At 41.7% G+C, this 72,089-nt stretch overlaps 2 protein-coding genes across 2 annotated transcripts; both read left to right on the plus strand.

Annotated features, from left to right (window-relative positions):
• The first annotated feature begins 14,218 nt into the window (after window positions 1–14,218).
• On the plus strand, window positions 14,219–49,121 carry usp31 (ubiquitin specific peptidase 31). Its single transcript, XM_080446005.1, has 16 exons — window positions 14,219–15,262; window positions 15,755–15,889; window positions 18,299–18,393; window positions 18,491–18,583; window positions 21,792–21,927; window positions 22,364–22,511; window positions 22,603–22,783; window positions 24,215–24,326; window positions 25,000–25,094; window positions 26,446–26,523; window positions 31,774–31,903; window positions 32,773–32,892; window positions 33,801–34,026; window positions 35,171–35,329; window positions 36,201–36,353; window positions 38,800–49,121. Exons 1-16 carry the CDS (start codon window positions 14,723–14,725, stop codon window positions 40,320–40,322), a joined length of 3,924 nt encoding a protein of 1,307 aa, XP_080302131.1. The 5' UTR covers window positions 14,219–14,722; the 3' UTR covers window positions 40,323–49,121.
• Window positions 26,983–28,470, plus strand: LOC308098599 (thioredoxin-dependent peroxide reductase, mitochondrial-like; the record flags this gene model as incomplete). Its single annotated transcript, XM_080447009.1, has 2 exons — window positions 26,983–26,997; window positions 27,874–28,470. 2 exons carry the CDS (start codon window positions 26,983–26,985, stop codon window positions 28,468–28,470), a joined length of 612 nt encoding a protein of 203 aa, XP_080303135.1.
• Window positions 49,122–72,089: the final 22,968 nt, after the last annotated feature.

Raw genomic sequence — 72,089 nt, forward strand, 5'->3', positions numbered from 1 at the left:
CATTCATTCCACTGACAAAAATGTAAAAGAATAAGGGTCCAAAAGTGTGTGTCTCTGTCCAAACGTGTATACTACTTCTGCACTCACTGTAGAATGCAACTAAGAACTGGGCCACATGGGTCGGCAAGGCTTACTTACTTAATAAAGTGCTCATGATAAAAGACAGGATGAATATTCAGTGGTCGGCTTCAAAGCAATTAAAAAAGAATGGAGAATAGGCTCGATCTCAAGGTTTTTCTGCAGACGTTCACTGTGTAAAGCAGAAGCAGGTTTTACCCAGCAATCAAGATTGCCAGCAATCGGTTTATAAAGATTTATAAAGAAGAAAATTGTTTGTATGGCATCCTTAAACACTATAGTATAATGTGAAAACATTCTCACGCAGTCTATACCATGAGGCCATTAGAAGATAGCTCCATTGTACAACAGTACAATCATCACAATATAACTCATCATTGCTGCTCTCCACAGTATAGCGGTGAAGGAATGGATCAATTCACAATTATGTCCCGAGAAATTCAATGAAAAGGCTGCATAGGTCAGTTTCCCCTGAGGATTGAACCATAAGTAACCATGAAATAAACTTCACAGTGATTTGTGCAATAGTAATAATAAATGCTTTAACCGCAGCTGAGTTCATGCCCTTCAGTAAATGGCATGACTGCAAGTCAAGTCAGAGATGCAGGAAATGTTCCCTTTGCCATTTATTCGACTGTCAACCCAACATTTTAAAATGGAACATCCCTTTAACAGCCTTTAAGTGAAACATCTATGTATCAGATTAATGACAGCTTTTACTGCAATTGAATTACCATTAAAAACATGTTTTTTTAAAGAGAAACTACAGTATTTATGAATACCTGATATTTACAGTATTTACAGTAATATGTAAATGTTGTCACAACAGGAGACAATTGTAAACGTCCCTATTTTTAGAGCAGAAATATAATAAAACTGCTTTCGCAATAAAATAGTGTATAATTTCACAGAAAGAACTAAAAGTCATGTGAATGAAGAATTAAACAAATGATGGAAAAGTCTAGAATGTATTATGCTAACCGAACGCTGATACATCTGCAAGCGAACAAGAGAGCAAAGCTTAATGTCAACTTAAAGAGTAGCCTCACATGCATTCAATTCATATTTGACCAGGGTCTATGGGATTCAAAGACCTTAAAATGGAACCCTTAACATGCCTCCACCTGGATGAGTCATTGGAAAGCCTCAAACAGAGTGCATGTCTGACATCAGCAAAGGAGAAAGAACAACGCAAGAGAACGAGGAAGAGTGAAAACCATGTACAGTATAAAAAAAGACCAAAAAAAGAGGAATGACAGGGACACAGGAGGAAGGGTTTAGTTTGATTGATGGAGAAGTTGTTTCGGGAGACAGAGACAGTAAGACAGACAGTTACATATAGACGGACAGACGGACAGACAATCTTTTCAACTGTTGACAGCAAATGTCTGTCTTTTGTGGCCAGTAAGGAAGTGTGCCTCCTAGGCTACAGTGGTGGAGATAGACAGGCTATAGCTCTGGGCCATAGCATTAGAAGGGGTTCTCCTTAACGCTATGGTACTTTCGATCCTTTTCCCTCACACCCGCAGTAGCTCAGGCTGCACAGTGCACAGCCTCTCTCGTCTGTAGTAAAAATAAATCATACACTTTCGCTACTCACCAAAACAAAGACGGTTTATGGATTTTAAAGCCTACTCTACTTAGTGGGAACACTCTGAGCCCCCCACCTCACGTCTAAAATACACTTTTTGGGAAGAAAATAAAATATTTCACTCCCCCCCTCTTTGGTCCCTGGTGCAACGGGTTGCGACGGTGTACTGTATCTATCTATGAATTAACAAAAAAAAACATGTGTGTACTGTATGTACTACACAGTATGTACTAATGTACATACGGTACTACGAAATGAACACTGTTGCACAATGGGTGGGGTGTGTATTCCGAATTGTATCATTCCCGACTTGCATGGCCCCAAGTAAGTCGTCCTGCAAGGAGATTTGGTGTAGTGTCGGAAATGAGCGGACCGAGTACAGAGCTCTGGGGGACACCGGTAAACTAAGTATAGTTAAGTGGTTAAGATAGCATTAATTACTGCCCCCCCCCCCCCACCCAAAAGGCACCACCTCTCATTCAGAGTAATAACAAAATAAAAACAACATATGATTTAATGTGCAAAGAGGACAGAGTCCTGTGAATATCCACGCACAAACATCCCCAGTGTTAATTTAGCTTAACTAAATTACAGTACGTTAAATTAACAAGCAATCTGCAAAAATGCCCGTCTGTATCTGGTGTTCTGTCCACTGTGTCCAGTAACTGCAGGCTTGGAAAAGCTCAGACAGTTAGCAGGCATCACAGAGCAGCCGCCTCGCCTCCCAGGTGAGCTCATTTCAATTAGACGAGTGGATCTCCCCCAGCTGGATTTCACTCTGTCTCAGTCGTCAGTCCCCAGTGACAAAAATGGGTCGACATGCCACCGTCCGTATGGTGCTGGTGGTGTTTGGCTGCCAAGGAAACAGTGTCAGTGCCAAGCAAATGCCTCTCTCTCTCTCTCTCTCTCTCTCTCTCTCTCTCTCTCTCTCTCTCTCTCTCTCTCTCTCTCTCTCTCTCTCTCTCTCTCTCTCTCTCTCTCTCTCTCTCTCTCTCTCTCTCTCTCTCCCCATGCATGCCGGAGACATGCCAGGGACGGGCTTGCCCAACAGTGACTCTCCCCTGCGAGAGCCTTGCTGATAGGGATGGAGTGTCTCTATGGTAACGGCAGGCGGAAAAAGGAGCTGGTTAAATCAAGGTACATAGAATTCTACAGAGGCTGTATAAGAAGAACGCCCTTGATGTTATAATATCAACCTGTGGTTGGTACCCATGTTATCCTGACAACAGCCTTTTACATGCGTTCTTGTGTCCTGTTGCTTTCCTATTTATCTGCATCACTCCTGCAGTATCCCTGGGGGTTAAACGGCTGCTCCTGTGGCCATGGCTAAAACGGTTGAGTAACAAAATGCCACACGGTCTCAATTCTGACAGAGGCCTTCACTCAGGCCTATAGCTGTGATAGGAGACAGCGGTGTATTTGTCATTGGTGTGGGGGGGGGGTCTAATTTCTCCACATTATCTGTAACAATAATGATAAAAGGCATTCACTTTATCCATTAACCCATTGAGACCTGGAACGCATCTGTGTCACTTTAGCTTTCTTTGGCTATTAAAAAATAGCAGATATACAAGCTCATAGGTGCCGCGCTACGAGCTTGTAGATCTGCTATTTCTTTTAAATTGTGAAAATGTGTGCAAATCTTTGAATATATGTGTATTTTTTAAAGCGCTAGGATTGAGAAAACATTTTTTTCATCAGCCTCAGGTCTTAATGGGCTTAAGTGCCCTATTAATTAAAGTCTTGAGATTAAATTGTCATGGTTAAATAATGAGAAAGCTGAACATTTCAACCTTCATGATACTCACAAATTAATTTAACTACAGATCTGATCTCAGTGAAACCACTGACTGAGATCTCCGAACAAGAGCTACAGCATCAAAACACACTGAGCTAGAATCAAGAGCCTCGTCTACAGGCGACAACAGATGAGCTATATGAGTGAGTCCAGAGGTTTTATGGGGACACGTGGTTAAATGTGTCGAACATGGACGCTGCGTGTCAAACCTTTTAAGAAGCTTTCAAATGGATCTGGAGTAGAAAGTTGGGACATAATCGCCACCATCTATGTGCACACATACAGATAACACACAATCTATACTCTTGCGGTTGCTGATGAAAAGGAGCGGAGAAAGCACAGGGGTCTACAGGGGAGTCTATTCCCAAACACTGACAGAGTGGGTGTTGATAAGGATAGCTCTCAGAGAAAATCCATAGAATTGATTCCACGCAGGTTTTGTGAACAGAAGGGCTTTAAAACCACAGAGTAACAAAGAAAATTATAAATTTAAAAAATAATACAATACAAAACAAAAATAACACAGTACAGCACTATATAATTGACATTGCATTTAGCAAGCTTTACATTCTAAAACATGAATGTGTTGTGATGGTGTGAGGAGGTCATACCTCAAGCACCTTCATAACAAAAGGCTCACACTAAATCATATTGTACTGTATTGTATCGTTTTGTATTTGCTCGCCTCGGACTCAACCTTTTCTGGGGGAATATCTGGCAATGACTCCATTATTACCATAGTAATCTATCTGTCTTCTAAATCCTAACAGTTTGTTGCTATATCAGTGGTTCTCAAACTTTTTCATGTCAAGGACCCCCAAAATTATATGTGTCAAAATATTTTGTTCCAGGGACCCCCCAGAAGCAAAGATTTGTGTGAAAAATGTTCGCTTTAAAATATTATATCCAAAGATTTGCACAAATGTACATGCTTTTTCTAAAATGGCAGATCTACAAGCTTGTAGGGCGGCACGAAGTGATGCGCTATGAGCTTGTATATCTGCTATTTTTTTTAAATAGTAGATCTACAAGCTTGTAGGGCGGCACAAAGTGAGGCGCTATGAGCTTGTACTGTATATCTGCTATTTTTGAATAGCCAAAGTATAAAATATTGCTTTTTAGCTCAAATCTAAAATGACAAAGATGCTTTCTCAGTTTTAATGGGTTAAACTGTGAATCAACCTGCAGGTCAAATAGTTTCCACAGTTGTCCCTCCTACCATAAGTATGACACTCAATGCCAATTTGACAACAATAATGGTTTTCTATTGTATGTGACAAGCCAGAAAACAACAACTCTTCTATGAGACTAAATAAAATCATTGAATGAGGCAATGTGTTACTTTGTTTGAATGTTTAAGTCAATTGTAGGTTTCAAATCACCTTTGGTGTCAAATTGAAATCCGGTAGCATACTATAATCCAATCCATTATCAAAACTGGAGAGTCTCTTATTAGAGACAACTCCAAGTTCAATAATCGCCTTATAGCCTTATTGTGTAACCATATAAAAGACAACATTGATAGTCAAAATCTGTTACAAATGAAGTCTATCAGCATTCAGCAGCTCTGAGGGTAGCTTATAACCGTATGTATGCTGTTAAGTACAATATATGAATCCTCAGGTAGCAGAGTTAGTAGGTAGGTACTGTAGGTAGGAAGGTAGGTAGGTAGGTAGGTAGGTAGGTAGGTAGGTAGGTAGGTAGAAGGTAGGGTAGGTAGGTATTAGTAGGTAGGTAGGTAGGTAGGTAGGTAGGTAGGTAGGTCGGTCGGTCGGTCGGTCGGTCGGTCGGTCGGTCGGTCGGTCGGTCGGTATAGGTAGGTAGGTAGGTAGGTAGGTAGGTATAGGTAGGTAGGTAGGTAGGTAGGTAGGTAGGTAGGTAGGTAGGTATAGGTAGGTAGGTAGGTAGGTAGGTAGGTAGGTAGGTAGGTAGGTAGGTATAGGTAGGTAGGGGTAGGTATTAGTAGGTAGGTAGGTAGGTATAGGTAGGTAGGGGTAGGTATTAGTAGGTAGGTAGGTAGGTAGGTAGGTAGGTAGGTAGGTAGGTATAGGCAGGTATTAGTAGGTAGGTAGGTAGGTAGGTAGGTAGGTAGGTAGGTAGGAAGGAAGGTAGTTAGGTAGGTAGGAAGGAAGGAAGGAAGGTAGGTAGGTAGGTAGGTAGGTAGGAAGGAAGGTAGGAAGGTAGGTATTAGTAGGTAGTAGGTAGGTAGGTAGGTAGGTAGGTAGGTAGGTAGGTAGGTAGGTAGGTAGGTAGGTAGGTAGGTAGGTAGGTAGGTAGGTAGGTAGGTAGGTATTAGTAGGTAGGTAGGTAGGTAGGTAGGTAGGTAGGTAGGTAGGTAGGTAGGTAGGTAGGTAGGTAGGTAGGTATTAGTAGGTAGGTAGGTAGGTAGGTAGGTAGTGGTTGATAGATAGATAGATAGATAGATAGATAGATAGATAGATAGATAGATAGATAGATAGATAGATAGATAGATAGATAGATAGATAGATAGATAGACAGATCTGGTCTGAAATCACTGCCCCTTTGTCACATTGTAGCCTACTGTATTGCGGCATTAAAAGCATTGTAGCCTATTGTGCTTTACAAATAAAATTGCCTTATCTAGTTATCTTGCATAATTAGGCAAAACCTAAAAGGCAATTCCAAAATATGTCTGTCCATCTACAGTATAGTTTCTGGTTTTCAATATGTTCCATTATAGTATAGAGAAAACTTTTCGTCATCCTTTTCAGTTTGTGAAAAACATTTCCACGGAAGGTGCTCCATGAGTCCCTGACTGACTGCCTGTCATTCCTAAACGAGTAAACTGCCCTTCAAATCAATCTGGATATCAACAGTCAGCAACACCCAACCTGATTTCGATGAATTGAATACACAGGACCCCAATGGAAACAACAAGCCATAGTGCTTTCTTAGGTTTAATCCTTTCGCATCCATTTGTATTAAACAGTACTTTCTGTGCTTTTTTTGCAAACTGTTAATAAAGTATTCAATCAATCAATCAAACTTTGTCATGCAACAAAATAGGCTTCATAAATTGGTCAGTTGATTTAAATGATTTTAGAGGTAGCTATTCTAGGTAGGCTACTGTAGGCCTATATAATTACTGTCTAATTTAAAACAAGTGAAACACATCTTTACACAGTAGATCAAAGAGACGTTGCTCACCTGTGGAGCTTGTTGCCAGTTGGAAATGGAATGAATGTTTATGTTGCTGCGCGTCTCAGGAGTTCAGATTAGAGCTGTTGGATGCTGTTGTTTTCTCTTTAATACTGTCAACTTGTGCAGAAACGTTCCGATATGTTTCTAGTGTCAGTCAGACAACACATTAAAGCTCTCATTTTCCTCAGATATGCTTCCCTGCACTCCGCGCGCCTCGCCGCTGCTCTCACTCCAAATATGGCCAAAGGAAGTGCGGCCAGTGTTGCCAGATTGTGCGAGAGAAATAAGCAACCATATCTAGGAAAATAAGCCCAAAAGAAGCGATTACTTGATTGATTAATTGAATACTTTATTAGCAGTTTGCAAAAAAAAGCACAGGAAAGTACAGATCAATACAAGGTTTGCTAAGAGGATGTTAAACCCAAGAAAGCCTATAGCTTGTTTCCATTGGGGTCCTTTGTATTAAATTCATCAAAACATTAATGACAGACAAATATATATTGTGCACAACTATGCAAAACATATAAACAGTTTGAAAACCAAAACAAAAATATGTACAGTAAACAGTTCGGGGTGGGGGGGGCTAGACTTTGACTTTTAGGGGAGCAGTTTTTAAGGAGAGTAGGGATTCGCACTCCTTTACGACTGTTGGTAGGGCATTCATTCCACATTTGACATAAGCACATTAAACCGGATATTTGAAAATAGCCGATCTACAAGCTCACAACACGTTGGTGGTGTGAGCTTGTAGATCTGCTATTTTCAGAGAAAAATCTTGGAAAGAAGTGGAAATTTAGGAATATTTTCAAATGCACAAAATCTTGTATGGGGGGGGGTCTCTGGCTGGCACAAAATATTTTCTGAAGTTTGTACATACATTATTAATTTGGGGGTCCAATTCCTTGACATGAAAATGTTTGAGAACCACTGGTTTAAACAACAGTAGGAAACCAGCTTTAAAAAAGCAACTACACAATATTTACAGGCAACTTTACAGAAAAACAAGCCCAACGTCGCTTATAATAAGCGGACATGGCAACGCTGAGTGCGGCGGCACTTTCAGCGCCTCGAGCTGTTGCTGAGGGATGTCGGAAGGAAAACCCAATCTGGCGATGGAGGCAGGTTCACCTGCTGCCAGTGGTGGAAGAAGTAGGCTACTCACATGTTGTACTTAAGTAAAAGTATCTATAGGCCTACTGCAATGTAGACATACTGTTACAAGTTAAACATTTACTTGAGTAAAAGTACAAAAGTATTGGTATCAAAATTAACTAAGTACCAAAAGTAGAAAGTAGCCTACTAAAAGTAAATGGGGGTCCAGGATATACCTGCCTAACAAACCACATCAATTTACTTGTCAAAGATACACATTTCATCCATGTACAGTAGGTATACGGCTTTTCAAATGGTATGTGATAAGACACAGCACACAGGACTACCTTAGGCCTACATTCATTGTGATGTAGAATTAGAAACAGAAATTCACCTGAATGCATCAATCTTTAGGCTTCAGTTTTACAAAGACTCAAATCTGGTCTGAACTGTACTTCATCAGAATATAAATTGAACTAAAAAAGGAGGGAAACCTTTTGATTCAGGCTTTACATTTCTGTTGTACTTGTCTTCCTCTTGTTTTGAACAACATTTTGTATATTATGAGAAAACTGTTATTAGCCAAGACCACCTTTAATAAGTATATTTAATGAGACATTTATACAGACGGTAAAACATACTGTCAACTAGTTTCAGATTAACACAATTATGACATCGACATAATGTGACACTACCACTTAGGCTACATGTCACATCAAATTGACCCTTTCAATTGAATTTCTGCCATTTGTATATGTATGAAATGTTGACAGAAATGTTTTAAATTATTATATAGGAAAATGGTTTCCATACTAATTATGTTTGGACATTAATGTTACTGAACACAGGTTATATAATCATATTTTATTATTACACACGGCATACACTCCCTAGTGTTAATGTATCATTGATCAATGCTGTACTGTATACCTTATTCTTCTTGCCCTGTAACTGCATCTTAACTGCTGTCCTGCCTTTGGCAACTGAATTTCCCTCACATGATCAAAGGTCTTATCTTATCCATTTGTAACTCAGAGAGTGTACAAATGTAACCAAATTAACCATTATAGGTCCATTTGGACATTTGTACATGCTCAGGGTTAATTAGCACAGAGGATTTTACGGCGTAGCTACTTAAGATGCTCCATGTACAGCATAGTACAAAACAGCAGGTTGAGGAGGCGAGACACACAACTGCGCCTTGACTCCTCATAATACACTATACACTGTAATATCCTGAGTGATCAAGTTCAACACTGAGGATTTTACAGTGTGCATATCATCACACTCTTCTGTTTTCCACGTCAAGACATATGAGCTGATGGGCGCGTGCACAGATTCTATATATAGGTATGAGAACATTAATTACATGCTTACAGGGTAAAGCTGCCTTTGTAAGTGTATACATTATTCCTTAACAAAAGCTCCAGCACAATTTCATGGTACATGACGGATGCTTTCTGAATGGAATCAGACAGTCGATCAACAAAGCCCAGCCTCTTCAGTGTTCTATAACTACGAAGTATTTCTGAGGTATTCAATACATTTTAATCACCCCGGAGAAATGTAAATACATTTGTAGAATTCTGTTGATAATTGTCAGGTGACATAAGCTCACAATAGGTTGTGTAAAAAATGTGGACTGTCTTTGACAAATAAAGTCTGAATTACTATAGAAAATTGTTGTCATGTGGATTTCATGTTATATACCTTTATGTGTAAACCACCACCACAACCCTAAAACTTCATATTCAATGAATACATAGGCTCATCAGCTAAATTAATCAAAGAACACATTTTTAACCACAATTAATTATTGACTTTAAATTCGACCTCCAGCTGAACTGTGATTTAGCTATTGCAATTATTGAGTATAGTAGCCCACTGGTTCTCAACCTTTTCTGGAACAGCGCCCTCTTGAAAATATCAAAAACATTACCGTTAAGGTCATATGGGTGGGCCACGAATACTGAGATTTCCAAGTGAACCTTGATCCAGAATACTATACTATACTGATTTATGTTATTGTTATGTTGTTAGATGGGTGGGCCGCATGCACTTTTAGAAAATGTTATGATCAATCAATCGATTGTGTTCTGGCTTGGATCAATGGAGCTAACATAGTATACTTTAAGTTCCTATTCTCGGTATCACACTGAAAACTCAAGGTTTTAAAGAACATAATATTAGTTTTTACATACAGTAGGCCTATTGTATTATCATTAAACTCTTAGAGTTTTGCCAAATATTTGGGGGCCCACTTGCAATATCCTCAGGGCCCGCCACTGCAGTATAGTCTACGAAATATCTGACTCTGTTTTCATCGTCTGTTATGACATTGTTGTCTAAATTAAAAAAGAGAAAAAGGAACAGAAGGAGCTGTGTGACCCTCTCCTTTGTTTCCATGGACACAACTTCCCCAGCTGGCTTGAACTGCTTGATGAGCCTCTGACACAGAATCTTTCAAATAACAATCGTCCATATAGTTTGCATGGATAAGAAAATCGATATCTTTTTTAATAATGGAAAATCTAAATAGATAGTCCAACAGATATGGAATGAATTGAAGTTGACATTTTAGTTTTAGATTTGTTCTTACCAATAATAAACAGTATATTAATAAAATCACGAAATTCTACGAATATAGATAGTATAGGGGTAGGCAACATTAGGCATGGGTGCCATCATTGGCACGGGGAAGGGTAATCACTGGCACACTGGCATAAATGTGAGAGAAATGTTTTCTTTCTTTCTTTCAAAGATCAAGCAGACAAGGCAGAGTCAATAAAGCATGATGTGTCCAGGTAGCAGACCATCAAATGATAGCCTACACCACAGTTAGTTCTGACCTCGCATTGGCTGATAGGCATGCTAATGAGTGCCACAGCACTCTGAGTGCATCAACCGTATTTACCTTACCTGTAACCTAGCAACGGCCACCAACTGCTGTTAGTAACAAAGTAGTTTTCATTTTCTTGGCTTTCTAATCATACAGTAAACAATACTTATGAAACTGTGGTAGTATAGCCATAATACACTACAGCACAATATTGACACTGGTGTGCTGATCCATGGCTTTCGGAATACGGCCTTGTGTCTACAAGCTGATATACCCTTTCATGTATCATTACTTAAGCAAACGATTCCAAAGTATGATGTTGTCAACAACAGGAACTGATTTTGAAGTTAACAACACGCTGCATCATGGCAAACGACACCATCGCTGTAACTGGAACGCTCGTCCCAAAACACGCTCGCCCGCATTTTTTTTTGCGGACCGGCCACCCCCAGCGGCTGACTAGTGGCCCCGCCGGTGCAGAGCGCTCGCCCGGAACACACACTCGCTCCGGTTGGTGAGAACAGACTACGGCCCCTAACATTAAGTTGGGAAGTAGTTAGGCAAAAAACTGTTACAACAACGGGGGTGTGCCGTCTGAAGCGGACTTGAGCCACGAGAGGCACCGCCGAGCGAGCTCAGACGAGTCTCCGTGCCGAAGTCCACTTCAGCCGACTCAGTGGTGTTCGAGTTACATACCAATAGGGGAAAAAAAATCGTAAATCATCCCACCTTCTCCCTCAGTACCCACCAGACGTCAAACGTAGCCAGAAATACCTGATGGGTCCGACTGTTCCGAGGTTGCCGGATTTGTGGGTCCAACCGTTCCGACATTGACGGATTTGACTGAGGCGAGCGTGATTTGGGGCGACCGTTCTTGTATTCTCGCTAGATTTAGTATATAAATCATATAGTATACATTTAAGCTTAAGGAATCCTATAATAAAAGGCTGGGCAAGATATTTTTACACTTGCTCAAGGATCTAACCACTAACCATTAAGCTACATTGTACAATGTTTTTAAGGTGCGGCCTATGGCCAAGCCATACAGGGTTTATCTGTATGTGTAACCTCAAAAGTTGACCACTCACATGCACTGCACTCCTATAACTGGCTATCAATACTTAAAGTTTGAAAAGTGAGGCCATGGCATTATAAGACTCTATAAGACTCTTGTTAGTCACATCACAAGGTGCTCTATGGCTCCTCCTGGCTTTGTGTCGAGGCATCCTTGAGCCACCCAGGACACTGAACCACCCACTGCATCTATTGAGCAGGTTTGGTGCCTTCTACAGTTGCCTCTACCCCTGGTGTGTGAATGAGTGAATGTAACACACACACTTTACAAATAAAGCTGCTTTAGATAAAAGGTGCTATAGATATGCAGATTTACAAGGCCTGAAAATAATATGCTGTGGAGGTTTCATTTGCTACCAGTATCAGCACACTCTATCTCCAGATGCCATCATCATAATGTGAAGCATATAATGACATCTTTTAGAAAAACTTTCAAACTTTCATCTCTCCTTCTCTCACTTTCTCTCTCTTTTTTAAAGAACTTAATGATAAAAGGTGATATAGAAATGCAGATTTACAAGGCCTGGAAATAATATGCAGTGAAGGTTTCATTCAGACATAGCTGCCTATCATCACAATGTGAAGCCAAACTAAATGACCTCTTTTTAGTTCTCTCTCTTTCATTTTCTTTCAAGAATGTATTAATTCTCTAAACCAGTGGTTCTCAGAGTCGGGTCCAGGGACCCCACAGTCCTTGTAGGGGTTCCAGGGGGTCCCCAGCTAAATTAGTCAATATAGCTTCGCCATGCGACGCGTTGTGAGCTTATAGAGCGACTATTTTTTTAAATAATAAAATAATAATCATTTAAAAAAAATGATTTTAACAAAAATATTTTCTTCTTCTGATGTTGATTTGAACTGTTTGGTTGCTACTATATATGTCTATGAAATTAATTCAAGGACCCCAACGGAAACAAGTCCGCAAGGACTTTTTTGGTCGGACCTTTTAGACAAAAGTATTACAAATGTAACTGTGTTGTTTGTTTTACATTCTTTTGCCCAATAAAAATTTCAATCAATCAATTTCAATCAATTTCAATCAATTCTGGGGGTGCCTGCCACAAAGCATTTTCTGCGCTAAATCTTCCTATGTTTAATGGTCATGCACTTCACTCTTGAGGTCAAACAGAACTCCATCTTCTCAATAATTGAAGGATTCTGAGGGAACACAGACACTGATAGTTTGCTGTTCACTCATACTAAGTACCCTGCGGCTGTTCATTTTGTCAAAGTATCTCAGCCAGTTGCTTCACATCATATTTAATTTAAGAGCAAACTAGGAGAGACTCCAGTTGGCCTCTGTTGAAGAGAAAGGCATTTTTTAAAGACACCTTTAACTCCATGTGTTGATTGTATTTATATTAACATTTATATGAATTATAATGATCCATTATACCTCTCCCATTCCCAGATAGATAAGAACTATATAACTACTATCATTTTGTCATCTTGAATGTGTGGTTTTTAATATAAATAGATGTACAGATTGTTGCTTTGCCTTTATGGCCCCAAAATAGATTACTTACAATTTATTTCAATGCAATGGAAAGCATTTATCCTTGCTACTGTATCTGTTTTGCAGGATCTTCATGGATTTTGAGAATTATGGACAAAATAAAGAGAAACCATACACAACATTGAATGAATTCTGAAGACATGCTGCCCCCTGCAGCAAATCAGTAAACAGTACAACCGGAAGTTACCAACATTATATAGATTTCTTTAAAATATCGTTCAAAGGGGAATTTATTTTCTGATTAAATGATTCGACCTTTAATGTAAAAGTGGTAAATAAATGCACATCAATCATCAACACGAAAAATAAAACAGAGGGGAAACCAAACCAGACTTCCAAAACAAATCTTCCTTGTAAAAATTAAAGTATGGATATTTAGCTGCTTGGCATGATACTTAACTCACATGTGAAGAAGTGAATATAGGGAATAGTGAATAGAACCGGTGTGAAAAGATCATTTATGTCCGTGGTTTAGTAATATATAACGACACAGCTGTTGGTTTATTTTATTGTTTTAGAATGAGTTATGTTTGTCATAATGACCCTTGTTTTGAAATACTACTCAGACCGGACGTTAACACCAGCGTTGCCATGTCGGCTTATTTTAAGCGACTTTGGGCTTGTTTTTCTGTAAAGTTGCTTTGTAAATATTGGTAGTTGTGGTTTTTTGGGCGTATTGTTAGTTGCTTATTTGGTCTTTTTTCCTAATGTTGTTTAAACCAGTGGTTCTCAAACATTTTCAAGTCAAGAACCCCCAAATTAATATGTATTTATCTGCGGACCCCCATCTGAAAACATTTTATGCCAGGGGACCCCCATACAAGATTTGTGTTGTTCAAATGTCAAATTGTTTTAAAGTTTTGAAAATAGCAGATCTACAATGCGACACGTTGTGAGCTTGTAGATCGGCTATTTTCAAATAACCAATGCAGGTAATTAAGTGCTAAAGTGCCTCTTTTGGGCTTGCTTTCCTAGACCTGGTTGCTTAATTCTCTCGCAAGACCTGGCAACACCGTGTGTGGCTCTTGTTGTTATTGCAGCGTTAGCAGCGTAGCTAACGCTGCTAGCTGCCTATTAGCTTCTCTGTGAAACCAGTGTTGATGATTGATGCCGCGGGGAGGCACAGCGTTACACAGGCAATAAGGTAACTTTAGAGTGAAGAAAACAAGCTGCAAAACAAGTAACAGAACACTCGGCTGATGTGTACAAGTCGCTTAGTCTGCACGGTAGGCAATGTTACCCAGCATAGTCACGGGCTGCAGTGAGCGTTGTGTTGTGTTACTTGGCTGTAAGTTGATCAAATAAAGCTAAGTCAGCTACATGTTTTGCAAAGAGCCACCTTGATAGAGATGCTGCTAGCCAAGGTTAGCTAACGCTAGCTTGCAACGATCTGGGGTCTGCCAACAAAACAGCAACATCTCTCCAGCGTTATATAGTCCATCCAACGCGTTGACATGATGATGGACCACCACAAGACAAGCCAATAACGATGGCTCTGCTCCTCATACCGCACAGGACGTCTTCGTGATATTGCGCGAGTAGTAGTTGTGCAGTTTTTGGAGGGGCTCAAACATGTCTTGTAAATCTGCCAGCAAGGACAAGAAGCCGAGCTTCAGCAAGAAGCTCTTTAGGCGGGGTTCAGTGCGCTCTGTGAGTAGTTTCATGAGCAGAGTGCTGAAGACCTTGTCAACGTTGTCTCACTTCTCATCCGAGGTACAGCCAGAGGATGTGGGAGACGATGGGGGATTCACTACCTATACCAAGACTGGAAGCAAAGATCCGCCTGCTGTGGAGGATGGAGACATCGGGGTCTTCCTACCTGGGGAGAAGATACCTGGGGTGTCCGGGCTCAAGAACCACGGGAACACCTGTTTCATGAATGCAATTCTGCAGTGCCTAAGCAATACTGAGCTCTTCGCCGAGTATTTGGTTCTGGAACAGTACAAGGCTGAGGAGATGGGTGAGGAGAATAGACCAAAGCCAAATGGTTTAGGCCTCCACCTCCAGAGGAAAGGTGCCCCGGCTAGTGGAGAGGTGACAGAACAACTGTCTGGACTTGTACGTGCATTGTGGACTTTTGAATATACCCCTCAGCATAGCAGAGATTTCAAAGTAAGTATTAGTAGTAGTGGAGATAAGTATCACCCAGCTGGTGCACTGCTTTCAAATCTGATAGTTGGGAATTATGTTAATACATGTTATTATGTTATTATACATTTTAGAAGACAAATGTCTTATGATAACAATACTAGCTGGCACATTAATTTTATATCAAGTGGGAATCAACCACTTAACCTTATTGTATAGACCTCCCGGGGTCTATACTAGGTCTGCCAGTATTTCCCTATACTCTAAATCCTTTCTGTGAAAATGGCAGATCTACAAGATCACAGTGAGTCACAACACGACACACTGTGAGCTTGTAGATCAGCTATTTTCACAGAATGTTCGCCCTAGAATAGGAACACCAGGGTTGATGTGGTTAAGGTCTTGCCCTGCAAGTACAGGCCTAATGCCTTGCAAATACAAAAGAGAAATTGTACTGACATTTTGACATCATCACAAGCAGTGTGATTTGAGAGGAGGGATGTTGTTTTGTTGCAGAATGCTGTGTCAAAAAGCTGCTTGCAGTACAGAGGGAATGCTCAGCATGACGCCCAAGAATTTCTGCTATGGCTGCTGGACAGAGTGCATGAGGACCTCAACACGGTTAACCCCAACATCAGACCCTCCATCAAGGTACACTGAGATTTGTCCCACGGCTGGGCATTTAAACTGATATTTAGAACCAATAATCGACGCGTAGGTATTGATCTTTTTAATATATACTGCATATTGTTTTTATTTCTAATATATCAACAAATCGAAAAAAGAAAAAAAAACATTAATCGTAATCGAGGAAAAAGTTTGAAATAACTGTGATATTGATTTGAAGTCGTATCGCCCAGCCCTAATTTGTCCTGTGTACTTGGTCACTCTCTTGCACTTCAGAGGTAGGTCGTAGAAAGATTCAAATTGACTCTGGATACACTGCAGTCCAAGCCACTGGCTGTATTATGTTACCAATGCCTTTCCGAGTCCCTGAAATATAAGGTGGACTGAATGCTACTGTGGGATAGTAAATTAGTGTAAAAGTAGGCTCAATTTAGTGTGGTCCCCACAATAGCTCACATGAATAATGTTTTGCTTGTGAAAAAGAAAATTGAGAATAAGCTTCACACTGCCACATTCCCTTGTTTCAGAGGATTAGCTTATGTTGCCTAATTAGTAATTAATGAAAATGAAATGACTAAAATAATCTTAGTTTATGGCAAATCTTACAATAAATGCAAGGAATCTCAGTACGTTAGTACTTCTGTAATCCACGTATCTTGAGAACCGTTCTACCCGCGGGAGTGCAGTGCCCGGCGTCGAGTCGGTCAGATAGGCGGTTGTCCAAAACTGCCAGAAAATGCTCTGGCCATTTCATTGCTATGCATTTTTTTGGCGATAGCCAATAAGATTTCTGTGAACTTAATGGATAAAGTTGCCCTACAGGCATATTTCTAGATCTCTTGGAAATGAAATCCCATGGATTGCTGATAATGCATCACATATTCCTTGCCAAAAGGATTATAAACTTGTTACACTGCCAAGTAGAGTGAAAAACGTGCCTTCTGCTGTACCTGTATCTAAAACAAAGGGATGACATTTTGGGATTATACCCATGTAATTTGGAAGGAGTAAGATAGGTCTGGTGCAAGAAGTTAAATTGAGCTAATCTATATCTTGAATTAAGTGTACATGTAACACGAGTCCCAAAACTGGAATTGGAAGGGATTGAAAGACATACATAAACTTTGGGAGAATATTCATTTTAATAGCGTTAATTTGGCCTAATAAGGTAAGGGGGTAAGAGAAGTGCTTCCTGTATTTTAAGTGGTTTTTAAGTGGTTTTTAAGTGGTTTTTAAGTCTCATTTGGTGGCGATGATGCAGGATTGGATTGCTCAGTCAATTTGACCCGTGTAAGCTCAGTTAATACTCGTTTCTGAAGCTACGGTTTTGCGAGTGTTCAATGTATGTGTCATATTTTGTTTTGGCTACTTGTTGTGTAGCCTAGTACCACTTCTTCATGTTATGCATCTATTTCTACTAGAGTAGCCAATTATTTATACCCCCTTTTTTCCTTTCCAATGTAGTCGTTATGCCAGATGAACCTGTTATGACTGCTGTTGTATGCTACCGGCTCACCTGACAGTTAGGAGCCCCTACTGGGAGGACATAGCGCCTCCGTCCCACTCCTCCCATTCAACCCCCCCCCCCCCACTGATGGACGCTGCCCCGGCCCATAGGCGTGGAACTAGGCCAGGCCTGTGTCTCTGTCAACTAATGTGGTGGGGATCAAATGTCAGATAATAGGGGGCCGTGTTTATTTCCTTTTGTTGTTTTTGGTCTTTAAATCTGGGGGGTTTATTTGCTGGTTGACAGAGAGCAACCACAACTTTCCATTCCTCACTGGGACAGAAACCAAACGGCTTACGGACTCATTCTCAACGTACAAATGCGTATTGAATGTCTTCATGTTTTTCACTGTAACCTCTGCATCTTACATCAGCATGACTGGCTCATATGAACTCTGCCGACTGCCGTTTAAACACATTCCACTCCAGAGTTTAATATCATAATGTACTCACCAGTGCCAGCGATTTATTGTTGTTTTTTAGTTTTTTTCACGTCGCCACAGACCTCGCTAAATACCTTAAGATCGCGCGTTAAACTGTTTGTAGGCACACAGGGTAGCTGTGTGAGTGGCCCAGAGAAGACCGTTTCAATCGGCGACATTCCATTTTGCAGTAGTCGCGGTTTATGTTAAACAGCGTTCAGCGAGGAGAAAAAAAAGTCTGAGATAATGGCGGATTAGGGGAAGATTTAGAGCGACGGCGGGTGGGAACGAAAATCTCCGGATACGGATATTTCCATATCCTGGTGTGCTACAATGAAATGTGTCACTGCGAGGGAGGCCTACAATAAAATGTGAACCTGCGGGGAAAAAAAAGACCACTTCGCGTAGATCTACGCGACTGGCACGCTGCGCAATTATTTAGGTTCGCGTAGATCTATGCGATTGGCACGCAATGTGTTAATGTAAAATCTTCTTAACCCTTTAGCCACCAGTAGAAGAGGATGACCGAAGCCTGGAGGGACCATCTCCTCCCCTCTCTGCTGGGTCATTTGTGCAAGAACTGTTTCAAGCACAGTACAGGTGAGTTTACCCCTCCACAGAAAAAGTATTCTGGCACTACTATGGCCTTGTTATATCTCTCTTTGCCAACATTGAGTGTCTACTTTGCTATCAACAGGTCTTCACTCACTTGCCCGCACTGCCAGAAGCAGAGCAACACCTTTGATCCTTTCCTGTGCATCTCCTTACCCATCCCGTTACCACACACAAGGTGAGTGATGGCCTTCACTACAGGGTGGGACCTGATGGTGATGCATGCTCTCTAAAGCCCGACTTCTTTTCTGGGTCCATTCGTGATTTTGGAGAATCCTAGACCACCCATTACTGGGGAGAAATAAGTCATTTTATTTAACCACCTAAGCCCTATTCGACATACAAAAAATGCCCGATCTACAAGTTGTGAGCGTGTGGATTTGCTATTTTTTAACATTTATATTTCATTTTAAAGTTTTAAAGTTCTGCACAGAACACACTGACTGCATAATTGTCATCACAAAAGTAAAAAAAAAAAGCCAATATATCAGCCAAACCGATAAATGTGTCTGGCTCTAATGCTCACTTGACAGGTTTTGACATGCCTACAGTATATTCTAGTTGTTATTGACTGGCTGTAGTTTCACGAGTGCGAGATCCATGAAGTAAAGGGACAAACCAGTTAACAGGCTTAAGCAAGTCTGTAATTATTGGTTTTGGACTCTGAATATACAGTATTATATTCATGGTATTGGCCTGGAGTCTGCACCATGAATATCTTTTATAAGGGCTTTTAGAATTGATGGGGTGCATCCTCCTTGGCTCTATCGGATGTGTTGAACGGTTACACTTACATTTGATGGGCATTCTACATACCGTGTATACCGCTAACATATACTTCTATAGTGCACTTTTTGGTAGGTAATATTTTGCATTCTGATTCACTGAAGGAGTACATTTTGACATGGGTTGTGGATAGCGGGATACTTAAAATATGAACAGTGTTTATTTTATACAGCTGTTAGGAATAGCAGCCCTCATTATTGCACTCTTCAAGTGCATGTGGGTGGGCGTCCCCAGGCTGTTGTATGTGAATCACACTATGTATGCATTTACCGGTAATGTCATTTTCCTTTTGCCCATTTCAACAGTATAACTAGGCCCACATTTGTATTACGTGGGGATTGCTTGGTACATTATAAACAGAATATATATAGGGAAAGGAAGTGTAAAGTCATGTGTCTACTCATGGGAGCAGCTTTAGTTCCACCTGCTATGCTTGGTTAACCCTGTAAGACCTGAGGCCTACAAATGTCTTCTAAATCCTGACTGAAAAACGTATGTTGCTATATCAGTGGTGCTCAAAGGATCAATATCAAGGACCCCCAAAATGATATGTATTTGGCCGCGGACCCCCATCTCAAAATATGTTGTTCCAGCAGGGACCCCCAGAAGCAAAGATTTGAGTTAAAAAATAAAAGATTTGCTTTAAAACATTTATATATTCAAAGATTTGCACACATTTTCACGATTTTTCTAAAATAGCAGATCTACATAAGGTCATAGTGCGGCACAAAGTGACACGCTATGAACTTGTATCTGCTATTTTTGAATGGTCAAAGTATAAAATGACACGGATGCTTTCCCGGTTTTAATGGGTTAAAGCAATAATTCTTTGTTTTTCTTTCATTATTTTAAATTTTTTAAGGTCAGATGTAAAATCTACCATGGTTCTGCCTGTTAAAAGATACAGTATATTACATATACGTAGTTACGGAAATGAAGGATTTTTTTTGTTAGGAGCTATTGATTTAGCTATTTTGTCTCATCTGTTTAAGGAAATAGGTAGCTGATATATTGCACTTTTACCTTAGCGCTAGGTATACTCTTGGTTGCTTGTTTTTGCAGAAAATGCACTAAAGACTTCTGGTGATTAGTAGTTTTCGTTCCCTACCTATGTTGAATACACTTATTGTAAGTCGCTTTGGATAAAAGCGTCTGCTAAATGACTGTAATGCTATTGGCGCTGCATTATGATTATTCCTTTTTAAACAACTAGCACTGATCTTCTCAAAAGCAGTTTCATACTAAGCTTACATTTCCTCCCTTCATGAATAAAAGAGTCGCTGCGGGAGTGTTTATTGTGTGGCATGAATTCACATGAATTCAAACTGGTGTTTGTGTCATGAGTACATGCACACAGAACGCAAATATTCCGCAGCAATAAAACATAAAACGAGGCCCATTTTCACAGCAACTAAAAGCATCAACTTCTATTCTAACGAGGCATCACCAAATGAATAGTTTGATGTGAAATATTCGCTGATACATTTTTGGATCGTTCATTTATTTAGTATGTAAGGAGGACGTTTACTCTCTCAATGGTTTGGGGAAACTCGGCCTAGTTTATTCAGGTCAGATGAACAAAACAAGTGCTGTAGCCAGAGTTGCCACAATTGAAGCACTGTATACAAATATTCACATTGTATTGTATCTTTTGTAAAATCCAGTTCTAGTCTATCCAGTTGTAGACCTAGCAGCTCTTGTTCTGAGCATCGAAAAGACGTTGTGACATGAGCGTGGTGCAGGCTAAAGACAAGAATGTCATCTTGACAGCGAAGGTTGAGCTCACTGCCATCATGGCATTTCACAGTGATGACATTTTAAAGCAGTACGCTACTGGCTCAGGACAGATTATTGTTCTTCATGGCGCCCCATGACTAATTAAAGACCGAAAGGATGAGGGCAAATTATGAGTTGCACCACACTTACAGTTCATGTCACTACTCCTCTAGCAATTCTGATAAATGACATAATAATGCATTGAAACTGGCTCTAATTTCTCTCCGTTGCCAGAAACCATATTCTTTCATCGGGTTGCTTTTTTAATTAGGCTATAAGAAAAGAAGACCTTTAACTCCCATTGTATAGGACTGGACATTAAGCTCTATGAACACATAATAATAAGCTGCAGAAGAGAAATGTGACTTGACATTTCATCACTTAAATATCATCATCATAATCTTATTATTAGTATGTAATCATTATTATTATGTGCCTATGTCTCGATTATTTGTTTAACAACAAATAGGCCTGTTACCCCAGTTGGCCATGTGGAGGCACACATAATTAAATAGCATCACTAACGCTTTAGGTTCAGTGCTATTGTTACAGGCAGGATTTGGCACCCTAATAATACATGTGTGACTCATATAATTGTCTGATAGTGCCCCATTAATATGAAGATCCACGTTCAAATTGTATACACATATGCTGATTTGCTTTGTAGGTTGTAATCATGTCAACTGCGAACACACACTCAGAGTTGGCTCACAGTCAGATTCAGTTTCCAAATTACATAAGGATGTAGCCTCCTGCGTTAGGATTGGCCTGCACAGACTGCATTCAAAGGCTGATTAAAAGCAAGGATTAACTCTCTCCCCCAGGCCCCTGTATGTGACGGTCGTCTACCAGGGGAAGTACTCTCATTGCATGCGGATTGGAGTGGCAGTGCCTCTGAACAGCACTGTCTACCGGCTGAGAGATGCTGTGTCACGCGAGACCAAGATCCCCATGGACCAGGTGCCTTTTCCAACCCTCTTATCAGTCACGCTGCAGTAATACTAGGTTACACACACACTGTTAGTTCAGCATTCCCACAGCCAGGAAGGATACGAACCTCTGTGCTATACTCCATATTAATGTCTGTGAACAAATAGTGTTTGGTTATGTATGTGTTTATGTCTGTCTGTCTGTCTGTACTATACAGTATATACTATACACACACTTGGAATCAAAATGCAATGCAGGGAAGCAGGCATAGTAGACAAGTGTGTCAATTTCTTACTCCCTCCCTCTGAAAAGGTAGAGATGTACCTGCAGGAGGTGGAGATAACCCCAGGCCCTACAAAACAAAATATTTCAAGTCTGCAAGCCAGCGATAGCTGTTGAACATAAGATACACCAATATAACGTGTTTAAATTTGGTCTCGACCTGTTTGCTTTCTCCCCCTTTCAGTTTGTTTTGACCGAAATGTACTATGACGGTTTTCATCGTTCCTTTTGTGACGATGACGACGACCTTGACATCATTCAGGAGAGCGATTCGATCTTTGCCTTTGAGACGCCGGAGACCTTTCGACTGGAGGGCATTCGCACTAAAAGAGGTTTCTGCCACATCAATTTTACTGTAAAGCACTCTTCCTTTTGTGTTAGTACAGGTCGAAGTATCAACGCCTGTTTCCTCTTATCACTCAGGGAGCCTCCTCGCGAACTTGAATCAGAACAACTTGAAGTACGCAAATGAACTCGGCAGGACGCCATCGTTCATGCAGGGGGCAACGACTCCTGTTACAGCATCGCCCAACAAGAACGTGGGACCAGAGAAGATGATTCTTTTGGTCTGCAACCGAGCCTGCACTGGACACCAAGGACGGAGGTACTGTTGCATCTCAGAGCAGCCACTGTCCCCCGGTGGACCCCGGTGGTTGACTCAGCATGGATTTGGATGGGATCCAGTGAAAAATAAGCTGTTTTGTGAGGCAACTGTATTCACATTTCAGGGGATACGGTATACTTTATTGTCCCCGTGGCGAAACATTTCTTGGACTGAAATGCTGCAAACGTGTAGCGGCCTCCATAGTCATCAGTCAAACATTGATAGTGCTATATGAGAAGCATATTTTTCCTTTTTCCTTTGTAGACTTCATTACGAACCTATGCTCAGGCCAAAGGATCGAGGCTTACTAGGTTTAGTCGTGACTTTTACTGTGTACTGTTTGTCATTGTCTGGCATGTGACATGTCTGGCCACTGCATTACTGTGGCTGCTGGTCTATGACAAACTGCAACTCTGTCATTAATTGAGTTTCATCAAGTATTATGCAAGCTAAAAATAAGGCTGCACAAATCTCTCTCAATTAGTTAGGGACCCAAGCTCCATGAATTTAATTACATTGTGTCTCTCCATGTATCACGTATAGGGATGGGTGCTATTACCAGTTCTATTTCAGAACAAGCACCAAATATCCTCTACCACTGGGAGAAGTGATTTCCCATTTGTTTTATAAATTTTTGAGTGTCAGAATGATCTCTTAATCACAAAATGAATTCACGCCTCTCTAGGCTCAGGGATTTACACTTTTATCACTTTTTTGTTTTTGTTTCAAGTACTTAAATATTCCCTGCAACCCCTTAAAGGTATCATGACATTCATTTTCACTTTTTTTATTTTCAATGTTTTATTTGGGGTTTTATGACCTCAATTACACCCAAAAAAAACTGAACTTAGAACATTCAGTGGATTTTCTGTGGTCTGGGGTTTTCTGAATAATTAGGCTGAAAAGTAATCTGAGCTTGGCCCTTCGACAGTGAGGTCACAGTCGATTAATCCCGCCCACTCTCCTCCTCGCCCCTCCCCTCCCCTATCCTTTCCTTTGGGGGGGCGGAACAGAGGCGATGATTGACAGGCAAAATCCCTCACCAGCGACACCCGCAGGCAAAGATTTCTTTTTTCATTGCAGTTGAAAAGGCTTTAGAAATGTGAGAGAAAAACACCTGCCATGGATCACTGGAATGGAATTTTCACTTAAAACTTTTTGTACACTTTTGAAGGACCAGGACAAAGACTTTGAATGTGGTGTAAAAGTGAATGTCATTAAACCTTTAAAATGCTCCTGCTTTTCTATAGGCATTGATATCCGTTAACCACTTAAGCCCTATATTATACTAGCAAACATGGCCGATCTACAAGCTTGCCGATCTGCTATTTTAAAAATAAATTACAAATGACTAAATTAGCCTAAAACAGGGACACCAGGCTTAAAGTGGTTAACAGGTCTTACTTACCTAAGAACACAATGTTATTTCAGATTTGGTCTGCCATTTGTGCTGTACATGGAGCGCACCGTGACCTGGGATGCTCTGCAGAAGGAGATCTTGGAGAAGATGCGTCATCTCTTGAGGCCTGGAGTCTACATTCAGGTAATAAGAAGATGAGGCAGTCCTTGCCTTATCCAGGAATACAGATTAAACAATTCATCACAGTGAATGCAAACAAGTCTCACTATTTCAGTTGTATTCTAATTATTTTACCAATACAAAGGGATTCAGGGGCTTCAATCAGCACCCAGTTTCTTAATAACAAAGGTTATTCAAAATGAAATGTCACAGTAAGATTTATGAGTATTGTATTTGCAGATGCGGTGAAGAGGTGGCTGGTTAGGTGCCTTCTCATCTTGCACAAGCAAGACATTTTGGGGTGGGGCTGGGGCAGTATGAAATGCCTCTTTCAGAAAGGTTGATATGGTGACTGTGGTGCAGCTATTCTTACACCTTAAATGTCCCTCCAGCCCTAGGTCTGAACCTTTAGCACTTTACCGATTCCTTAATGACGTAAATACCGATTCCTTAATGGTACAATTCAATAACCGCCCCCTTTACTGCTTATCTCTCTCTTTCTCTCCACTGTATACATATCCCCAAAGCACTTTCTGTGAGCATACAGCCCCAGCACACACAGCAGCACGTTAGATAATGCATAGACGCTATTAATTCCTCACACACATCATTTTAGTGATGCAGGTCCATTGTTGTGATTGCCCGTGTCTGACGGAAACACTGAAGGCTCTACTGTTAACACTGCGTCTGTCTCTAGGTGGGACCTTTTAGTCTCCGTGTGGTCGGTGTTGTTGGAATCACATACCTCCTTCCCCAAGACGATCAACCACTGTGTCACCCGACCGTGGAGAGGTATGTCTTTCCCTTTTTTCTATATATATATATATTTTTTTTTTTTTTACTTTCCTGCATCAACTATGTGCCTTACTGCAGTGGTTCTCAGCCTTTTCAGGCCGTTACCCCCCAAAATAATCATATTTGAACTGGGGACCCCCCACCCTGATAAGCACTTGGAATGTAGGATTTGAGGCGTTAAATGTTCTGTTCCAGAGATAAATATTGTGAAAATAGACGATGTACAAGCTCGGCTGTTTTCGAAATCTTTGTCTATTTCTTATATTATTTGACAATTTGGCCAATGTTTGACCGGTATTTTGTTGATTACTTTTGATGCAGTAATATTCTTTTTCTTTTCTTTTCTTTTTGAGGTTTTAAAAAGGTCTTAAAAGTCCTTAAACTGTTACCAGATAACAGTCACTTAACTGTTATCTGAGGACCCCCCCCCCCCCCCCCTAAAAAAAAATCTTGTGGGAATCCCCCTGAGGGCCCTGACCCGCAAGTTGAGAACCACTGCCTTACTCTATACCCATGTTTATTTTTCCCAGGCCTGTTGCACAGTGGTTACGCAAGTGTGTCACGCACCCCTTTAGCGATCTCTTCACATACTGTGCATGCCCTGACAGATGACTACCTCTCTTGCTCCAGTTTGTTGACATGCCTTGACATGAATTTGACTACCTGACACCTTTTTGATGCTTTTTCACCAAATAGCTCATAACACAGTTGTTGTGGTGTTTTGTCTTTTTAAAGCACTACATGGTATGGGCCCAGCCTATCCCATGGACTCAAACATATAGGCCCCCAAGAGTGCTTAGATCTTCTTCGGCAGGTCTATTAGAGATTACAGTTAATACCCAGAACAAAATTAGTGATGTTGCATTCATCAGTTATGCCCCTAATCTGTGGAACACATTTTCCTCAAGAAATCAGGGAGGCATTAAGCACAGTCAACATCTTTAAGTGTCAACTGAAAACCCACCTTTTTATCTTAGCTTTTAACTAGCATCTTATGAGAAGATGCTATTTAAAAGATGTTGCTACTGCTTTGTTGTGGTTTTAACCTGTCTTTGATTTTTGTATTGTTTTTCATCTGTTTTTACTTTTGCTGTATTGTTCAGCACTTTGAGCTGCATTTTGACGTATCGATAAAGTTCTACATAAATAAAGCTCATTATAATCTAATCAATCCATAATCACATTAATCCTTAAAAAAAGAAAAATTAAGGTTCACATATCATCACATATCACATAATATGTCAACTTGGTCTTTCGGTCTGTTTACAGTGCTGTGCAAGTATTTCAATGTGCATTTCCATGGGAATTATGCTTGCTCTGCTGTTCTGACATAAGTCTTTCTTCACAGAGCATACAAGTCGTGTGGACAAGGGGGGCCACCGCATGTCAAGATCGTTGTAGAGTGGGACAAGGAGACCAAGGATTAGTGAGTCAAACGCAATTGTTGTAGCTCTGCATTCCTGTGGTGACATGCATGATGTGTTTTGTTTGTGTTGAAGTCTAATGCAGAACAGCTTAAAGATTGCGATTGAGGACAATATATCAAACAGCTGCTGTTTGATTGCCCTAAAAACGTCACTTCAAGAATGTGACATTATTTAAGCTCTAGACTTTGATGTAACTATCTAATCATCATGAGACAATTTTTAGTTTGCAATGATCTCTAGTCATGTTATGCTATTAACTTCTTCATAGCACCAAAAAGCTACATTTAAAACAAAAATATGTTTCTATCTAGTGTGGCAGTGTTACATTGACATTTGTGACCCTATCATCATATACTGTGACTACAGATGTTGCTTATTTGGCATAGTGTTAGTTACACCAACATTCATGACCTATCGTATACTGTGACTCCAAAGGTCACTTATTTCAGCATAACCGCATGCTGGTGTTCGAGGTATTTAGTTTTTGCTTTGATCAATGTTGTTAAATGTTGTAGCACGAATGCTGCAATCTTGACTCGACACTGTTAAGGAAAGATTTGACTAAGTGAAACTTGCTGCACCAAATTAGTATTTGTTGGACAAAAGAGCCCTTATATGTAGCTAAAGTTTTTTTCACATTGCAATAGCAGTTTTTTGTTTACTCTAATATACTACCATATGATATCATACCAGTCCTTAATTTAATATTTTTATGATATCATAGTTCCAGACAGTGAAGGAAGGAAGAGATGATGGTAGAGAAGGAAGGCTGGGAGACTTGAGATGCAGGAACTAGAGACAGATGGAGGAAAAGGTGCAGGAAGGGCAGCGCTAATTTAAGATCTGAAGTAATAAGAGGGAAACAAGAAAACATTGATTCAGAAGCAGAACAGGAGTCAAGCGATGGGGAAATTGATATTAGTTCTGAGATGACATTTGTGAGAAAGGGAACAGATTAATACCACTCTTCCATTTGGGCAGCACCCAACCACCAGATGGTTAGATACAATACACTTGTAGACATAAGTCTGGGAGGTGCTACACACCACAGAAACATAAAGTCCAAACGAATAAAGAATTAACATCCATGGTAAAGTGACTGTTGCCAAGGCGACGATGACGATAGGATAATCGTCCCGATTAAGGACACAACGCCAGTGTGACGTCGTCCTACGATCGTATGACATCATATTCTACCCATAAATACCCAGAGCCATTAGACAGAGTGCGTGTCTAAGCAGTTGTAGAATCAGAATAGTAAACAACCAGATAAATAGCCAGGGCCTATCCACCCATATTCAACGTGTGTGATTCAAGAACCACTCAATCTCGGCCCCATCCCACATCAGCCTGCACCTAATTTTAAAGCTACTGCTGTCCACAATGGAGAGTTCAAGGAGATGACCCTGGATGACTTTAAGGGCAAATACCTGGTCCTTTTCTTCTACCCCCGGGATTTCTCATTTCTCACAACGGAGATCATCTCATTCAGCGACAAGGCCAGTGAATTTCATGACATCAATTGTGAGGTGGTGGGTGTGTCTGTGGACGGGATGTGGACCCACCTGGCATGGATTAATACACCACGCAAGGCTGGAGGCTTGGGCCAAATCCACATCCCCCTGCTTGCTGACCTCACAAAGCAGGTTTCTAAAGACTACGGGGTTCTTCTGGAAGGTCCAGGCATTGCACTGAGAGGACTGTTTCTCATTGATCCACAAGGTGTGGTTAGGCACATGAGCGTGAATGACCTGCCAGTAGGTCGCCGTGTGGAGGAAACCCTTCGTCTAGTAAAGGCGTTCCAGTTTGTGGAGACCCATGGGGTAGTGTGCCCAGCTAGCTGGACTCCAGACTCTCCTACGATCAAGGCAACCCCTGAAGGTTCAAAGGAGTATTTTGAAACTGTCACGCGCCAATCGCGTAGATCTACTAGATCTAGATCGTAGAAAAAATCCAATTTGACCTAAAGACCAAGGAGATATGATTAGTCAAAGATCTAGACTCCTATCCACTTCCTTGTTAACTTAAAACTTAAAAATTCTGTATTTCGGCTCCTGAGTACTTTTTTTTTTTCAATTAAAAACTCTGGCACTAAAAGAAAAACTCTGGCACTGGCAAAAAAAATATGAAAATACCTCTGGCAGTTAATGGGTTAATGAAGACATCAACTAACAGCTCTAAAAATTGATATGAATGTTCTGTGTTGAAGGAAAATGCCACCCTCTTGTATTATTTGAAAAGTTGCTTACCTACACAACTTAATTCAAACTCCATCACACAATGTTGTCGCTTGTTGAAAAGAACAGATTTTCAAGCTTGAAAATAGGTTTTTGTCGGCAAGCAACATCATCATATTACAGACTTATGATTTAGACTTAAAATGACTTCACAGCCAGCTCTCCATATATTGTCAGTCCAGACATATACTCCCCAAACTGTTGCGCAAAGCTCAAGCTTACTGCTTTATGAAGGTCTTTAACCAAGGTTAAAAAAGTGCAGACAGGGGCCTGATAAATAGTCAACAAAAATGGAAAGCTGGTTTCTTTATAGCTTCATTTTTGTAGTTATCACTGTCTTGCTGGTAAAATATTTCTTCACCATTGAGGTAGAAATATGCCATTATGAGGTATACCTATACCCTACTGCTACTGCTTTCGTTTTGTTCAGATATCGCGTTGGACAGCAACACGTTTGCTTCGATCTGGTAAATTATTTTGTTGGCATTGGTATTCCTTTTTAAATGGTTTACAAAGTTGCATCTGTTCATAAATTCTGTAATAAATATATTCTTTATAAATTAAAAAAATATATATATATATATATATTTACATGTTCTATTTGAATAATTAAATCTAGGAGCTGATTGCTCAACCGGTGGCAACCTCCACAGAGTGTCCAGTAAAAACACAGAAATTCACGTCCGTTCAATGAAGATTTATTCACACCCACATCCACTTTTCACCACCCTTTTCGTATACATGTGTGTGGTTCTGATGATAAGGAAATAAAAGCATTCACATATGACTTAACCAAACAATCATCAGTTTAGAACAATCCAAAATTAGGCTACATGAAATATTAAACTCAAACAACATTTGCATAAACAAATAGCAAAGTGATTAAAGACATGTAACACGAATACTCACAATTAGTTGCACGCACACTAGGTAACAAAAAATGTTCAAGGGGGAAAACAAACAGAACTTCAACAACTGAGATGCTTCTCCAACAGAGGACTAACATAGAATGATGCAACCTATTCATACAGCAGGCTCTAATCAGGCATTAGGCACTGATCAAACAGGAGGCTTAATTGACCACACCTGGTCTGTGGGTCATGGTGACATGAGTAGGTCATGGTGACATCAGCCAATTAAGAATGCCTGAACATGCCACAACATAAAATAAGTAACAAATATAGTCTGAGGGCAATGATTACTGGCCTTTTGTACACACATAATCTTGAAAAATCTGCACGATAGACCGGCTTTACTTAAATCATCGCTTTATTCGATTGGTACATTATGAAAGACACATAACGCGCCGACACCTCCTCAGGTTCATCACTCATGAGAGAGACTGATATGTCTCTCTAATCAAAACCTGACGTGTAATCATTTCAGTAAAACTTTTACATTGTGATAAACAGCTTGGGCTTGCTATGTATTTAGGGTTTTTCTAAAAAACTAAACATCCATATCGTGGATAAAATCACCCAGTACAAGTGACCTGGTTTAATATGTTTACAAACACTATACGGTAGCTGTTGTGGCTGATACGGATAGCCGTTAGCAATGGCTCATTTTGATGCAAAACTGCTAAATTCCCTTCATAGTGGTATTAAAAGTCTTTAACTGAAAGCGCAGACACCTGCAGATAATATGATCTCACTTATGATTTTTATATTTGTCACTATGAATAAATGAGACCTTAATTCCTGTTAGACATTAAACAGTGATACAGTGCAACATCCTCAGCTCTGGATGATCCTCAGCTCTGGATGGCCTGTGAAAACTAGCCATCCTGTCTGAAAAAGCTGCTATTTTCATTGGCTTTTTTCAATCTGCCCCAATTGACCCTCCTCACTAATGTTGGAAGCCAACTTGGCAAACTGAAAATGAATATGGGGTGTGTCTGGGTGGTGTAAAGGTGAAACGATCCACACTGCCTCACACAGAAATGAGATCAGTGAGTGCACGGAGTCCTGATCTCAACCCTATCGAACACCTTTGGAGTAACATTGGAACACCAAATGTGAGCCAGGCTTAATTGACCAAAATGAAGTGTCTAACCTCACTAATGCTCTAGTTCGTGGCTGAATGGAAGCAAATTCCATCTGCAATTTTCCACTTCCAACTAGTGAAAAGCCAAATGATCAGAATAGAGGAGAATGTTATAGTAGCAAAAGGGTGAACCAACTCCATATCAATGCCTTTGATTTGCTTCCAGAGACCACAATGAGTGGTTATGACTCAACGCTGTAGAACTCATTGTACCAAATGCTTGGCAAATAAATGCAAAAGAGTGGGGGAAATGTGATGACTGTGAGTTGGGATAATCTAGCTAGGTCACTGTGAAATAATATATGTATGCCACTGTTTTATTAGGAGCCTAGTCAGCCTAGTACAGCCTACCAAGCCATGCCGCTAAATAGCAGGCTAGCAAGTGTGATTATATTGCCTAGGAGTCTACCCCCATCGCTATATAAATAAATACAATCTTTGTATCCTTTGGAAATTATTTATTCAGTATTTCCAGACGTTGCTCTAATCAATCTTCCATTTGGATTTATGAGCTTATTATTCTCTTATTTCATTTGTTCTTTATTTTATTCCACATTATTAAATACTTTTCCATTCAGTGTGGTTTAAAAAAGAAAACACAATGCAAATAATGGTCAGTTGAGTCATTTTCATGTTAAGGACCCCCAAATTGACCCATAGACCCCATTTGAAAATATTTTGTGTCAGGGAACCGCATAAAAGGAGTCATTCTTTTATTTGGCTAAATTGTAGCTGGTGCTATAATAGTGAATAGTGAAAATATTAAACTGTTCCCCAGCCAAATTAGTAAGTTTAACAGCACTTAAAAGTCTGACAGAAAATGTGACTCAAAAGTCTGCATAGACCAGGGCTTTCCTCTGCGACATGCAGCTGGGCTGAGAGGCACTGGTACAAGCAGCAGACCTCATTTGATCTGGAGATGGACATGGCTGCGTGCGTAGCTGACTGTGTTCTTCGTCCTCACAGTCTGTTTGGACACACTGAGGAAGAGTACATCCCTGATGCTGAGAGCGTGTATCTGCACAGAGAGCAGCACCACCAGCCGCAGGCCTGCACCCTCGCTCAGTGCTTTCAGCTCTACACCAAAGAAGAGCAGGTAACACGCACTCTCACACACACACACACACGCACATTTGTATTACAATATTTGTGAGGACATCAACATTTTAGGACAGCATAGAAAATAGCTGAAAATAGCTGAAAAATTGCTGATCTACAAGCTCGCAATGCATCGCAGTGTGACGCGTTGTGAGCTTGTAGATCAGCTTTTTTGTTGTTGTCAGTGCACAACTAAGTAGAATATGGAAAACTCTAACCCCAACCCCTGAACCTAACCTCAAATCCCAACCCTAACCCCAACCTGAAGCTTTCACTTATCACTTATTTTATGGTTAAAATATATTTTTAACCATAAAAACAAACATTTCTCTTGTCTATTTCTCAAATTCTGCTATACTTGTAGTGACATTTGGCCCTCACAAGTATATTAATACACACACACACACACACACACACACACACACACACACACACACGCAGTTCAACATTTTTATATACCTAATGTGTATTTCTTTTCTTGTATTTGCACAGTGTAGTGAGCGGTGTGTTTTTGTCGTAGGAAGTCTTGCAGCATAAAACCTTCCTCCTGAGCCCTGCCTGGGGCTTTGTATGTTATTGTTTTATCAAACTGCCTTTCAGTCCTTGTGGGTTTTACTACATATTGTGGTGCTATGTTTGGATTAAAACATAACTTCTAGGAGGACACCAGGAAAAGTCCACATATAGACTGTGGTTAGCTTTCCTGGCAGAGAGGTCTGTTGAAAAAGGAGCTCTGGTCAGAGGAAAGTGTGGGTTTGGTGGAAGGGAAGCCGGCGGGGCCTCCCTCCTGTTTGAGGCCCGTTTTATAAGCAGTGTGGTCGGAGCTTGTCCCTGATGGCTACTGCCTGGGCGGTGTGTGTGTTCCAGCTGGCCCCAGACGACGCCTGGCGCTGTCCCCACTGCAAGCAGCTGCAGCAGGGCCGCATAAAGCTCAGCCTGTGGACCCTGCCGGACGTACTCATACTGCACCTCAAACGGTTCCGACAGGTACTGCACCTCAACCCCAAACTGTATTCTGTGTTATATCTATTCCAGTGTTTCTCAAATTATTATTATTTGTTTAACCCATTAAGACCTGAGACCGCTTCTAAACATTTTCTAAATCCTAACAGTTTTTCGAGAAAAAAATAAAAAAAAATATTTTTCACGATTTTTCAAAAATAGCAGATCTACAAGCTCATAGCGCGGCACTCGGTGCCGCGCTATGAGCTTGTATATCTGCTATTTTTGAATAGCCAAAGAAATCTAAAGTGACATAGAAGCGTTCCAGGTATTAATGGGTTAACATAGCAAAAAAAGTGTATTGTTTTCAGTGCAGTGAAGGGAATAATTGTCTTTGAGTACTTAGAAAAGCACTACATACATTTAATGAATTATTATTGTTAATCTTATTTGAAATACATTTAGAAAGGACTCGGATGTTCTTTTTTTTTGTCCTTCTGCTTTCAATGCCAGGCCGATAACTTGACGGATCGTTTTACCTTTGAATGAATTGAGGAGTCGTTTGACTTGCTGATTGGTGTCGTGACCAATGTTCATTTTGACAGCACATTTTTATTTAGTTTGGTCATAGTCTTTTGAGTAGAATTTCATTCAATTTCATTTTACATTTGATTGCATGCTGAAAATAGCCGATCTACAAGCGTGTAGATCTACAATTTTCAGAGCGCAACCAAACACAAAATGACTTTTAACTCTACTGGATCTCTTCTGCACTAGTCCCTCCCTAACATTTTAGTCTAGTTTTTATCTGTTGACATATATATTTAGTCTTAGTTTTAGTCATCATAGCTTAGTTTTTAATGTAGTTTTAGTCAGTGAAAAAAGGTTGTCGACAAACATTTTTTGTCAAAGTTTCAGTCGAAATTAACACTGGTTGTGACCACGTAACGTAGGAGGCAGACAGGAGGGTGAAGATGCAGAACATGGTGAGGTTCCCTCTGATGGGCATGGACATGGCGCCCCATGTGGTGAAGAGAAGTCAGAGCAGCTGGAGTTTACCCTCCCATTGGTCACCATGGAGACGACCGTATGGCCTCGGGCGCAACCCCGATGACTACCTATATGACCTTTATGCCGTATGCAATCACCACGGGAACATGCACGGAGGGCACTACACAGGTAATGCTGCCACCATGGTTAGAGCAGTGAGAATGTGTCATGAAAAAAAAGCACATATTTGAACATTGGTAGGCGTACAACAGTTAATCAAAATAAGCAATTTAATTGATTATAACATTATTTTTTATTTTGGGCATTTCATTATAGAAAAAAAATCCCAACCTTGCAAAAATATATCAGATCTACAAGCTCACTAAAGTAAAATAAAACGTTCTTCTCGATTATAAAATAAAAAAGTAATAGAACAATTGCTAAGAAAATAATTTGCAGCACTAAACAGAAATGTTGTTATATAATTAACCCATTAACTGATTCACTGCCAATCACGTAGATCTACGCGAACCTATTTAAAGCCGCCACGTGCCAATCGCGTAGATCTACGTGAACTTTTTTTTTTTTTTTCAATTTGACCCAAAGACCAAGGAGATATGATTTTTCGAAGATCTAGATTCCTATCCACTTCCTTGTTAACTTAAAACTTAAAAATTCTGTATCTCGGCTCCTGAGTACTTTTTTTTTTTCAATGAAAAACTCTGGCACTGGCTAAAAAAAATATGAAAATACCTCTGGCAGTTAATGGGTTAAGACCGGGAACGCATCTGTGCCATTTTTTTATTTCTTTGGCTATTTTTTGACAAATCTTGGAGAATTTGTGCAAATCTTCTAATATATATATATATATATATATATGTTGTAAAGCGAACATTTTTAACTCCGATCTGTGCTTCTGGGGGTCCCTGGAACAACAATACAAATAATTTTGGGGGTCCTTGACATGGAAAAGTTGGAGCACCACTGATATAGCAGCATACTGTTAGGATTTAGAAAACATTTTTAGATATGTATTTGGCCGTGGACCCCACCATCTCAAAATGTTTTGTTCCAGGGACCCCCAGAAGCAAAGATTTGAGTTACAAATGTTCGCTTTAAAAATATATTTTCAAAGATTTGCAAAAAAATAAAATACTAGCAATAGCAAAAATAGCAGATCTACAAGCTCATGAGCTTGTAGATCTGCTATTTTTGAATAGTCAAAGAAATCTTAAAATTACTCTGATACGTTCCCGGTTTTGAATGGGTTAAGTCCCCCATCTCTTGCTGAAACCCTTTATTCTCTCCTATGCATTCCATTCTCTATCCTCAGCTTACTGTAAGAACTCAATGGATGGTGTGTGGTACTGCTTCGACGACAGTGAGGTTCAGCCTATGGCTGATGAGGACGTGTGCCAACAGACGGCCTACATTCTGTTCTACCAACGAAGGACCGCCATTCCCTCCTGGTCAGCCAACAGCTCAGTGGCCGGTCAGTGTGTTTGTTTTCCCTTGTTTGTTTTCACATACAAACTACAAAATATATATATAAAACAGTAGGTTGTGTAACATCAACTGAAGCATTGAAAATACAAAATAATTGATTACTGTAAATGACATCATGTGACATCATGTCATACTGACAGATACTGATACCAACATTTTAGGCAGTATCGGCAGATTTTCCGATATTGGTATCGGTATTGGGAAACAACTCTGTTTTACAGCAGGGAATCTAATAGGTGACTCCAAAGGGAAACCTTCACGGGTTTATAGAGCACACATCCTCTCTTGTACAGGCCATACTATTATAAGGTAAACACGTGTTAGTCAAATAGTGTCTTAGTAAGTTGTGTCTTAGGACTTACAGTAACTAACTACTTGCAATTCAGAGGGGAAATTATTGTATGATGGGTGAATATGGTGATGATTTTTTTGTTTATGTTTCATCCTGAGCCAATAATTTGATGACTGGGTCATCGATCAGTAGGAGACTCAGTTGGAGACTTTTTTTTGTGTGTGGCTTTTTCTGCCTTTATTGATAGTATAATACAGTAGACTTACAGGACATGCGGAGGGAGAGATGGGGAGTGACACACAGCAAAGGTCTTCGCTACGCCAGGCGCCGTTGTTGGCTCAGGAATGTGACAAAAACAAAACAATCTCCATGAACGTCAGTAAAACTACTTGATCCAAGCACAACAATCAATCAAACTTAACACTTAACTGTGTTAATTATTAAGTGGTCAGATGGGTGGCCCACAGATACTGAGATTTTCCAAGTGGGCCCTGATCCTGAATAGTTTGGGAACTAACTGTCTAGTCTGCGTAAACACATTTCTTTTGGTCTTTGTTTAATCCAGGTTCCACCAGCTCATCTCTGTGTGACCACTGGGTCAATAGGTTGCCAGGTAGCAGGCCTGCTAGCATAGCCTCCGGGGGTTCTTCCAGACGCACATCTTTAGCCTCGCTCGCCGAGTCTGTGGAGTTTGCAGCCGAACGCAGCGAAGATGATGGTGAGACGTTCTGAAATATGTATGGGAGATATGTACATGAAAGAAAGCATCCAAACAATAAAATCCAAGGTTCTGGCCAGAAGAACAAAAAAATTAGACTGCACACTCGATCAAGCTCCCAAATGTGTTTTAATGAGTCGCCACCACTGGCGTGGCTACGTTTCCAGCGTGCCACACTCTTCCTCAGACAAAGGAATTTCAGTGATTAAAAAAAAATTACGACACACACAGGGAAATAAATGTGTGTAAATGTATCCGTTATGTATTTCAGAACAGATGTTGAATGCTTTTATAACGTTCACTGAGAATGAAAGGTATTTCATTTAATTTTATTAAATGGCAGGAAATAGAACCCCCCCCCCCCTCAAATTTGTTCCACGCTTGAGATTCAAGTGTAAAAACAGTTTATTGTTGTTGATCTAGAGCCGTGTCACGGAAACACATTACAGTTTGACCCCACGTTAACACAGAAAATGTGTTAAATGGCTTTAGACGTTTTCCATTTCCTGTCAGCTTTAAAAGATAGTACCAGTGTAATAGGGGTTATCCTCGTCTCCAGTGGCTAGCACTGTCTTTCTATCCATCAATGATAACTTGAGCTCCATCCATTAACACATCCACTGCCAAGGGCTAATCTCATAATGTACTCACCAGTGCCAAGGTGTTTTTGTTGTTTTTTTCATGTCGCCATAGATCTTGTTAAAATCCTTAAGATTGAGCGCTACACAGTCTGTTTACATCCGCGAGATCTCCCTGTATCTCCCAGTGAAAACCATGTGTCAAACGGGGCATCCATGTTTGAGTTAGAGCGGATTACGTTAAACAGTGAAATGCGAGGAGAAAAAACTACAGGAAGAGAATTGAGTTTCAGTTTCGTCTGTAGAATGGGAGCGGGCGTGATCGTGAAAACCGGATCCCAAATAATTCTATTTCCTGTCATCAAACCGGAAACGGAAGTGGATCAAAAAAATTCCGAAAGTGCACCCGGACCGCGCATGCGCGAAAAGACCGCAGCCCGTAGGGCTACGGTCTCGGCGCTTAACAGTTGGATTTAACGGCCCGTAGGACTACGGTCTTGGCAGTTAATGTGTTAATGTCCACACAATGTGAGCAAGTAAGGTCAATCTGAAGCTAAAGGTGCAAAAAGCAGAAGATTTTTGTACGGTAAAAATGGTGAAACCCGCTTTAAGATTATCCTTATATTATATAGGGTATTATAGGGTATATTTTTCTTTATTGTAAACAACACAGTAGAAAAAAAACGAAAATACATGGGTAGGGGAGGGAGGATTGCCCAGCAGCACGGGTCCCTGACCCTGAATTGAACCGGGGGCATTGCAATTTTATGGTTGCTGCTCTAACCATTGCACCATGGAGGCACCCTGAGAAATACTGCTTTTGAAATGTTACAAAGCACAGTTTGGAGAAGAAGGTCCTCCTCCTCTGCATTATGAGAGGGTTTGTAACGCCCTCTCAGTTGACTTCTATGGTATCCATGCATTTAGAACAACACTCTCTGTAAGGCCCAGGCAATATATCAATATGATATGGATATTGTGATTTTGTATACTGTATCATAATATGGTGATATGGCTTAAATGTAGGGTAAGTGATATTTTTGGGTTAAAACAAAGTATTTTGTTTAAAATATTAAAGCACTATATTGGGATAGTAATCATTGCTATTGAGTGTTTGTGCAGTAGCAGGGGTCTCCAGCTCTTTAATAAGCACAAAATACATTTTCAGTTAAATAATTTTTTCAGGTAGGAAATCTTTAGCCAATTAGGAGAAAGTACCCATTTATCAGCTTACATTTTATAGTGTTCCAGTTCCAAGTTTGTCTGCACATTCCTTTTGTCATCACTTCCAAATTCACTTGTTTATCCTGTGTTCTGTGTGTGTGAGTTGTCTCTCCTGATTGGATACAATTGGTGTCCCGACCTGAAAATATATTTTCTGTTTAATCAAGAGCTGGAGGGACGGGGAGACTCCTGTTACTGAACAAACACTCTATACCAATGAGTACTAGCAGAATATAAAGCAATTTCACACTTATTGTAACAAAAAAATATCACTTACTCTACCTTTAAGCTCTATTTTATAGTTTAAAAAAATTATGAAAATAGCTAAAATAGCTGATCTACAAGCTCACTATGTGAGATTGTAGATTTTTGGAAAAAAGTGACGTTATCGTCACGATACAATATTAAAAAAATATTGTGATTTATTTTTGTCCATATCTCCCAGCCCAAATATCTTTTAAACTATTGCTACTCCAGTGAGTCATGATTCGATGAAAAGCCATATCCCATTTTTATAGGAATTGGACATGTTCGCTGTTTTAAAAAATTACGTAGAACCTTGATGACCGTTTAGATTTGATGAAAAAAGAATGCCCCGTGCCCATGTGTGAAGGAGTACCATTTCTTTTTTTTTGTTGTACCAGGCGGATTTTCTACCCGACCTTTTGTGAGAAGCATTCAGCGGCAGAGTTTGTCCTCCAGGTCTTCCATCGCCAGCCCTTTGGCCATCAGCGACTCAGGGCTAAAGCCTTCCTGGTCTCTCTCCGCAAAGCTCCACATGAGGTCCAACTCTCCGAGGTCCAGCTCTCCGTCGCGCTTCTCCCTGGATTCTCGCTCATCGCCTCCTCTGGAGAGGATAGGAGAGGCCTGCGATGACAAAGTTTCCACGTCCTGTTTTGGCAGCTACAGCAGACACGAGCGTTACTTTGGCAGCAGGTCGCCCTTGTCCATGATGGAGAGCTACAGTGACCAGGAGGGCAATGGACGATTCTTTGACCACGTCTACAGCAAGTCGGCTCCCCTCGAGAAGAAGATCATGAATACTGAACCGACTGAAAACAACAACCAGATAACAGCCTTGGACCAAAACACACTACCACCCCAAACCACCCCCTCCAAAGAGCAGAAACGCAAGAGCAGCATCGGAGGATTTGGCTCAAAGGCAGAAAGTGCAGGGTCGACGAAGAACTGCTCCAAGACGGAGCAAGACCGGACCTCCAAGAAACGCCTCTGCTCGTCCTCCGCCCAGAAGACCTCCGCTCCCCAGTCGTCCTCCAGTACCCCGGTTAAAGGTTCCAAAACGACCAACGTCAAGGACAAGAGCGCGAGTGTCAAGAAAAGCAACTCCACGCCCAGCGGGACCCCTTCCAAAAAGAAGGAGCCATCTCAGCCCGCGGAGGGGACGCCGCAGCGTAAGCATTGCACCTGCTCCTCCGCAGCCCAGTCCTCTGCCTCTCCCTCCCCGACCGCAAAGAAAACGTCCACCGGCACGGAGAAAGCCTGCTCGAGTAGCCGAAAGAAACTGGTGGAGAGGAGCTGTAGTCGCGACTCGATGCACGCCAACAGCCCCCTCGCCGGCAGTCCCCGCGGCAGCACCGTAGCCCGCTTGTCCATGTCTAAGAGCGGGGACAGCCGGCCAGAGTGGAGGTCCTTCAGGAGCTCCAGCAGCAGCTCGTCCGTCACCAGCCTGCGCTCCCCCAGCGTGTCTTCCAAAGACCTGCGACGCAGCAGCAAGTCCGAGGACAAGGGGCTGTCCTTCTTCAAGAGTGCCCTGCGACAGAGGGAAAGCCGCCGGTCGGCTGACCTGGGCAAGAGCACCATGCTGTCTAAGAAGGCCTCCGATAGGACAGGCAAGCAGTGCGGACAAGCCAGGGACAGTGGCACCGATGGCGACGTGACGACGTCACTCACGTCGGACAGTGTCTCTTTGCAGGCGTCCTCAGACGGTCACGCAGGTGAGAAAAAGTCCACGTCAAAGGAGTCTTCCAAGCCCCCCAGCTCTCTCAGTCGCTCCCTGTTACACGTTGGCAAGTCCAGGTCTTCCAGTTCCGAAACGAGCCTCAAGTCTCCCTCTAATGGGAAAAAGCCTCTTGAAAAGAAGGCATCTTCCAGAAAGCTGTCATCCAGCATGCAATCTCCTGCACGTCAAACACAGAGGCCTCAATGATATACTAATAGTAGTTCCATTTTAAGCAATGCAGCTATTTTCTTTGTGCCTAAGTTAAAGTGAGCACCGAGAGTATTTGCCAAGTGACAGGTTTCTTTCAATGTTGTGGACATGTGCACTGGCTGGCAGTTGATCCATACAATGACTTTGAGGTTTACCTTGATACAGTCATCTGGAATATAAGTATTTTTCCACATTGGATGAATGGTATAAAATATGCAATATTTTTGCACTGTCCCCACTTTTAAGGACACAAAACCTATTTTAGTTAAGTATACATTTAGTGAAGTTAAATTAATCATGAATTTGGCTCTTGTGAGCAAATTGCAAAAAGCAGGGTATTGAAAGATAGATGCAGTACTCAAGAACATGTTTGCATGCCACATGTGTAGTTATGTATAATACAACTTTTGTGTGTAGTGCACACATACCTAGTGTGTAGTGCACTACAGCTATAGATTTGATACACGTTTATTCTAATTTAGACAGATTATTTTCCGACTAACTGTATTTAAACCTCTCTGTTTTTGTATCAGTCTCTCAAAGTGTACAGTGATAACAACTACACAACCCAAACATTGAAAAGGCACCTTGGAAATACTAGAGCTCACATTTGTACATTTAACAGTATATACATGCGCTAGTGCACACATACATGCACATACATAAAAGAGTTTCATTCCAAAATTAATGCAAGTGAACATTTACAAGAACTGTCATTGTTAGATTAATTACCTTATTCATTTAAATCAATCTACACAGTAAAATCTAGTGCATCATTAGTCCATTTGGTTACATTTGCACACGATCGGAGTTAAATTAACACTGAGGATTTTACTGTGTGGGCTGTTTTGCAACATTTATATCATATAGAACACATATTACGAGGTAATGGGGTTTTGCTAAACATCACGGAAGAAAGCACTTTTCAAAACAGTCAAGTCAATGGAGAATATGCGTACGTTACAGTATATCCACTTTTTCTTTTGGCCGTGTGGAACATGAATCTATTGACCTAACTACCATTGAGTTTTAGGTTCTGGATGGCAGGGTCACAGACAGTGCACAATTGCATGTGGCTGGCATGTCCCATGCTTTTCTATGACTGCATATGACCTTAAGCAACAGGTAAATGAATCTGAACACATTGCTCGATAGCCGAGTGCAAAATCTAAAAGCATGCTTCTAGTTTGAACCTGGCATTTTCTGTCGACGCCTTTTACCTCTGCACCATTCTGGCAAATTAACTTTTTTGGATTACTTTCCTGGCATTCAGCATTCCAGAATTCTTCTATTGTTCTCTTTTGGGCAAGAACATTCATGTATTTCACTAAATCATTCCATGTTCTCACGTAGACACTAGGATTGGGAGCCGAGCACCCTTTTTTGAGTGTTAAATTAACTAAGTAAATTAATGCTCAGGATTTTACTGTGTAGAACTGTGAGTTGACTTTTGATTCTACGTCTTGAGACCGTAGAGAGATTTGTCACCATAATGCCATCTTTGAGGACAATAATGTGTGATTTGTATCATCAGGTGAGTGTAGCGCCATGCTGTATCCTAACAATACAGTACCATGGTTTAATGGACTAGCGGACGAGCACTCTTAAGTTTCAAGTTTATGACCCTTTAATATCCCTTAATGAAATACCTGAAAGAGAAACAGCTCAGATTCAATTGAATGTTTGCAGAAGCGTAGTGTAATGCTTAATTTATACTGCCTCGTATAACACGGTGTCACTCGCCGACAATGGCAGATCTACACGTTTTCAAAGTATAAATCAGGCTTTAGATTCACTGGTGTTTCTGTCATGTTGCAAGCTCCCAATAATATGCCCCGAATGCTGCTCAGTCTCAGGTACACCTGACAGATGTGCCGTATAGATAACAGTGGGAAATACCCACAGCAGTAATTGATATTTCTATGAACTAGTATATGACATCTGTACATTGTAGCTGGAAAGGGTCAAATAAGTCATTGGTGGAATGTCACTTAGGATAGGATTTTGTTAAGTTGAGGTCTAAATTACTTATCCATAGCTGAGGCCCCCTTTTAGACAGAAAATCCAATATTGATATCCTATTTATTATTTTATGTAATAAGTGCAATATTACTTGTGGATTTTAATCTAGCTTCAAAACCTTGATATGAATATAAAAGCAGCATCCATATAATTCTTTTTGTATTTGGCCAATTGTGACTTATGTTAGGGATTACTATTAAGAAATTAGGGCTACATTTTTTTCTACACACATTTCTTCACTATTGGAAAAACGGATGGACAACAGAATGTTGTATGAAGAGAGAAGAAAATAGCCGATCTACAAGCTCACAGCTCAATGCAGTGCGATGTGTTGTGAGCTTGTAGATTGTCTATTTTTGGTGCATGATGACACTGGCATACGACTGTATGTTGATTAATTATGGCCCATTTCTTCAGACAAGATAGACACATCATTTGAAAAACGTGTTACTTCAATAAGTTGACAGTTATAATAAAACCTCAAAACAATAGTATTTTTTAGGATAGAATCAAATGTATTTTTATTAGTCAAATGAAATAGGCTAGATGTATCTTTTCTTTATATAGCAGATATAGTATAGTATTTTGGAATGAAACCCTTTAAAATAACGGAGGGAAAAAGATGTGTATATGTACGTATAGACAATATAGATACTATAAGCAGAGGAACTATAGTATACGTATTTTTTCCTTTTCACGAGCAAGATGAACATATTCTGAAGCGCCTTTCAGTACTGTCATGGAGCTAAATAGTAGTCTACTGCTGTATGCATCACTGAGTAGGAAGGTTTAATTTTAGCACTTTGTATATATTTTATTTTTTATTTTCAAAATGATATACAAATAACTTAAATGGATCTATATGATCTCTCTCTTCTTTTTTTTTAATCTTGTGTTGCGTGTAAATAATTTGACGACATATCTTAAAAAGTGGTGTAATGGACCTCAGACTTGAAATGGTAAAAGGGTACTTACAGTACTTTCATCTCAGTGTATATGAGGTATGTATGATGATGAGGTGTACTAGGTAACTGTTACACTACTATACTTGGTGCTGTATAAAAGGCTCAGTGCTCCTGCACTGATATTTCTTAAACTATCATATTTTTAAAAAATGCTGACTTTTCAGAACTGTGACCACATTTTAGCTGAACTAAAAGTATAGCGGTAGCATTACTCATAACCTGTGGTACCTCATTTGAGAAGACGGTAGTTTTTGCTTCGAGCTGAGGATAAACATTGTATGAATCCATAAGTAGCTGATTTAGTTGATCATAGCACTACATTAAGATCATCTTTTCCCTGTTGGCCTAATTGAACATCACACTGCATGGATGTTTACTGTATCATAGCAGCTTAACCACTTAAACCCCAGCATCCGTGTTCTGGTTAAAACGTTTGCAGAAAATATGTGATTTAGAGCGAAAACAGAAAAGTCACAAGTATAAAGCCCTGAGGGACTTCAGTCAATCAGCTTGGGGGTTTAAGTGGTTAAATACTTGTCATTGCAGCGTGACGTTGTGCCACCCTGACTGCTGCCCTATAGGTTTTGAACTGCCACTGATCTTTGACATGTTACAATACTCCATGCCTCCACCTGCAAGTGCAATAATGAATGTGAGGATTATATTGTGAACATTTGAGTTAGATACCAGCATACTGTATGTTGTCAGTATATAAATGAGCATGGTTACACAACATTAAAGGCCACCCTTATGCAAATAATCCAGTGATCCTTTTTTTTTTTTCATAACTTATTTCAAAAGGAAGACCAGTTTCCAATTTACCAGTTGGTTTTAAAGGGAAATGCCACTAATTTTAAGGACTTGTATGTGTAGTTCCTATGTCCAACAACTCGGTAGTCAAAATACCTAGGACATACAATATACTGTATGCTACTGTAGGGTTACAAGGTGCTTGAAACCTCAGTTTCCTCTCTTGACTATTTTTCTTCAGACTAAACTGTGCCTTTGCTGAATAATTGCAGCTAAAGTATCTCCAGTGTCTTTTGTACATGAACACGTATATTTTCTGACCGTTGTTCTTCGCTAAATTGCATCTCATAATTGGGTTTGAAAAGGAGTCGGTATGAGGCAGGTGAACGGGTTTGCTTGCTGACATTATCGTTTCAAGTCGAGCAACAAATGTCAGTGCCAAGAGGGGGAAAAATAAATTGTTATGCAGTTTATGCCCGATACTTGGCTGTTTGTAGTGTCGCCCATCGAAAATAGCCGATCTGCAAGCTCACAAAGCGTCACAAAGTCGTGCGTTTGTGAGCTTGTAGAACTGCTATACTCTGCATGATACTGGCCTGCAACCAAGTATAAATCAGCCTTTTTGGTCTGTTAAGCATATTATTTAGGAGAGCATATTGTTTAGGAGAGCAGTTTGTTTGGCAGCCGGCCAACATTAGTTGCAACACCGTGATTAGCAGCAAGTCTGTTTTGGCAGGCATGCAGTTCAGCTACAAATATTATGAAACCTTTAATGTCTTGTTATTTGTGAAGGCTTAAGCCCAATTTATAGTATAATGAGGTTTTAGTTATAGGGTTGGGCTCTGTCCTCTTTATATTTTGGTTGCCCAATGGGAGAAAAAAATGTGTTCACCCACACTTCTATTGAAACAATTCAACTGGTCTTTGTCTATCAAAATGAAACATTGGAGTGTCAGAGTAATGTACAGTACATCCATGTAGCTGTTTTAATTAACTATGAGTGGGATAGTGAGGATTCTTATTGTTGTTTCTGAAAGTCTCTGTGAAGCTGGAGTTTGCTAAGGAATCTACCATTTGATGATGAAAGTTGAAACTACAGTAACCTCTGTCTTGGTGGTTACTCGAAGACTAGTGGATATTGTGTTTTAATTATCTTTTGTCATAGGAATAACATACTTTAGGAATGTTAAATTTAGTGGCATTCCCCTGTAAAGCAGATCTGTCTAGTTCTAATTTCAGTCTGCCAGGAAATTGTTTCTTTTGATCATTTGATCGACATCTTAACAACCTGTTACTTGTCATTGTCCTTGTAAAGTCTTAACTGGTAGCAGGAGCTGGTGGGAAACATTCCCACCAGATCTGGGTCTTTAATGACATGAACTCAATTTACAAGCTCTCAACGCATGCGATCTTGTAGATTGGCTATTTTCAGTGAAGGGATTTATTGTAGGGGGAAAAAAGGAGGGGGCCGAGTATGGACTCCTGGGGGGCCCCGGTCATCAAAGTACAGTATATAGGGTTTAATTGGTTAAATCATACTTAATATATAATATTTATTGGAGCACATTTGTCATAATAAGGAAAAAATAAGGTATTTATTTTGTATCAGCAGATGGCATAGATACCCAAACTTATTTTTACATTTTAAAATGAGCAACAGGATAGCATACTGTATGTTCTTGCAGGACATTGTTAAAAGATTTGGGTAGAAGAAACGATTATTATTATTTTTTATCCCACCGCCCCTTCATCTCAGTATCCCACTGTACCTCGTGGTGGCCAGACTGAGATCTGATGCTCCAGCTGATTTTAACATTTGTTTTGGATAAACATGGTTACATAACAAGTAGATGTTATTTGGGTACTAAGGCAGGTTACATATTCAGGGAATCGGATCACAACTTTCTGGCCAGACCAGTTTCCATTTCAGGTCACTGTTCTATACTAGTAACGTGTACTATAGTCTTCTTGAGGTTTTCCTTTCCCAGCACTAGCCAACACTAGCAATACACAAAAAGGCTGTCCCTCTCCGGGACTAAACTTACATTTCTCAGTTTCCTGCTGGTTGGTTTGAGTGTGTGATTCTCCCAACGCACGTTGCCCTAACCTTGCATCCCAGGCTTGCTTTCAGAGAGGAGTGAGATTGCCAGGCCGGTCACGCAACACTAGCTCTGCCCCGCTCTCTCTGTTGATTGTAGAAGCTAGACTAAAAACCTCTGTTGGCCTAATTAACAGGCTCCAGGTGTGTGTGAGGACTCCACTTGGGAGTCTGCAGTTCCTCATATGGGCAGGGGTTGGAGCCAACGGGTGGGAACATAGGAAGCCCCCTATCACTACATTCAATATAGAACGAGCACACCATTCAAAGTAATAGGGCGACCGCGTCCATTGAGTGTACATGGAGAAGTGGGCCCCTGTTCTATTCGGTTCCTCATGCTCTGCTCAATATAGGATATATATATACAGTATATACTGTATATATACACACACGTACACACACACACACACTGTACAGAATTGAGAATTATTGTGGAATGCAGTGTTGCATGAAATCGCTAATGCACGCACCTCCTCAACTATGCAAGCCTGCTGCTCTGTAAGCCAAAAAAAAGAGGAGGAACATGGCTGGTAATTTTCATTGCTTTATTTGCACAGCACACTAATGCTCAGACATTGTAAAACACAGAATGTTTCAGCTTTGCAGTCAAAAGTGATCCAAAATTGAACCTACTATTAACATTTTAGATTTTGTTGCTTTTCATTTTTTCAACTATTCAGTGCCATTTGTTTTTTTATTGTGTTTTTTTTTTTAATGATAATGCCATGTTTTGTGTTAAATATGGTATGTGTTTCCTGGGTGCTCCTACCTATCTGGTGAGTTGCTCATTTCTTTTTGAAGAGCAAATGTATCTTCCTGTTGCTCATGTTCACCAGCAGGGCATTTACACTACAGTGGCTATAATCTCTTCCATGATATACGGTACTGTAACCCATTCATGACATGTGTATATAAAGCATTGTAAACACCTTGCCATTAGTTCACAGTGGCAAAAGAGACCCTGCTAATGTTGTCACGTTATATTATGATTTGACATCAGTCCTATTATAAAGGCACGTCCTTTATAGTAGAACTTTACGGAAAAGGGTAATAATGACTTATACAAAATGTACTGTTTTGTTATGTAAGAGGCCATTAATATGTAAATAGTATTGTTCATGTACGTTGTAAATTATTTATGCTACAACAGCGTAAGGACTTAAACCTGAGTTATACTGTAAATCGGCTATTTTCGGTCACTACGTATAAATCAGGCTTAACATAGACATATTTCTTGCATACATAATTGGTCATTCCACAAAATAGTTGGCAGCAGGTCTAAAACCTGACATAATCTGGTTTGAAGATTGTTATTGGCTTGAAAGACTCGATCATAATCAGTCGTGTACATGCATTATGCTTCGCCAATGAAAGTTGAATTCTACTGCATTGCAGAACGAGGCATTCATTTCAGCCGACTCGCATCAGCTAAACGCAGTCTCATATTAAGCATCTTTATGTGAGCTTTCCTGTCATGTTTTTAATGACACTTCATCAGCACATTAATGTTGCATTAACAAATTACACACACACATGAGCCACAGGATCCCTGCTTGGGATTCTGCAGATGTTTTACAGCGCTATAGTTCTCAATGTCTGCTCCGGGGACCACAAGCGGTCCATATGCACCGCAGGGGTCCATATGCACCAGGGGTCCATATGCACCAGGGGTCTTTGAGTTTTTTTCAGACCAAGGATCCCTTAGTTGAGAGAGATGAAGCAGGCTCTGTACTTGGTCTGCTCTTTCCCCCTCTACACCAAACCTTGTTGCCGAAAATAGCCCATCTACAACTGCGAGGCGTTGTGAGCTTGTAGATCGGCTATTTTTGCCTAAAGGTCCCCTCAGGATAGGGATGCTATAGGGTTCAAGTGGTCAATGAAAAAAAGTTCCTATCACACAAAAATGTGGCAGCCCCCCTGTAGTAACTCTGAGGACCCCCTGTTGAAGACCCCTGATATGCACCCTTATGGGTCTGTAACTCCGAGAGTGTACCATGGGGTTATCTTTGGGACCTCCATCTACACTGTAAACTCTGCACTGGTAAATTAACTCCAAGACTCTTACATTTGTCAAGTTAACAGAGTTTAAGACCCGTAAGGTTCTATTTGGGGCCCTAGTGGTCCCCGGACCACGCGTTGAGAAACAGTGGTTTACAGCAATAGCGGTGCATCAACGGAAACTGGTGCGCTTGTGTTCTAAATCTAAGATGCTGAGACTAATTTATACTTGTACGAAATAGCTGAAAAATGTTAATCCTTTTTATTTTCAAGGTATAAATTAGTCTTTACACCTCCATCTACATCTCACTACAGATGGACGGGGGCCTGTGGGGGCCCCGTTGTATATTCATACTCTTCTTTGGGCAATACGAAAAAAATATAAATAAACTTGCCGCATAGGACGACTGTGTAGCTTAGTAGCTTGGAGAAACCCCTAATGAATGTCCTTGTCAACCATGTAGCGACATACAACTCACTTTTCATTGTCATTGTATTCACATAGATAAGAACCTTTGGGTCATATAATGAAAAATATACATAGCTCTTTCTGTCTTTTCAGTCCCTGGGTTGTTAATCAGCAAGAAAGGTGTTTTATAGATGAAAATATATTTTGTTGTTACTATGTTCATCTACCGGGCCTGCTTTTCTACATGATATGTCCTCCACACACAACACTACATGGTCTGCATTGGATTTGTGTGCCTGCATCTTTGAGGGCCTTGTCTGTGTCAGTTGGCTGTTCCAACAGTCTTTCAGGAGAGTCGGGTTCCATTGTTTTAATGGTTCTGAGCAGGTACACCAATGTCTTTATGTTAATTTATTTCTGTTTTGATGTTCATGCACTTTTTTGTATTTGGATTTCTTTTTTCATATTTTTTAAAGAATGCTTTTCTTTTCAGAAAAGAGCAACATTTATATACATTGTTGGTTTGCCCATACAAGATAAAATGGAAAATATAATAAAAAAAAATATTCAAACATATTTGTCATGGTCTCTATAAACCCTTTCATTAGATTGTACTGTATGTCATTCTGGAGTTATACACTAGAGGGAACTTGTCTCCTGTAAATTGTCCATACCATGGTATGTTTTCACTTTGTAATGTACTGCTATTGGACAATTTCAAGGTACTTTTATGTTACTTGAGTATTTCCATTTCTTGACACTTTTTACTTCTACTGCACTACATCTCAAGAGACAAATATTGCACTTTTCACTTTATTACATTTTTGACCGTTTTAGTTACTTATATTCATCATAATTGATTAAATTATTAATACAAAAGCTTACATACCTGTTTGCGTTGTGAGCTCGAATATCTGTATATAAAATATAAGTATAAAATAGTGCTTAAGTGGCTAATGATCAATAATTATAGTCCAATAACATTATTCTGAAATTCCCATTTTGCATAATGATTACTTTTACTTTTGCTACTTTAAGTAACCTATATTTTGAAGCTAGTACATTTATACTTGTACGATCTTGAATGTGGGACTTTTACTTGTATAACAAAGCATTTTTACAATGTGGTATTGCCACTTTGAAGTACATAATCAGAGTACTTACTTACCACTGGTTACAAGGAAGTTTTTCTATGGAGAGTTTACTCAGGCAGTAAAAACAAAACAAACAGTGGAATTGCACAAAGACTTGAGTGTATTTGTGTTCACTTGATCCACTGAGCCTCCTGATGTCTTCATGTCACAACAGCTTCACAGTCATATAACTCAGTCAAATCTGCCTTTTGTTTTGGAGCAGTGGTCCTTGAGGACCATTCGTGGAGAGTTGGAAACCAAATGGACCCTTACGGGTCCATTTGGTTTCATTTTACGTTCTCAAGAGTTAAATTATTGTTAAACATCTGCATTACTTAAAGGGATACTTCACTTTCACATAAAATAAACATTAAAAAAAAATATTTAAAAAAAATGAAAGAAGTTATGGCAAAATAAAGGCCCCCTCACACATTAGTAGGACACTCTAATGCGTGAGGGGGCCGTGATTTTTCCATTACTTTTTTCATTTATTTTTAATATATTTTTTAAATGTTTATTTTATGTGAAAGTGAAGTATCCCTTTAATCAAAGAATTGTTATTTTGATCAACGTTTGCCTGTCATCTCTCCTATTGGTACCACATCAATACAGCATGGAATTGTGGGCAAAATAGTATCCAACGACAACAAAATATTCTAAGTCTTGAGGGTCTAAATCTCATCAAATGGTTTCATTTGTACACACTCAAAGTTACAAACGGCTGTGCAGTCAACCCTGTGTTTATTTTACCGGAAACTGTCCAGAGGTCACGTTACGTTCCCCAGCATATGAATGAGGGAGATTAGGAAGATGCCTTTTGGTTTCCATGTTCAAAGCGGCATTATTCGTGTTAAAGATCTCCCTCCTCTGTCCAGTTATAGATTCGGTTGGTGTTTGGGCAAGTGTATGAGGGAGAACAAATCAATGGCTTTACAGTATGTCTCCCCACTGCAGAGGGAGAGAGCGCTTTGTCTCAGACAACAAGGCTGGGCCAACCTGAGCAGCTCTGGGGTGCATTACTATTTCAGGCTTTTCGTAGCCACAGAAGGCAATGGTGCCATAGTGACACAGTCTCAGACTTTGTTGCGCACTTGCGTCTTGATCATCATTTTCACTTTTACCGAAAGTGGTGGCTGCTTCTCGTCATACATTAGCACCACGTGTCATTGGTGAAAAGTGACACCGTTCTATTTTTGAAGCAGTTGCAGTGGTGGAAAGTGACTAATTACATTTACTCAAGTACTGTACTTATAAGTAAAATTTTGAGGTACTTTTACTTTACTTGAGTATTTCCAAAATTTAAAAATATTTCCAGCCCTATTTAAACTTTAGCTATTTGAAAATAGCCGATCTGCAAGCTCACAACACGTCGCATTGCAACGCATTGTGAGCTTGTAGATCTGCTATTTTCAAAAGGTTGTAATACATGTTATACTGTACATATGACACCTTGTGAAACGGGACATTCTGCATAATGAATACTTTTTACTTTTGGTACTTTAAAGTAATACAATGCAGGTCCACAAATAACGATTTTTAGCAGCCTCTGCTGGTCATTACCGTCACTGCAGGCCGCTCGTTTATTCCTGCGTTACCCAGAATTCCATTTGTTTTCACCGGAAGACGGAAGCGTTTCAAAAAGCGTTCTTTTAATTGTTTTATACGATCTGTGGATCGTTTCTCTTAGCCAGTGGAGCTTTAGTTACCGTTAGCTGTGTTTTCTTTTTCTGTTGTTTTTTTCTCTTCAAATCCTACAATCTCTTAAAAACAGCGTGAGATTCCTTTTTGTTATTAACGCAGTGGTTCCTGGCCAAACAGGAAACCGGTGTGGTAGTTCCTGGTCAAACAGGAAACCGGTGCATTTTCGTTTCCGTTTTCCGGCCGGATAACGTCATTTTCGCGGGAATGGCTAACCTAACCACCGTTTCAATAGAAAATAGTTTATAAAAGGCTTTCGGGGGTGAAATTCATGGAGTGGGTGTTGTGAAACATTTGCCACTCACAAAGATATACAATTTAACTTTAGTTTTGTTGAAAAAGTTGCCTAGTATTACTTTAAGTATATTTTGATGCCAATACTTTTGTACTTTTACTCAATTACATTTTGATTACCAGACTTTTATTTGTAACAGAGTATTTCTACATTGAAGTATTGATATAGTAAAGCATTAGGTAGATTAGGTTACTTGAAATACACAGCTACTTCCCTAAGCTCTTGACTGTATACCCAGTTGGGAGAAATGTCTATTTGTTGCTCAGATTTAATATGCCCTGGTGAGAAACTTCAATTTCTTCAAATGATATCACACAGGATATGAAGGTGTTACTTCTTGTGATGTCATCATTGTATTCACGCAGGCAGCTCAATCAGCATCCACAGTATTCACAGTGTTTAATGCCCTTCGGTGGCAAATCTCTCACATCATGAATTTTCTTTACTTTTGTGTAAATGTAGAGTATAGGCCTGCTTAAAACCAGCTCCACATTAATTATGTCAGCTAGGCCTTTTCACTGAAGATTCTCCACATAAAGCTCACAAATGTCAGGCCCTTAGCCTTTCAGATGGTGTTGTACAGTAATTAATGGTGTGAGACCACCAGGCCACGGATGTATGGTGACAGTAAAAGAGAGATTTGTTGGCCAAGTAGCCTAACATCGGCACATACCCACAAGCTGTCTCATGCGAGAGATGTTATAAACGATGAGAAATAGATGCATAATAATTAGTTCTGCACTGATTTAAGAATACAACACACTCCATGAATCTACAACAGTGGCTCTCAAACTTGAAACAATATTTCAAGGATCCCCATAACTCTCAGAGATAAAGATCCGAAAGGGTCCATTTGGTTCCATTTGTACACTCTCAGAGTTACGTAAGGGTCCATTTGGTTCCATTTGTACACTCTCAGAGTTACAGACCTGCAAGGGTCTTTTTGGAACCCCTCTCAAGGAACCCTGAGGCAGTGGTTCTCAAACTTTTTCGTGTCAAGCATCCAAATGTATTTATAAAAATGAATACGTATTTGGCCGTGGACCCCCATCTGAAAACACTTTGTGCCAGGGACCCCCCCAGAAGAGAAGATTATTTTGTGTAAAAGAAAAATCGTAATACAAAAATGTGACTCTGCATTTATGTAGTCAGAGGCAGGAGAAAACGTTTCATAAAACTGTAATATTCATTGGCTCATAGAGGCTTAATTTTTTCACTTAAAAAGATCTTTAGATATTGGTCCAAAGTTTGAGTGTAGAAAGTTTTGTGCAGATTGATCAAGCCTCCCAGGAGATATATTTGAACAGTTTTTCATATACGTAATTCAAAATGGTGGGAGATCTAAAGGTCAGAGGTCAAAAAGGCAAACTTGTTCCTCATGAGGAGAGGCATATGTGTATTGAAGTTTCATGGCTGTAGGTCAAACAGCTCATGAGCTATGCCTGTTCAAACTTTACATTTTTCAATTGAGTGCTATAGCGCCACCCTTTGGCCAATGGTTGTGAATTTAATTTATCTGTCGTTTTTTATGACCCCATACTGCCGAGTTTCGTAAAAAAAAACGACTGCACGGTTCTGGCCGTAGCGGCGGAAGAAGAACACAAAAAAAAATGATATGGTGCCTATATGCACTATACGTGCTTGGCCCCCTAATTATTCTTCATAATGTTGGTAAAACTAGAACTCTTTTCATGTCCACATCACCGTCAGCATCAAACTGTATGTCTGCATGACATGAGGATGAACCGTGTGCAAAGTGAGTCTATAGAGAGCAACCACAGCAAAATCCACAGTATTGGTTTCACTCTATAGTAAAAATAGACCCTTATAGGTCCATATGTACATTCGGTACATGTATGCTTTGAATAACTCCCAGCAGTGTCAGCTCCTACTAATGAGGGCCAGTATCAAACAGGCAGTTAGATTGAATTGTGCAAACCACATAATATATGCATGGGTCATCATCACCAAGATATAGACCAATGAAAATACAAGTGAACCAGGTCTGTGTTGGAAAAGCCTGTCGTCAACAAAGCCATAACCTGTGTCTAAAAACAATACAACATACTAGTTCAGACAATCAGGCATAACATTTATTTGATTATATCAGATTATATACAGAGACTCCATACAGTAGATGGCCATAAAATGGACACAGACAGACAGAGGTACAAAAGATATAATGATAAAACCACATATTCCCATTTATGGAGTTCCCTGATATAATCAATAGGACATCATACTGCTGTCATAGACTTGCCTGGACTCCATATGTAGGCATGGAACTCCATATATGGGCATAATAAAAGGGACACAGAGCGATACAGAAAGAAATCCCCATATACAGAATGGGTATAAAGGGGACGCGGACAGACAAATGGGTACAACGGGTATACTCTGACAACTCAAACAACAGGTATTGCATAACTGGGTGGGGCGTGCATTTCAAAAGGCACTGGTCTAGTATTTACAATATTTCCATCACTCCGCAATTATCAAATTGTTTCTTCTGTGTTGGCACGTTAACAGCGTACATGGCAACAGTGTGTGTTGTGTGTGACATCGGAGCAGAGCTCTGGTCAACCTATATAAGGTTTGAAGATGCCTTTACCCTTCCACTTCATACCTGTACAACCTAGAGAGAAGTAAAGTGAGAGAGAACAGAGGGTTACAGAGCATAATCTTCTAGGAGGACAAATCTTCAACTCCCATAGACCTACACACTGTCCACACCACAGTCCATGTCTAGACGCAGCTTTGACGAACCGCTCCTGGAAGGAGCGACCTCCCAATCTACCCAGACTCAGGTCTTCTGTTCTGAGTGTCCATATGCCTTCACTTCTCAGGTCTTCCTCCATGAACGTATGAAGAGGAGCCACGACTACAACAACTGCCAAATGCTGAGGAATGGACAGATCCCATCAGCCATCAGCTCTCAGCCGATAACCACCTCTTTAACCGGCAAGAAACAAGGAGACACAGAAGAAACAACAAGATCTTACAGTCATGAACACTTGAGCAAGACTTCAACTCAGCTTGGGGAACAACTAAAGAAACAACAGCTGACTTGCACAGGAAATAAAACCCACATCTGTAAACCTTGTGATAAGAGCCTCACTTTAGGTGATTTGAATATATGCCAGCATGTCCACACTGGAATCAAACTGTTCCACTGTAAACAGTGCAACAAGAGTTTCAATAGGTTAGGTCACCTGGAGAGTCACCAACGAATCCACACAGGAGAAACACCTTTCCACTGTAAACAGTGCCACAAGACTTTCAATCAGTTAGGTCACCTGAAGAGTCACCAACAAATCCACAATGGAGAAAAACCTTTCCACTGTAAACAGTGCAACAAGAGTTTTGGTGTGTTAGGTAGTCTGAAGACACACCAGCGTATCCACACAGATGAAAAGCCTTTCCTCTGTAAACAGTGCTACAAGAGTTTCAGTCAGTTAGGTAGTCTGTACAATCACCAGCGTATCCACACAGGAGAAAAACCTTTCCACTGTAAACAATGCGACAAGAGTTTCAGTCAGTTAGGTCACCTGAAGACTCACCAACGAATCCACACAGGTGAAAAACCTTTCCTCTGTGGACAATGTGGCAAGAGTTTCAGTCAGTTAGGTCACCTGAAGAGTCACCAACAAATCCACACAGGAGAAAAACCTTTCCACTGTCAACAGTGTAACAAGCGTTTCAGTTGGTTAAGCAGTCTGAAGCTGCACCAGCGTCTCCACACAGGAGAAAAACCTTTCCTCTGTAAACAGTGCCACAAGACTTTCAATCAGTTATGTGACTTGAAGACTCACCAACGAATCCACACAGGAGAAAAACCTTTCCACTGTAAACAGTGCAACAAGAGTTTTGGTGTGTTAGGTAGTCTGAAGACACACCAGCGTATCCACACAGATGAAAAGCCTTTCCTCTGTAAACAGTGCAAAAAGAGTTTCAGTCGGTTAGGTCACCTGAAGACTCACCAACGAATCCACACAGGAGAAAAACCTTTCCTCTGTGAACAATGTGGCAAGAGTTTCAGTCAGTTAGGTCACCTGAAGAGTCACCAACAAATCCACACAGGAGAGAAGCCTTTCCACTGAAACAGCTAGATGCGATAACTATAGGTTACTTGCGTAACCCCGGTTTTATAAATTGCGAACGAGCTGTTCACATATGGGATCAGCGCCCCCTGGCGATGATATTACAGAAGCTTCACATTAACTCCCTCGGGCCAAATCCTATTGGCCCGGTGGGCCGTCAGTCGCTTTCCGGAAATCCCTACCCACCGAGGGTACAAAGGACTCGGAAAGCGGAAGTTACGTTCTCTTTCACACCAGCTTCCTTCTGCCGAGCAAAAAGAAGGGCGTTTTGTGAACAGCTCGTTCGCAATTTATAAAACCGGGGTTACGCAAGTAACCTATAGTTTTATTACATTGCTCTCTCACTGTTCACATATGGGAGTCATAAACCCCCTGAATGTAACCGCAAATCAAGATACCCACAACCTGTACCAGGGCCTGTACCCACGGGGCCCACGGCACCCAGGCGCCAACAGACCCACCGGGTCTGAGGCAGAGATCAAGACATTTTAGTGGGGCCCTGACAGACCGTAGTCTGCCTCATAAACTAAAAACCAGGCACAGCCTGTCTAGTTAGTGGAGGGCCCTGACAGACCGAAGTCCGCCTTATTAATCTAAGGCCCAAAGGTCGGCCTATCAAACACTAAGGCAAGGGGGCATGAACAGATCCTATGTCCGTTCTAAGCACCTAACCACCCTCAGGTGGAAGCCACGCCCAGGACTGCGTGCGCCATAGAAGATGACGCCACGTCCAGGCTGTAGAAAACAGCGAAAGTCGATGGAGACGACCAACTCGCCGCCGTGCAGATGTCCTGAATAGACACCCCTTTGAGGAGAGCCCAGGACGTCGATACACTCCTAGTAGAGTGCGCCCTCAGGCCTTCAGGCACTGGGGCTCCCTTACTAACATACGCCAGGCGAATAGCCTCCACAATCCAACGGGAAAGCGTGGACTTAGTCACCGCCAGTCCCCCAGGCCCAGGGCCCAGGGAGACGAAAAGCTGGCTGGGACGGTTCAGGGCCGCAGTCCTCTGGACATACAGCCGCAGGGCTCTTACTGGACAAAGACAGTGTAGCCTCCTGTCCTCTTCTGAGGCAAAAGGAGGCGGATGAAAAGCCACCAGCTCAGTTGGCATAACCACCGCTAGGTGGTTTTTTGGAACGAAAGTCGGGTTAGGTTTGAGAATAACCCTACTGCCATCACCATCGAACCTCATGCACTCCGGAACCACCGAAAGAGCATGCATATCGCTCACCCGTTTCGCTGTCGTCAGCGCAACCAGGAGCACCGTCTTGAACGTGAGGAACTTTGGTTCCACCGTCTCCAACGGTTCAAAAGGAGGACGAGAGAGTGAGTCGAGCACCAGGACCAAGTCCCATGTGGGAAACAAGGACCGTGAGACAGGATGTTCACGCAACGCGCCCTTCATGAACTGGCACACCATGGGCTGTTTCCCCACAGTTTTCCCATCAAAACCAGCATGGCTGGCTGAGATGGCCGCCAAGTACACTTTGATCGTGGAGAAAGCATTTCCGAGATCCAATCTATCCTGCAAGAAAATCAAAACGTCATAGACCGAGGCCTGGAACGGAACCACAACCGGGGACCGTCCCAGACACCACTCCTCGAACACACTCCACTTAGCCCCATAAGCGTTTCTAGTGGAGAGTGCCCTAGCGGCCTGAATAGTGGCCACCACCCTAGGTGGCAGTCCTGTCGCAGTCAGATTTTCCCTCTCACGGGCCAGACCCACAGATCTAGGTCTGCAGGCCTGTGATGATGAATCTCGCCCCCCGCCTGCTGTAGCAGGTCCTCTCGCAGCGGGAGGGGCCAAGGCTGCTCGTATAGCAGGGGAGCTATTTCCGACCTCCACGTGCCCCCTGCCGGAGCCACCAGCAACACCGTCAGGCCCTGGAGCCTGACCCGTTCCAGAGTGGGATGGATCAGCTCCAGTGGAGGGAACGCATACAGCAGCCCCCCTGGCCATTCGTGCGCCAGGGCGTCCAGGCCCAACGGGGCCTGACCGCTCATCGAGAAGAACAGCGAGCACTTCGCGTTCTCCCTCGATGCAAAAAGGTCTACCTGAGGCCGTCCAAATCTGATCCAGATTTGGCCCGCCACCGCGGGGTGCAGTGACCAGTCCGAATAGCGAAGCTTGCCCCTGGACAGAAGATCGGCTCCTCTGTTCAGAAGTCCAGGTACATGAGAGGCGCTGATTGATTTCAGGTGCGTGTCGCACCACAGTATCAGCCTCCGCGCCAAACCGTCTAAAGTAGGAGATTTCAAACCTCCCTGCTTGTTGATGTAAGCCATGGTCGTGGTATTGTCCGTCCTGATCAGAACGTGACACCCCCCGATGTGGGGCTTGAAGTGTTTCACTGCCAGAAAAACTGCCATCAACTCCAAATAGTTGATGTGGGCGGTCCTCGTATTGTGGTCCCACAGACCCCTGGCCGTACGGCCCTCGCATGTTGCGCCCCAGCCGGTCAGGCTGGCATCGGTGGTGATCGTCTTTCTCGAGATGACCCTCCCCACCGGGACGCCCTCCGACAGAAAAGAAGCTACCTTCCATTGCTGGAGGGACCGCATGCATTCCGCGGACACAGTCACGCGGCGAGAGCCCTGAGTGGCCGGGATCCTGAGGGAGCCCATCCATCTCTGAAAAGGTCTCATGTGTAGCCTGCCTAGGCGTACTAGGGAGATGGCCGAAGCCATAAGTCCCGCCGCCCTCATGCAGACCCTGTACTGGACCTTGTGGCCCAGTTGAAAAATGGCTAGACACCTCAGGAAGGAAGTTATCCTCTCCTGAGACAGGCGAGCTCTGAGAGAAATCGCGTCTAGCTCGATACCTATGAAAGTAGCCCGATGGGACGGAGTGAGCACGCACTTTGCTAGGTTCAGCGTGAACCCCAGGGAGGTCAGGTGCGACACCACCAGATTGGTGTGGTGGCATGCTTCCTGGCGCGAGTCCGCGCTCAACAACCAGTCGTCTATGTAGGTTGCGATGCGGACACCCCTCCTCCTCAAGGGAGCTAACGCTGCCTGAGTGCATTTCACAAACACCCTGGGACTCAGAGACATCCCGAAAGGGAGGACCAGGTACTCGTACACACAACCCTCGAACATGAAGCGCAGAAATTTTCTGTGCGGAGGATAGATAGGGATGTGAAAATAAGCGTCCTTGAGATCTACTGAGCTCCACCAGTCGCCCTGGCGGACCGTGCGTAGCAACGCCGCTGCCGTCAACATTTTGAACTGAAAAGTTTTCAAATACCTGTTGAGAGCTCTTAGATCCATGATGGGACGTAGCCCCCCTCCTTTCTTCTGGACGAGGAAGTATCTTGAGTAGAAACCCAGACGGCTTTCTCCCGGTAGTACTTCCCGTACGGCGTTCTTTAGCAAGAGTGATGCAATCTCCTCTCGTAACGTTACAGCCGCTTGGCCACTCGCTTGTGACAACAATACTTTGTTGGACATGGGTGGTTTCCTGGAAAACTGTAGCCTGTACCCCCGTGCTATTGTACGAAGCACCCAAGGGTTGGCGTCGCATTCTTTCCATCGCTCGAAGCGGAGCGACAAGGGATTTGGAGGGGTTGTTATTTGTGTCGGGCGCACGGGCGCCGCCATCTTTGTTGTGTTCGTTGGCCCGGCAACACTTTTTGTTGTTACCTTTGAGTGCGCATGCGCGGCCATTTTGAGAGCCTTCGGCTTGGCTGTGCTTGTTAGCCTGGTTAGCATGCTTGGTGCTACATGAGGGCTCATGTGCGCCGCCATCTTGGAAGGCGTCACGTGTTTGCTCCCGGCCATTGTGTGTGCCAACACGTGTCGCCCCAAAATGGCCGCCTCTGGTGACAGAGTAACACTGGGGCCTAGTCTTAACTTGGGGCGATTTTTGGACCAAGGAAAATTTTGGCGTGACCCGTGTAAGAGATGACGGTTTAGGCCCGCCATCTTGCCTTGTCCACTGCTCACCAGGGACCCCTCGTGAGGGGTCCCTCGTGAGCGGTGGCTCATTTGTACATTGGTTGTGCTTTGTTGCATATTTGGGCTGTTTAATACAGAATCTGTTTTTATAACAACAACATTTGGAACAACAAATACAACAGGAGACACAGAAACATTCACAAAATCGTGTTCTGCAAAATGTGGGTGTGGGTGTCTGTGCTTCTTTGCGGAGCTTCGGGAGCGATCGAACGCCGTCTCCACTAGCGCCGTCGAAGATCTCCTCCTCTTCCTCGGTGAGCGTGGATCGGGGCCTCGGGCCATTAAATCCAGGCGAAAATCCCCCGTCTGGGGGGAGAGGGAACCGGGGGAGAAACTGTCCCTGCTCACTAGGCAGGGCGAGACAATGTCATTTACCCTGCTTGAAGTAGCGACCCTTGTTGGCACCTCTCTGCTGGGGCCTGGTGTTGGGGGGGCGAGCACGTTCGCGGTCATCGTCCCGACGGTCGCGCTGTTCGCCTCTGCCAGCAGCGGGTGGGGCGGATTGGGACTGGTTCTGGCGAGCCGCACTCACCTGTCGGACCTGTGGTCTGCCTCTCACTGGCTGCCGCGAGGGACGGGTCTGGGGTTTAGAGGGAGATGGTCCAGACGGAGCCTGTAAACAGGACAGGGCCGCCTCGTCCTGGGCTTTGCGTGTCGCGGTGCTTTCCTGTAAATAAACCATGGCGCCTTGGAAGAGGTTGCCAGCGGTTACCTTGAGGTTCTGGAGGTACTTTTTATCGTCCGGGCCTTTGAAAGAGACGTGATCCAGCCAGCGTCCTCTCTCGTGGATGACGCACATCCCCAGGACTCTACCGTTCCATTCGGTAGTATTTTTATTAAGGAGCATTATCTCCCGTTGGAGGCGCCGCATTTCGGCCAGTTGTTGTGGTGTGGCGGCGTCTCCTACCTCCGTCATGAGAGCCATCAGGGACCCCTGCAGCAGAGCAGCAGCGTTGAGGGCTCTGGCGCCCGAAGTTGTTGCTTTGTAGACCGCCCTGGTAGCAGCGGAACCAGCCACGTCCTTTTCGCTGCTGAGGCACAGTATTTCTTTTGCTGTAGAGAAGGGGGCTTTCTGGCCACGCGGATTGCTGTGTAGCATGAAGGTGGCCAAACTACGGTCCATGGGCGGGAAGGCCGAGAGGCCGAGTTCGCCTGCACCCGCGCAGTCAATATCGAACCGCAGCTTTTTTGGGTCGGAGTCAGGAGCCAGTGGAGAGCTCCAAGACGCCGTGAGGCCAGCAGCGAAGCCCTTTGCCAGGGGAAGTTTACACTTTTTCGGGACCTTCTCCTCCACGGTGCCTAGTCCCTGCCACTCGGAAGCGCTGGAGGGGGCTTCCTCGGCTTCGTCCGCGGGCCATCTGAGGCCGCATCTAGCGGTGGCTAGCTTGTAAACTTCCAGCAAAGTAGCCTCGCTCCTTTCAGGTGGGGGAGGTGCGCCTTCAGGCTGGGTTGTAACCGTCTCCTCCCTTACCGCAGGTACGGCATCGGCGATCACAAGTAGCGGTGGGCCGATGGCCGGGAGAGGAAGGTCGTGGTCCGTGGTTTCCAGGATAACGATTTCTCCGTCCCCCTCGATCTCGTCGACGACCTGGTAATCACCGTCATCGTACTGTTGTACCTGGTAGGAAGTGAGGGTCTCGTCCTCACCCTCGTCTCCGCCTGAGAAACCACTCCTCGCTGGAGAGGAGTAGTGGGAGCCAGCATGGTGATGGCCGCCACCGTGTTCCGCTGTTTGGTCTCCCCTCGCGGGAGAGCGGGAGCGAGGACCGAGTTGTTTTAATGCAGGTCTGCGTCCGTCCCCTCCGTGGAGAGAGCGAAGCTGATCCGATGGAGCGTTTCACTGTTTCAGGCCAGCCCTGCACATGAACTCTGCAGCCGCACTGAGGCCCCTGCTGGAAAGCATCCCAGCCCAAACATTAATGTAACTAATAATTGGGCCACGCGACCCTGAAATGACCGTAATAATCCTAAAATGGGTGGCCCAGCGGCCCACTGGCCCGCGGCCCAGGTACGCCAAATGGCCAGTCCACCCCTGTTGATGTGATTATATCAGATTATATACAGAAACTCCATACAGTAGATGGCCATAAAATGGACACAGACAGACAGAGGTACAAAAGATATAATGATAAAACCACATATTCCCATATATGGAGTTCCCTGATATAATCAATAGGACATCATAGTACTACTGTCATAGACTTGCTTGGACTCTTATATTTAGGCATGGAACTCCATATATGGGCATAAAAGGGACACAGACCGATACAGAAAGAAATCCCCATATACAGAATGGGTATAAAGGGGACACAGACAGACAAATGGGTACAACGGGTATACTCTGACAACTCATACAACAGGTATTGCATAACTGGGTGGGGCGTGCATTTCCAAAGGCACTGGTCTAGTATTTACAATATTTCCATCACTCCGCAATTATTAAATTGTTTCTTCTGTGTTGGCACGTTAACAGCGTACATGGCAACAGTGTGTGTTGTGTGTGACATCGGAGCAGAGCTCTGGTCAACCTATATAAGGTTTGAAGATAACTTTACCCTTCCACTTCATACCTGTACAACCTAGAGAGAAGTAAAGCGAGAGAGAACAGAGAGATACAGGGCATAAAGAGCATAATCTTCCAGGAGGACAAATCTTCAACTCCTATAGACCTACCTACACACTGTCCACACCACAGTCCATGTCTAGACGCAGCTTTGACGAACCGCTCCTGGAAGGAGCGACGTCCCAATCTACCCAGACTCAGGTCTTCTGTTCTGAGTGTCCATATGCCTTCACTTCTCAGGTCTTCCTCCATGAACGTATGAAGAGGAGCCACGACTACAACAACTGCCAAATGCTGAGGAATGGACAGATCCCATCAGCCACCAGCTCTCAGCCAATAACCACCTCTTTAACCGGCAAGAAACAAGGAGACACAGAAGAAACAACAAGATCTTACAGTCATGAACACTTGAGCAAGACTTCAACTCAGCTTGGGGAACAACTAAAGAAACAACAGCTGACTTGCACAGGAAATAAAACCCACATATGTAAACCTTGTGATAAGAGCCTCACTTTAGGCGATTTGAATATATGCCAGCATGTCCACACTGGGAAAAAACGTTTCCACTGTAAACAGTGCAACAGGAGTTTCACTAGGTTAGGTCACCTGGAGAATCACCAACGAATCCACACAGGAGAAAGACCTTTCCACTGTAAACAGTGCCACAAGACTTTCAATCAGTTAGGTCACCTGAAGGGTCACCTGAAGAGTCACCAACAAATCCACAATGGAGAAAAACCTTTCCACTGTAAACAGTGCAACAAGCGTTTCAGTTGGTTAAGCAGTCTGAAGATGCACCAGCGTCTCCACACAGGAGAAAAACCTTTCCTCTGTAAACAGTGCCACAAGACTTTCAGTTGGTTAAGCAGTCTGAAGATGCACCAGCGTCTCCACACAGGAGAAAAACCTTTCCTCTGTAAACAGTGCCACAAGACTTTCAATCAGTTAGGTCACCTGAAGAGTCACCAACAAATCCACAATGGAGAAAAACCTTTCCACTGTAAACAGTGCAACAAGAGTTTTGGTGTGTTAGGTAGTCTGAAGACACACCAGCGTATCCACACAGATGAAAAGCCTTTCCTCTGTAAACAGTGCAACAAGAGTTTTGGTGTGTTAGGTAGTCTGAAGACACACCAGCGTATCCACACAGGAGAAAAACCTTTCCACTGTAAACAATGCGACAAGAGTTTCAGTCAGTTAGTTCGCCTGAAGACTCACCAACGAATCCACACAGGTGAAAAACCTTTCCTCTGTAAACAATGTGGCAAGAGTTTCAGTCAGTTAGGTCACCTGAAGAGTCACCAACAAATCCACACAGGAGAGAAGCCTTTCCACTGAAACAGCTAGATGTGACAACTGTTTCAGTGTGTTAGGTGGCCTGAAGACACTCCAGCGTATCCACACAGGAGAAAAACTATTCATGGCTGTAGGTCAAACAGTTCATGACTCATGAGCAATGCCTGTTCAAACTTTGCATTTTTCAATTGAGTGCTATAGCGCCACCCTTTGGCCAATGGTTGTGAATATCATTTCTCAGTTATTTTTTATGACCCCATACTGCCGAAAAAAACAACTGCACGGTTCTGAACACTAACAAAAACCATAGGGTGCCTATGCACTATACATGCTTGGCCCCCTAATTATTCTTCATACTGTTGGTAAAACTAGAACTCTTTTCATGTCCACATCACTGTCAGTATCAAACTGTATGTCTGCATGACATGAGGATGAACCATGTGCAAAGTGAATCTATAGGGAGCTACCACAGCAAAATCCACAGTATTGGTTTCACTCTAGAGTAAGAATAGACCCTTATACTGTAGGTCCATGTACATTCGGTACATGTATGCTTTGAATAGCTCCCAGCAGTGTCAGCTCCCACTAATGAGGGCCAGTATCAAACAGGCAGTTAGATTGAATTGTGCAAACCACATAATATATGCATGGGTCATCATCACCAAGGTATAGACCAATGAAAATACAATTGAACAAGGTCTGTGTTGGAAAATCCTGTCGTCAACAAAGCCATAACCTGTGTCTAAAAACAATACAACATAGCAACAGCTGACTACAGTTGGTGCTTATACTTAAAGAGTAGCTGCTATGGCATCTTGAGAAAACTGCTAGAGAAAATTGCTTCTTTTAGGATAACGTCTTATTGTTTATTATTACAGGAGCAGTGTACAATTAAAAGCAATTGCACCAGGGTTAGCCAGCAGCAGGTAGACAGAAACAATCACAAAACATCAAATTCTTCAACACACACACACACACACACACACACACACACACACACACACACACACACACACACACACACACACACACACACACACACACACACACACACACACACACACACACTCACTCACTCACTCACTCACTCACTCACTCACTCACTCACTCACTCACTCACTCAACAGCACATTACATTACATTACATTACATTACAAACAGTCCATCAGTGTAAAATTATCAATATAACAAACTTAATCAAATCCATAACTTCCTGAGTTTCTAATGTTTGCAGGTTTTGAATTCCATTTCCCCAGCACTTTAACCGAGAAAGCAGACTGATGACGTTTCCCAAATATGGAGCCGCGTGGAACCCCATATTACTTCTTTAGCAGCTGAAGGCCAGTCAGTCTAGTCTGCCGTTAGGGTGGATCGTTGGGACGGTATGGGTCTGAGATTATGAATTCACAAAAAACAAGACGATGGCTTCTCTGATGTCATATTGTTGATGACAGCCTTGCTCCCCCCCCCCCCCCCCCCCCCTGTGGACAGTTCAGAAACCCGCCCACCAGTGACGCTTCTTGATTATTCGATTCATCGGAAAAGTAATCAATATAATAATCGCTAAGAAAATAGTCGATAGTTGTAGCTCTACTTTGAAGTTGAGTTGAGGCAGTATCGTCTTCCAATAGTACAGTGGACGGAGTTACTTTGGAAATTCACCTGAGGTTTATTCTCCTTTGTCCCCACTTTTGACTCTGCCCCAGAGAGTGCAGGAAGAAATCAATAATAATTGATTTTAGGCTGCAGGCATAGGACGTTGGAATTCACGGGAAGACAGAAACAGATGGTTGCAGTGGAGCAGAGCAGGACCCTGGGCTTAATACGCATGTGCCGGTACGACTAAAGGTCAACAACGTGAACTTGTTTGTAACAGCAGATTATAAAGGGTCACAGCTCACAGTACCTGAGGTTCCGCATGGATGAGCGAAGGCAATAGCACTTAGTACTTGCTAATTTTTGATGGAAGCACATAGTGAAAAATGGACCCCCACGGGTGCATTTTTGGGACACTCATGGCTCAGTTTTTGCACTCTCAAGAGTTTAAAAACACAGGATTTTGCAGTCTACACAATCCTGGTAGATTCTATTAAATTGATATGTTGAGGGTTGTCACATACAATTTTTTAAGTATAAAATAATGTACACCACTAGGAATACAGAATGTTTGATGTGAAATCTATATGTATACTTACATTTCATGTCAAGACTTTTAACTCCCTGTTTCTTGCTGTCTCCAACAAAGCATTGCTTTGTTCACTTTTATCTCATGTTGACTTTACCTTCGCTTGTTTGGTAGCTTCTCTTCCCCAAGACCAGTCAGTCAACCTTTCTGAGGGCGCTGTTCGGAGCGAGACAGACAGTCACTGCAGAGAGAGGGGGGGGGACTGTTTGATTTCAGTTGCAGGGTACATCTGGTGTGCTGCGGGGTTTCTGTAGGTCAGCATGTCTGACAGCTTGGAGATTGATAACTGAGATCTCTCCCAGACGGAGAAGTGTTGAACAACATGAGCAGTGATCCAAGGCACAGTGGGGTGGGAGCGTGTCAACTCACTATGACCAGCGGTGGCGAGTGTGTGTGTGTGTGTGTGTGTGTGTGTGTGTGTGTGTGTGTGTGTGTGTGTGTGTGTGTGTGTGTGTGTGTGCAAACGTGCGTGTGTGTATGGGGGGCATCCCTTGGCGGAATACCATGTCACATTCATCGTCACGATCCGTTTTGGCACTCTGCACCATCAGTCAAGCATCTAGGTATTATAGTCATTTCCGGAATGATAATTTGACTCTTAAAGGAACATTTCACCAATTTTCAACCTATCTTCATATCCTCCTTCCTCCTCACTAATGTTCATTATAAGATGGCGTCATTTATATCTACTCACTCTGTCTCAAAGGGCTATGGACAGTTCAGAAATGGTCATTTCAAGCAAGATTCTATCAATCTTTTTATTGACGCAAGAACAATGGCTTCTATTTCAACATGGTAACTTTACAGAAAGAGAAAGGCAGTAGTTTCTATTAGCCTGGAATTCTCATCAATGATGTCACTGGTAGGCAGGTTTCTGAACTGCCCCACCAATGAGAGACAGAGTGAGTAGACGGAAATTGTGCCATCTTATAACTAGCATTAGTGAGGAAAACGGGTGAAGTTTGTCTTTGTCAAATTTATAATTTCCGTTTGACCTTTATCTGCCGTTGTCGGATTTTTTGTGTGGCTTTTTCTGCATTTATCGACAGTACAGTAGATGGACAGGAAATGGGGATAGAGAAATGGGGAGTGACACGCAGCTAAGGTTGTCGGGATCGGGATTCGAACCCACGACATGCTGTCAGGCTGCATTGTAGCCTAGGTGCCTGGACCTCTGCGCCAGCGGTCCGAGACCAGTCCTTTTTGTTTTTGAACTGAGACCCTCCCTCGCTGTCCATGGTGCTGAAAATGGTGCGCAGCATAGGAGTATAAGAGGGACGTTGCCAAGTTAGTATATGGCAGGACAGTGTGGACTGCCCAATGAAGGGAATCAGCCTGTAGAAATGTATTCAAAACCTGAGGCCAATCCTCCATTGAACAATTTATATAGTGCATTAACCACTTAAACACTACTTTGTTTACGTCAAATGATAGAAAACACCATATGACATGCCCAGAATAGGGGCGCAAGCATTCGTGTGAATAAGTGTGCAGAATGAATGAAATATTCTACTTGTTGTGGTTGTTATAGGGTTGATCAGAGCAGTGCAATGACCCTTATGCTAACACAGCTCAACAGATTTTCTAGTGACAGCATCCTGAATATGCTTTCAATTACTATAGGGACGGACGCCATGCAAGTCTGTGTTGTGACGGCGAGAGGCCATTCCATCAAGTTGGGATAACAATGTCTGGACCTGCCAATCACACACAGGCTCGTCTTCACCCCAGTAACCCATTTATACAGTATTATGCCAAAAGCTAGCATTTTTGGACACCTGAGGATTATATTATTGTGAATTATTCTACCCAGTGGTGTAAAGTAACTAGTGCAAGTACTCAAGTACTGTACTTACAGTAAGTACAATTTTGAGGTATTTTTTTTACTTTCTTCAGTATTTACAATTTTCAATACTTTTGCTTCTACCGCACTACATCTCAGAGGAAAATATTGAACTCTTTACTCCACTACAATGATATGAAAACTTTAGATAGTAGTTACTTTGTAGATTTTTATTATTATTACAAAACATGCTGTACCAACCACTTCAACCGTATATATTTCGGCCATTTGAAAATAGCAGATCTTCAAGCTCACAGAGACCGGCTATTTTCAAACGTTTTTTAATACATTCTGAACTCGTGAAATGGTCTTCACAATGAGTACTTTTACTTTTGGTACAAAGTACCAAAGGTCAAAGTATATTTTGATGCAAATTATTTTGTACTTTTACATTTTGAATACAGGACTTCTACTTGTAACAGAGTATTTCTACATTGCAGTATTTATACTTTTACTTAAGTAAAACATGTGAGTACTTCTTCCACCACTGGTGATACCTGCACTTTGCTTTAGTTTAGTAAATGCTATAGGTGTATTTTTATACTCTCAGTATTAAAGTAACACTCACAGGATTCTGCAGTGTATCTTTATGTTTCACTGTGTGTACAGTATGTATCAACAAACTAATCTATCCATCATCTACACCAGTGGTTCTCAACCAGTGGGCCGGGGGGATATTGTAAGTGGGCCCCCAACGAAATTGTATTTTTTCTTGTTATACATTTAAATAGGAAAGTGTATTATGTTAGTTCCACTGATCCATGCTTTGTACTTTTACTCAAATCAAATTTGAATACAGGACTTTTACTTGTAACAGAGTACTTTTATTATATAGTGGTATTCTGAGTACTTCTTCCACCACAGGTTCAAAGTTTTGGGGGTGGAGGTCATGGGTCACTGGTTCACCACTGGTACTGCCACGTCCAGAGAGACTGAACCAGGCCAGTGTTTCCTAAACATGCTCTGAAACAGTGATGGAAGAAGTACTCACATTCTTTACTTTAGAACTGTAGAAATAGTCTATTACAAGAACAAGTTCGGTATTCAACGTTTACTTGAGTAAAAGTACAAAAGTATTGGCATCAAAATAACATGAAGCAAAGTGACGCGTTGTGAGCTTGTAGATCGGCTATTTTCAAATAGCCAAAGTTTAAATAGGGCTGAAGTGGTTATGTATGTTTTGTAATAATAATGCAAATCTATAAAGTAACTAGTAACTAAAGTTTTCAAATAATTGTACTGGTAAAAGTACACTATTTGCCTCTGAGATGTAGTGGAGTAGAAGTAAAAGTACAAAAAAATTGAAATACTCCAGTAAAGTCAAAGTACCTCTAAATTGTACAGTACTTGAGTACATGTACTTAGTTACATTCCACCACTGCTCTGAAAATGCTCGTCGGCCACCTATCTGACCCAAGGAGTGGTCAGATCAGTCATATGCATTATACATATTGACACATTAGACAGATTATAGGAGCCAAATGAATTTTAATAATTCTTTCCATATTATGCTCCGAATGAAAATGCTGCAATTCCCCAATACTATTCCAAGAGGGTTGTAGAAACCATAGTTTAAAAAGAAAAAAAGCATCTGTGCCTTGTTATGAATCCTCTTAATCATGATGCATGGTTTCATGAGCACCAAAGCTAATAAGAATATAAAGCCAGATGCCCTCCTAAGCTGTTCCACCATTATTTATTTATGAATGAACATTGTCTGACACTGCTAATATGTCCCAGGGCTTAGGAGAATGACCTAATGTATTTATAATTCTTGGTCTGGGTTTCTTTATTACCTGTCAAATCTATAGAAGTAATAGTGAATCATGTGTTTCATTTCTATTTCTTTCATTCCCGCATTACTCAACACAGAGAATCCTCTCATGAAATATGAAAAGCAGAATCTGACAATATGGGTAATATTTGAGCCTGTGCAGAAGCAAGGATCCAAATGAAGCCATTAGTTCTCGTTGTTACCTGAAGTTTATGTATTATTAATGTTAGAATAAAACTTTTATGATGAAATGTATTGGCCAAGATGCTGCACATAAACATATTTATTTCTAGCATTCAGTGCAACATTGATTCCAAAATATGAATCTTAAAGCACATTGGGAACAAAAAGCCTATTCAATCGGAAGACAGAGGTACAGTGGAATATAAAACAAACAAGCTCCTTAAATACAGCACTAATTAAAATGCAAATGGTATGTGCTCTTCTTAACGATGCCGTTTCCTCTGCACATATTTAGATCATATCAATATCACACTGCCAATGCAACATAGAGCTCTCGAGGGGAGTGAAATGAATACTTTAATAAGCTGCAGGAGTGCTTTTTAAAAGGAATGCATCCGCTGTGTCCTTGCAGTGCTGTCTACGACTAGCTATAGGGAGGACGTGTTGTTTCATATTTCTCCCATGTGCAAATAAATGTGCTCACCGATATCTTTTAAACCACACAAAATGCTGCAATGAAACAAAATCCAGAACGCTCATATGGGACAATCTGAGTTCTCTGACTTTCTAATTAATATTCTTGGTGCCATCTCTGTTTAACCTTTTTTACATCATACCGTGTGAAAATTAGCGGTGAATAGATTGCATTCCGGTGAATCACATTTCGCAGTCACCTGCAGCCCTTGCGTCATGTCCATGACAAGTTAAATAAGAAAGGTACCAAAAAAAAAGTCTTCCTCTTCCCCACTACTCCACTAATTAACAGTGAGAAGAAGCCATATCACGTTCCCCAGACTCTGCTCTTCTTTAGCTAACACCGATGAGAATAATAATGAACCCAGCAGAATGAATTATAGATCATGTTTTACTCTGAGGAATATTGTGAGAGGTTTATTACATGGTAAGGATGTGGCGTTCATTCACTTTAAAGCTCTTTTTTCAGACGCATCATAATCTTAAGTCACAAGTGTACGTACACATGGCACTGTAATGAGTCACCAGAGCATCTTAAACCCTGCTCACCCAGCTGCTGCGTGATGTGTGGAACACGCTCTTCACCTTCAGCTGGCCTTCAACGCTGCCTTTTCTCAACAATGAGCACCCGCCTTTTTGCTCTTTAATTATAGCAATTAACATGGGACCACAGCGCCAAGGTCGCAATGACTGGAAATACAGGAAGCATTCTGTTCTGTCAGATCGTACAGGTCACGTCGGTTTCTGCATTTTTGTGCGTGTGCGTGCGTGCGTGCGTGGGTGGTAGCCAGTGGTGGAAGCAGGCCCGGATACAGAATGTTTTAATTGGGGGGGCAATAGGAAATACTGATGGGGTGTGGACTCACACCCCAAAATGTTTTTAAAGGTTTTTTTCGCCTACTTTGCTTCTTTTGGACTTGTTTTCCTAGGCTTCTTTCTCTCGCAATATCTTGCAACACTGTCCATGGCAAATCAGCGCGGAGAATTATTTGAATTGTGCAATGATGCATGATGGAATATGATTACTTTGATTATGGTAAGCTCACATTTCATATCACACACACCATACAGTAAATGTAACTTTCACAAGCCCCCCCCCCCCCCCCCAAAAAAAGGGGCAGTCAGGGCATTTGGGGGGGCATTGCCTATGCCTAGATCCTGCCCTGGGTGGAAGTACTCAGATCTTACACTTAAGAAGCAAAAGTAGCAATTCTACAACAATGTAGCCTAGTAATACTTTGTTACAAGTCCTGTATTCAAAATCTTAAAAGTACAACTGATTGGCATCAAAATATAGTTAGAATGTCACATTTCACAATTTCTTTCAAAGGTTTTTTCATAATTTGTCGAAATCTTTTGAAAAATAATCAGCTTGTGGATTGATTACATTTTGAATAGGGCTTAATTGGTTCATGAATATTTTGTATTAATAAATCTGCAAAGTGACTAAACCTGTCAAATAATTGTAGCGGTGTAAACAGCACAATATTTGCCTCTTTTGACAATATTTGTAGTGTACTAGAAATATAAATACTTGAAAAATAAAAGTACCTAAAAATTCTACTTAAGTACTTGAGTAAATGTACTAGTTACTTTCCAACACTGATGCGCATGCGCGCACATGTGTGTAGGGATAGGGGTTTCATAGGAATTTTGATCTCAATATTGTGGTAGTTCTTATCATCTCAAAGGATTTCATGTCCTGGAGATTTAATTTAGGAAGGCTGCTGTAGAGTTGAGAGAAGTCCCCAGGAGCTGCAGAACGTTCACTGCTGTAAACTCCTCCGAAAAAATGTCTGCAATCAATGACTTTGAGGCAAATTGCTGAACCTTTATAATTACTATGAAAAAATGGAGCACATTAATAACCAAAATATCCTCCTATACCTTCTATAAATGTAAACTTTAAAACCCTGCAGCACCTTGGGAGGTATTTAATGCTTTTAGTTTCATGTATTTTTAATTGGTAGTAAAAAAGAAAGAGAAAAAAAAGTTAAAGTGAACTCTGTGCAAA

The sequence above is a fragment of the Gymnoscopelus braueri genome, assembly GCF_963280865.1.
Source record: "Gymnoscopelus braueri genome assembly, chromosome: 13".
In the NCBI taxonomy this organism is placed as follows: domain Eukaryota; kingdom Metazoa; phylum Chordata; class Actinopteri; order Myctophiformes; family Myctophidae; genus Gymnoscopelus; species Gymnoscopelus braueri.

Bases quoted from the DNA above. Each gene is read 5' to 3' on its own strand.
- usp31 (XM_080446005.1), top strand. From the start codon at position 14,723: ATGTCTTGTAAATCTGCCAGCAAGGACAAGAAGCCGAGCTTCAGCAAG. The intron at 15,890-18,298 runs GTACACTGAGAT...TTAACCCTTTAG, and splicing joins ACATCAGACCCTCCATCAAG to CCACCAGTAGAAGAGGATGA. The intron at 36,354-38,799 runs GTGAGACGTTCT...TTGTTGTACCAG, and splicing joins CGAACGCAGCGAAGATGATG to GCGGATTTTCTACCCGACCT.